We start from the raw sequence: 69,389 nt of genomic DNA on the forward strand, positions 1-69,389 counted from the left end.
ACCCCTCTCTCCTCCGGAGAACACACGTTGCTTAGCAATTGTTCGTTGGGTTAACGGACCTATCACTTTCTCCTTGCTTCCAGACGGGGTAAAACTAGTCTTCCTCATACGGATTGCTCTGGAGTTGGTGCGATGATTACTAAGGAAACAGACGCGGACATCTTTTGGATAAAATATGTTCTGTTCCTTTTCGAGTTTCTTTTAATTGGAGAAACTATTAAAGAGCTCCATTTTCATCATTACTCGTTAATGGTGGAATAAACAGGTTACTTATTTCTTATCGGCAGAAGTCTACGTCGTGTGGTTTTATTTACAATAACCGGCACAATGTGCACTACTTCCCGCGTTCTAGTTCCTTGAGAACTCGGTTATCCTTGTAGACAGTTTCTGACCCCTTGGCCTCTCCTGCCCCCTTTGAAGGACTTAGGACGATTACTAATTTTTATCAAAGTTGCTGTTAACAGTCTTCCCCGACCAATGATTGTTCAAGGGGCGCGCCTTTATGATCATCGTCCGATCGACAAAACAAGTAGTATCGCTAAAGGCACAGAAGATGCCCAGAAAGGATATAAACCGAACACGCCAGGCACTCAAAATTAAAGAAAATCATGGGAAAAGGACGGGTCCCAACTAACGAATAGCTTATCACCTTCACTTTAAGACGTCAAAACGTGAAAGTTATATCTAAGATATTTTTAGATGAAAAGTGTGCAAATTAAGGAACAGACTCAGAAAAAATATAAGCAAAAGCCTGCAAACTTCAAATTCAAAATTAAAGAAGCTCAAAACCATCAATCACCAATGGTTTTAAGCTACCACATTTTCATGTTTAAAAAATTAACGGCATGGGATGGCATTGTTTAGGACAGTAAACTTAACCCTAACCATAACCCTACTTAACCTAACGTAACCAATGCCTTACATTAACCTAAACTCACCAATGCACTTTCCCCTTTAATGCGAAATCGATGACGCACCCAAATAAATTGTGTTTACAGCCTAAAAACATACCGTAATTCATTTTTAGCAAAACCAACTAGAGTGAGTGTGTGAATGGTAAAATGGATGGCTGGTGCATGGAGAAGGTAATGAATGTGAAGTCTATGAATGTATGAGTGCGTCAGCGAATGAATGAGTGTATGCGTATGACAATTTGGTATGATAAATATATAGATAAATAAATAAATTGATAGATATAGGGAGAGAATTAATGAATGAAAGAGTGAGTAAATGAGAGAGATAATGTGTGTGTGTTGTATATATTAAAATATCGAGATGATGAACGAATGGTGGTGATAGAATGAGGTGAATAATGTGAGTGTGTGAATGAGAGTAGGTGAGGTAATGAATATTACTGAAATATGGATGATGGTGACTGACAGAGATAAAAATGTCGTTGTGAGTATGGGTGAGCGAGCTAATGAATGACTGACTATATGGGTGTTGTGAATGAGTAATGAATGTGAGTAACTTAATGAATGAATTATTGAATATATGGGTGATGGTGAATGAATACGAGTAAGTGAGCGAATGTAGTGGTCGTGAATTACAGATTTAATGAATGTGTGCATGTATGAAATAGTGTTCGGTGTCAAATCAAAAAAATATTTTAAAAAACTGTGTAAAAGGTACTTGATTAAGTTTGAGATTATAGCGGCGAGACGAGGCCAAAATATAGAAAACGGCCCAGTTATTGGTGGCCCCGAACATTGGTATTGGACTTTTTTTTAATCTCTAATACTACAGACAAGAAGTAAGTTGAACTTTTTATGAAGGAAACGCATATAATTGAGGTATTTCACGAAAACTGTTCATTTATATTTTCTTAACGTTATTGTTTCAATTAATTAATCTTTATGTAAAGCATTGGTCGAAATGCAAAAGTAAGTGTCACGAGCGGGATTCGAACTCACTTGTACGACATTTGAAAAATGGCTAAAAGGAGGGAAAATGGGAAACGTAGGTTGAGATGGGAAGTTGGTGTCCGAGTGGATCGAAGTCACGATAGCTCAAGTGGTTAGAGCAGCAGCGTATTGAGCCGAAGGTCGTGGGTTCGAATCCCGCTCGTGACGCTGACTTTTTCATTTCAACCAATACCTTACAAAAAGGTTAATTAATTGAAAGAAGTTATTTGGTCAATCGGAACACGAAATATAATGGATTATTGTTTTATTTCAGAATGCACTCCAGTGGCCCTGTGGTCGTTTATATCCAATGGAGCTACATATCCCGACACGTCTGACTATAATTCTATAGCACTCATGCAATTACAACAGGGCATTATTCTAAATAACAGTGAAAAAAGAAGTAAACACAATCTATAGTTTGTAGTAGTATTAAGGAAATAAAGCGGATTATTTTTTTTTTTAAGATAAACTCTGCCACGAGGATTTTGACGCCATACAAAATTGGACCGACGGTTTACGCAATTGGCCCCCTGAAACGTTGGAGCCAAAATACAAAAGCTTTATAAACAATCTTGGGCAGATTTACGTTAACCGCTACCCTGAAATTTTCAAAAGCGCGTATGAGGAAATATTTGTAATTTGCCTTATCGTAGATCAACCGTTGGACATAAATAATGAAAAAGGGTTTTCTGTCTTTTTTTCAAGGTACGGATCTCTCCGAGGAAAAACTCCAAGGAAACATACGAAGAATTTAAAAATGGGATGAACAAAGCTGGATTCAACGTGTCGACCATATATGAGTCTGTGACGCCGGTGGCGGTAAAACTAGTTTATATTTAAACAATTTTGTCGGATACCCTCGGTATTTTGAACATTTTGGTCCGCTTAGTCACGCTCATTCGGTATTTACATGATTGAAAACAAAGATAACGTTTGTCGCTATTATGGTGGTCTCAGCGTTTCCCCCTGCATTAACAGCACATATATGATTAAAATGGTCAGGGGTATAATCATAGTGAGGCACCGATACAGATCCACCATTGAAAAACGCCAGAAGCTGAAAAGCGTTCGACAAACGAAAATAGTGAGGATAGGCAGATCAAAATAACCGAAAAGTACCGTAATGCAAATTGAATTTCCGTTAGTACTTTTAGACCGAGACCTACTGCTATTTTTCTACCATTTTACTGTAAATAAAAAGAAATCGAGGATTAAACAGTGGAACGTTACATAGACCCTTAAACATAACCTAGCTCTTAAAACATTAAAAAGGACGATGGATTTGTTTGAAAAGTGTGAATGTTAAGTTACTATCTCTAGATATTTCTCGGAACTTAATGAATAATCAGACACTGTCATAATAATAGTACAATAAATCATCTTATCCTTTACGACTCTAATTAGGTACTTTCTAATTTGATAACTTTCCTTTGTGGTATCAATTTATTTTAGTATTTGTGAATAATCTTTTTTCTATAAATTTTGATACAGTTTTGTATTTAGCCCGTCACGACCAATTGCTCGCAATGGGACCAGAGTCAACTAGCAAAGGCAAATGAGAAGCGAGATGAATTTAGAAGGGGGCCAGAGGTGAGCCAGATGCTTAAAGAAATCAACGAAAGGCTTGGCTTCCCGAAGTTCGGAGGACTAGCGATGTGTAATTACACTTGTCCATAAATTTTAAAGATAATTATTTAATTATTCATGTACGTCATGCTTTCGTTTCAAGCCGATATCGAGGCAATGTACAAAATGTGCAGATTGGACCGAATGTTCTCCAATCTCACGGACTCCCCTTGGTGCGCTGCTTTCAAGCCTGAACATCTGAAAGTAATGTTTTTTTTTTGTGTTAGATTTATAATTTGATTGTCTTTACAAATAATCTGATTTGGTTTAGGTGTTGGAGTACGACGAGGATCTGTACTCTTTCTACTTATCCGGCTATGGAAACCCGTTGGTAGATGATATGGCTTGTCCTTTGCTAAAAAATCTCATGGAAACGCTTTAGTAAGTTCAAAGGAGACTACACTTCAAATTTCTTCCTTAACCTCTCCTTTTGACCACGAATAGTCAAGCCCTTCTTAAAATAAAAATCTTGGTTTCATAACTTTCATACATAAACCATTTAGTATGGTAGTGAAAACTGTGTTCTTTGAAAAACAAGTACTTGTCTACTTACTAAAAACTTACATTGTACTCAACAATGACAATATACATACAACGTAAAACCTAGTACAGACGGTAATACAGTGTTTTTGAACAATATTTAACATTGTTGAGTGAGCGGTAGCTTTGATACAAGCTGTATAATATTTTTCCGTGTCTAAACGTCAGGGTTTCAGTATAGCTCAGGTCATATTGACGTTCATATAAGAATATCGCACGGGTTTGTACTGCAAGTTTATTTATTTTACTGAACAACTTACTAAAAAAGGAAAGTAGATAAAGGAACAGGGAAGGTACGGATGGATGGTATCAAGAGTGATGAAGCTATGAGCTTTTGCCAGTCCTAAAATTTAAGGTGGAAACATGGTTTAGCGATTTTACATGGATATCGTCATGATTTCGAAGCTCTGTTGTTTAAAGCCGAAGAAATTGAAATACATCGCAAGTGGACAGCCGTTGTGATTTTGGAATATACACTTTTTTCGATCCCAGGAACTGTTGCACCAATGGATTTTGCCATGTTGTCCATAACATGATTTCTTTTGTATAACATCTTAGACATAAGTTGGAATATGTGTTATCCCAGTTTGTATTACTAATATCCGTCTATTACGAGGGACAAATATGTATGGCCGAAGACATCAATTAACTGCTACTACCAGAGAAGCTGGCTATTCTTATTAAAAACAGGTGTACAATCATGTAAACATAAAGAAAAGATATACATAAACCACACAATCATTACTTCACACTCTTAAGGCATAATTATTCGTTTCACGTATTTGTTTTAATTTATCCCTCTTCTTTCACTACTTTAAACCATCCTAATCCTAAATCTGTGCTGTTGTACCCTTCATCCTAAGCCGACTAATATTCGAAAATGACGATTTTAATAAGTAAGTAATGTAGTGAAACAGTGCATTTGCCTCGTCCTCATTCCCTTAACAGTTTATTTTTGGTCATTTTTATTTTATTTTTTAGCAACAACACTGTCAATGGGACTTCGCCTCAAAGCGTACTATATTTCGGCGATGTCACGACTCTCCGGTATATTTTGACCGGGCTGGGTATTGTTCAAGATGACGACGGGCGTGGGCTTTCACCTAAACCGGGACCCCTTTTGAATGAAAGGCAGTGGCGACTGTCTGTGATATCTCCTCCATTAGCCAATCTTGCTGTTGTGCTTTATAAGTAAGTAGGTTAAAACAAAATCTACTGCTTTAAGATACTTAATAACAGTATCCAAACCATCGAAATAAATTTATAGGTGTACCTTTGGAGTTAATTATCAATTAATGTTCTACCTAAATGACCACCCGGTTGACTACAAAGGGTGCAAAGTTGGCCTATGCAATTGGAACGACATTTACAACAGTTTTCAAACTGCAATCAAATCTGAGTCCTGTGATCGTGAAGTAGTGTGTAGTGAATCGTCATCCGCTCCAGTCGGTTACTCGACTAGTCTCGCATGGCTAGTTCTTGTAATCAGTGCCGTAATCTATTAATATTTAATATAAATCTAAAAATAACAAAACGAGCTTTCATTTAGTTGTAATTTAGCAACCAAACACCAAATTTAGCTGATTGCGAAGATTATAGTGAGGTACTGAAATGGCCGGCCATTTACAATTGATATTTATATTTTATACCCTTACATTGTATGTTTTAATTTGTTAAGCTTCATTTGAAAATGTATTAGCTACATTTGTTAGTCTTCCTGTTATTAATAAAGTTCATTTATTTAACTTTTCTTTCATAATGTAGATAAAATTGATTTACTGTGTAGTTATTTTGTGTTTATTTACCAATGGTAGGAAGTCTAATAGGAAAGCTGTTTGTACAAAAATAGATGATAATCATCGTGATTGTAATTTCGTTGTAAACAAATTTACAATAAAATTATTTATTAAATTTATTTTTGTAAATTACACAGTAACACTACTATCCGTGTAAATGACATATAACATATTTTACGAGAGTACAAGCGTAAAGAGATAATTAAAAAATAATTATTTTTATTTTGTCAGTAGGTAAACCATTATCATACCAATAATTCATGGTAGCCGACTGTAAATTGATTAAGGATATTGCAGGTTGTGGTAAACCAACTATAGCTTAATTTAAAAAAATGAAAATTTTGTGGATGATAACTGTAAAACTGTTAATATCAAAAATTACAACTATCGAAACTGACAACAACATTAGTGACGATAACTTTAACTGGCCTCAACTGAACGAAAACAACGGGGGCGGACGTCAATGATATTGATGATATATGTAACTGGAGAAAACTGTTGCTAACAACTGTCAGTGACGACAATTGGGGCTGGTGACAAACGTTTGGCTGTCAAGTGTCAGTGTCGACAGCCTTAACTGTCAGTAAAGATTACAGTGGCTGAAATCTGTCAGTGTCGACAAGTTTGCCTACCCTCGATCCTCAGAAACAACACAACTAATTGTGACGACAAATCGACAACCTTTAACTATCAGTGATGCCAAATGTGGTAGACATCTCTCAGGGTGACAAATTTATGTGGCCTCAACTGTGGCTTACGACACTCATTGAACGCAAGTTTGACTACCCTCGATTGTCAATGACGATAACTGTGACTGACAAACAACAGTGACGACAATTTTTACTGGTCTTAACTGTGAGTAACAACTTTGGTTGGCAACAGTAAGTGAAGGAATCTTATGGTGTCAATTGTGAATTACAACCACTGTAATTGATGACAACTATAATTGACAACTACTATGGCAGACAATTGCGTGTGACGACAACTTGGGCTGACGATTGACTGTAGACAACTGACGTATTAGAAGATATTTTAACAAAATATAAAATTCAACCTGATGTCAATATATATACGATGATTTTTTGCCTGTTTTTTGTTATGATCCCGCATGCGGAAGTATTTAAATTATTAACCGCCATAATTTTTTTTTGAAACATTTAATAACACATGTGCGAATTGTGTGCATGTGGGTGTTGTATATTTATACATAAATGACTTCAACACTTTAGCCGCAAAAGCGGCTTTACATTTTTCTAAATTTTAAGTTGTGTAGGTTTCAAGTTATTTCTGGCAATACAGACAACTGTATGGCTTTCGATTCCCATAGAGAGCCAAGAAAGGTCGCCCTTTAATTTCAGATATGAGCATCGTGAGAGAATCCGCAGCAGACGTTGATGACGAGCACGGAGGTATGAAGAGGCGGACCAAGAAACAACATCCACATACACGAATGGATAAACGAAAGTAGAAACGATCGAATTCAAATACACAACAATCATGGAACCAGGAGTCTACTACCTCTTGTTCATAATATGGGCCCTAGATCTTTCAAGACTGTACCTGTTTTGGAGGCAGGTTTGTACCATTTCCTTTTGAACATTACCAATAAAAACCCACTAAAATTCTCACTGAGTTTATCTCACGGGAATGAGATTATATAATACATTACGCCCACATTTCACTGTCATTACTTTCTAGCATAAGGAATAACATAACTGTGTGTTTTTCAGTACCGTATTATTTACTCGACGACAATTCCTCCTCCTCATTTGACAGGGTACATTGATTCAATCACGTTTGCCGAAGCAAGAGAGTCCATGATGCAGAAAGCCTCCATGGCCATGCTGTCCATTGTGTTTAGAGTTTGCGCGAGAACTGTTAAGTGTTTTGTTCTATTTTCACCTCATATTCTTCAACATTTTTACTTTCACTTCAGTATAAGATCTTAACTTTCGGCTGTGCCGTCGCTTGGGCAGCGACGTGGGACATCGCGGGTACAACGAGCAGTCGTGCAGTGGCTTACAACGTCCTCGCGTTGTTCAGCGCTAGAGCTCCCCTCATCCCTTTGTCGGCTGCAGTCGGCGTAATGTCCGGTCACAGAACTGTATGTGGGCGTATCTCATGCTCAGAATAAATGTATAAGACAAAATGAGTTTTCTTCCAGGTGAACCAAGCTTTCCATCAAATGATAACGGAGATATTCTTCTTGTTCGTGCACGGTCTCGTCACAGCAATGCTCACGATGTTGCTCATCAACATGACAGATAGCTATTCTGGCTTGCTCTTCTTGATCTTGTTCCCGATTTCCACAGCCATCGGCGCCATATTTACAGTTTTGTACGTCAACATCATCGTACCCCAAATACACGACAAACTCTCATCCGGGCCTCTATACGAACGCTTAAGATTGATAACTGACAGGTTACGGTTTCCCGACGAAAAAATATACGTAGAAAGGATTTCAACAACAGGTGACTTTAATTATTGTAATTACTGTCTTCCTTATTTTTGTTTAATATTATACCCTAACAATAACAAAATTCTTTAAATTCAGACATAATAGATACAAATTCAGATATTACAAACGCATATTACTGCGGGATATTGGGAGCAAACATGGTTCTGCTGTCCCAGAAGTTGGTGAACGAATTTAGCGAAGATGAAGTCGCTGCAGTCATATCGCATGAACTCGGACACTGGTACTGCAAGCATACCTCCATTTATTTCGGACTTACAGCGGTAAAGTTATGCACTATTGACGTCTCTTCACAATTACAACGATCATTCCTTTAGTTGGAGTTATTCTTGATATGCAATTTGTTGATGTGGAGTTACGGCAACGAGTGGCTGTTCAGAGTATTCGGATTCGACCTCATCAAAGACCCACCGCATCCCATCATTGGTGTTTTTATCTTTGTAACAATGCTGTTTCCTCTTTTTAAACAGGTTTTTCAATTCCCATCTCTGCTTCTTATTACCTCATGTTCAATAATGAAATTTTTCCAGATATCAACAATGGCGACAGGTCAGATATCGCGATATTGCGAATTCGAGGCGGATCGTTTTGCAGTAAGGCTAGGCGAGGCAGACCATCTGAAAAGGGCCCTTCTCAAGATAACAGCCAAAAACAACGCTTTTCCCGTGTATGACCCGCACTACTCCAATGTACTTCTCACCCACCCGCCTGTCCTGGAACGACTGGCTCATATAGATGACAGCCAAAATATGTGAAAATGGGAACCATGTTTTCTGAAAACGTCTGCTTTTAATAAAAAAATGTCTACAACGCTTTGGTGTTTCTTCTCGTCCGAAACCCTTTCACATTTTCGTCTGCACTGCCCGAGACGGGTTCACGCCGTCGACCAATTAACAGAAGTCAGAAACAATTTTTGAATTAAGACCGTCGACGGTGTCGAACAAAGAACCGACCCGCAGCCGGTTTAGAAGCCCAGTTTAATTTAAAAACAACAAAAATAAAAACAATAAAAACAGAACATCGATTAATGGTTTATTTATCACAAGACGAAGTTCTTAATGATGAACTGATACGTTTCAATCAAACGCGTTTCCGTTTTACGCCACATTTAGTGAGGAACTGTCAGTTTCGTCATAAAGATCAGTCATACATAAGTTGTAAGCATGAAGTACATTGTAATTGATAATTTGCTAGTCAGTGAACACATGAACGGAATTGATAGTGAAGCCTAAAGTCGGACCGACTTTAGCAACCAACAACCACCACTAACTTTCAAGTTTGCCAAACGAGGTTCAAGTGCACGAAAAAATTTAAAAGAGTAGCACAAAGTAAAACTTGAAAAAACCAACAGTGAAAGACATACCGAACGCGACCAACTCAACGAAAAGAAGCAGACCGGTTAAAACCAAATTTCATTTTAAACGAAGACCCAAGTTCCTGGAATTTCTACAGTTCAATATTAAAACTAAAAATTCAAAAGGTGGGGTTGTGATGGGAAGTTAGTGTCCGAGTGAATCGAGGTCACGATAGCTCAACTGGTAGAGCAGCGGCGTATCTAGCCGAAGGTCGTGGGTTCGAATTCCGCTCGTGACACTGCCTTTTTTATCTCAACTAAAAGCCGTAATTAAAATTATAATAGGGAATTAAAACTAAATATTAATTCATTTATGTTTAGTGATCTAATTGACCAAATTATTTATTTCAATTATTCTTTTTATGTAAGGCCTTGGTTGATATGAAAAAGTTAGTGTCATGAGCGGAATTCTAACCCACGACCTTCTAACCACTTGAGCTAAACATTTTTTTTAAATTTATTTATTTGTAGCCTATACATACTTGTACATAATACAAATGTGATGACAATGTATATTGTTCACCGCTCGGTCACAGCACTAACACTGATGCCAGCGCTGCACCTGGAGGACGCATGCCATGAGAAGCCAGCCAGTGCTGGCACTCATTTTAATAGATTAAGGGGCAAGGAGGTCTCGGGGCCATCGTCGTTTTAGGCGACGTGGTGGATTCTCGGGATGGGAATATGTGGAGAGGGCTCTAGCGGTAGGGTTAGGATGGATCGATAGGTTGGTATGAAATTTTTGGAATCGGAAATGGATCAGTTCGTGGACAAAAGGAACGTTGAGGTCTTTGTGAATAGTGAGGTTAGAGACGTAAAAAGGAGCTTTGACGATTTGTCTGAGGACTTTTGATTGGAAGGACTGGATACGCTGGATATTGGATGGTTTGGCGGAACCCCACAGTTCCACACCGTATGTCCAAAGTGGTCGCAATAAAGTCTTGTATAAGGTCAGTTTAGTGCTGATGGTCAACCCGGATTTTGGTCCTAGTAGTCTGCGTAATTGTCCAAGTCTTCTGTTGAGTTGTTGTCTTTTAAGTCTTGCGTGGAGATTCCACGTCAGTCTGCTGTCAAGGTATAGTCCTAGGTATTTGACTTGAGTGGAAGTCGGTATCTCTTCATTGTTGATGTATAGTGGAGGGCAAGACTTTTTTCAAAGTGAACATACATTGGATGCACTTTTCTCCATTTAATCTTGTCCTCCACTTTTTGCACCAACGTTCGATGAGCTCAAGGTGTTCTTGGATATTAGAGGTAGCTTGGGTAGGATTCAAGTTAGAGGACAAAATTGCGGTATCATCCGCGTAGGTGGTAATGATGGTATTGGGGTGAGTAGGTAGATCAGCAGTATAGATGGTATAAAGGATAGGACCAAGGATACTCCCTTGTGGGACACCGGCTTGTATTGGCCTGATTTCAGAGAACTCGTTACCGCACCTCACTCTGAAGCAGCGGTCTAAGGAGTGGGTAGGAAGCGTTTGAGTTTATAAAGCATGCCCGGGTGCCACACCCTGTCAAAAGCTTGTGCTACATCTAGGAACGCACCCAGGCAATACTCTTTGTTCTCAAGAGCAGAGGAAAGGGTGTCCAAAACTCTAAAACCTTGTTGGGTCGTAGAATGATGTGGGCGGAAGCCGAATTGGTGAAAGGGAATAATATTATAAGTATCTAGGATTATAGGATACTTCTAGGGATTAATCGTTTTAAGAGGAGTCTTTCAAGGATTTTGGACATTGTAGGAAGAAGGCTGATGGGTCTGTAGGAGGATATCTGGTCGGGAGGTTTATGAGCTTTAGGAATGAGGATAACGACGGAAAATTTCCATAAGAGGGGATAATAAGTAGTTCGTAGGATGGCATTATATATGGTGGTTAAGAAGACTATGGCCTTTTGTGGTAGGTATCAGAGTATGGCGGAGGTGATTGCACATGCCCAGGAGATTTTCTATTTGATGAGCTAAACATAAAATAAGTAATTTGGTTAATTGGACCACTAAACATAAATGGATTAATATTTACTAAGTAAAGAAGATTATTTGGAGTTCGTGAGGTGCGGTCTGGTGTGACATAGGTTTTAGAAAAACATTTTCTTTATCATGCCAACGTTTCGATCTTTATTGAGATCATCTTCAGGGCTCAAGTGTTTGTTTTCCGTGTAGATGAGTCATTCTTGTGTTTCGTGTTGAGAGTGTCGGAAGATGATCTCAATAAAGATCGATACGTTGGCATGATAAAGAAAATGTTTTTCTAAAACCTACGTCACACCAGACCGCACATCACGATCTTAAAAGAATCATTGGCTAACGGTCACTAAACACCATACATTTCTACATAAGTAAAGAAGTATCACTTCACTAGCAGCTCTCCGTTGCCACTTCATAAGTCGCTGAGAATCGAATCATGATAAAACATTGGAAAAATGGCACAAAGAGGGAAAATTCGAAAGGTTGTAGGTTGAGATGGGGAGTTGGTGTCCGAACTGATCGAAGTCACGATAGCTGAAGTGGTTAGAGCAGCGGCGTATTGAGCCGAAGGTCGTGGGTTCGAACTCCGCTCGTGACACTAACGTTTTCATCTCAACCAAGGCCTTACATATAAAGAATAATTAATTAATACTAAAAAGATATAGTAATAATATGCGTCCTGCATCGTCGTTTGAGGCGATGAGGGTGGTAGTGGAGTGGGCTTGATCAGTAGGGTTAAAATATTGGAGTGCAGCCTGAGGAAGCAGGAACAGACCAATTCACTATCGAATGTTAAGGTTATTGTGGATAGTGATGCTAAAGAGCTTAGAGGAGCTTTGACATAAGGATTTTGATTAGAATGCTTGGATTAGTTTTACAATACAGCTCCTAAAGCCATGTGTCCTCTATTAGGATCACTGAATCGGGATTGATTGGCACTGGATCCGTCTTCTTTCATGTGTGTTCGGACATCACTCAGCCATCTTCAGTGCGGGATTTCTGCTAAGTTGTCCTTATAGTCCTTACTTTGGAACTTTGTCCTGATAGTGTTTTAAATTTGTAGCATGGTTCTATAGAACATAGAATACAAGGAATTATTAGTTAATGTGGTGAATGCGGAAAGAGAGTCGGAACAGATATGAAGGTGATAGTTAAAGATGTTAATAGCATTGAGTAAAGCCAAGAGTGCTTAAAAGTGAGCTAAGGCTTTTGTCGACTTGTATAACACGTTTTTGTTAAAATACTAATTTTGAAATTTTATAAGCTGTAGAAACCAAAAAAATTCAAACAATATAAATTTTATATTTATACTATATTTACATACATATTTATATTTAGACTGATAGAAATATCAGTATATTTGCAATGAATAAAAGTATATTGTTTATTGCGATCTTGGGAACACCTGGAAAAAGTGAAAAAGAATTAGGAAATTATTTAATTTTTGAATGTCAAATAGTCATACCAAGAGGTACGCACAAATTGACGTTCTGTTTGTCGCTGCAGAAACTCCCTTTTGGGCAGTTCGTACACATTCCTCCCTTTATGTTGAAAACGGGTTGTGACGGGACGTTACCAGGGGGTGAATAATTGCAAACCAACGTGATAACCCTTCCTACCTCTATGATATGCGAACTGGCGCCACATCCGACCCACCGGGTTTCACCCCATATCAACTGGGACAGGGCCCTGTACCGTCTGAAAAGTTGTTGGAATGTTACATCGAAAGATCACCGGTGGTCTCTCCGATGCCCGTACCCGTCGGCGTATTCGTTAATCACTGATGACGGGATATCCTCGATGTACCATTTCAGAAAGACCGACTCCCACGTCGGAAGGACGAACTCCTCGTTGATCACAGAATCGACAATTTGGTTCACCTCACCTCTCGCTGCATCAGAACAGAATTTTAGTAAGGCCGGCAACTAATTTACTTAGCAAAGTCAAAACCTGTATTCCTGCAAGAGTCTGAGGCGTTCGGGCATTGATTCGCCCACCTCTGTGCCATCTCTTGCAACTCGATGTCCCAAGACTGTTTTGTAAATACCAAAATATTATTATAACATAATAAATTTAATTAAAATATATAAATACCATTTCCATCAAATCACTCGCTCCAGCAAAAACACCCTTCACACTTTTTATCCTGTTACACAAGTAGAGCACTTTTGCCGGATCCATATTCACAGACATGAATTGATTACACTTCGGCCCGATTTTATTCTTCTGGAACGTCAAAATCATAATTACAATTTTCGTTAAAACATTCCAGTTTAATTTACGATTATTCACATAGCTATCGTTTGTGAAGAACAACCCGACTTAAAAGGGATTATATGAACGATGGATGCAGATACTTGTGGGTCATGGTTCAACTCGTAACTGTGTGTCACTGAGTACAGATTGATCGGTACTTGATCTCTTTGCAAAGTCTGTTTACTTTCTTGCGAATTTTGAGGTCAGACAAACGCTTTTCGGCTTATGCCATCCAGTGAGGAACTGTTATTGTGTTCGTGTAAGCACTTATTGCAGGAACCCACCGGATCACGCTCCCTCAATCAAATCCCCAAGCGACAATCGCCGAACCCCACAAACAACATAACCTATGACCATGTCCATTTGTTGCGATTGCCGTCGCGTAACCAGTTGTGTATCGTAAGCAACGGCACAACACATATCTTTTTCAACCTATCATCTCGTATCATGCAACGAGTAAAGGAAGGAATCTGCAGTACGCCGGAATCTTCAAGCACCCTCGTTTAATCCTTGATATTTTCTGTACATTGTTTCAAAAATGGCTCTTTCCTTTGAAAGTTTCTCCTGTGTGATTTTTGAGTGTGAAACAGTGAACGACCGCGGCCATCCAGGGTGTCATTGTCCCGCATCAGTATCATTCGTTTAATTTTTGTTTGTTGTTTATCTGATGAAACAAGTTACTACAAGGTTTAAGGCGAACGGTATTTGAATGACATCTAACCTGTGAGATAGTGCTCACCCTGGATGCTCACCTTGACTACAGGCCAAGTAGAGTGGTAGCGTGTTTTCACTCCGCAAACCAATAACTACCACAAACTGTGAGGGCTATACAACGGATTGACATCGAACATGTCGGACGGACAATTACTTTTTATTTTTCGTGGATTAATTTTTAGCATCCATACTGATAAAAAGGTTAGAAGGTCAAAAAAAAGTTTAATAAATACAAACTACTTACATCTGGATATTGACACATGACGTGTTTTTCTTTGCAGGAGAGACAGCAATAATTCTTTGTGGTAAACTTTGCTCGGACCAAACATAATGCGAACATGAAAATCAGGAACTTCATAAGTCCGTTTCTATCCCGTAGAAAGACTTTTTTTAAAAGTATAAATTTTAAATTGACAAAATGGCCCGAATGCCTTTGTCAGCTGTTTTTCATTGAAACTGGAGTACATTTTGTTCGGGTTTATCGAAGGAAATAAGGATTGAATCGAACCCACACAAATTGACTATAAAGTGATTAAAAGTAAAAAGTTCACAATCACACGTATACAAATATGTGTATTGAAATAACGAACGAAGAACATGACTCGTAGAGGATGAAGGAGAAAAGTAAGTAGCTTAGTAGCTTCAGATCGTTCTGGTCAGGGATAATGTTTTGGTGCTGTATACGTTAACTCCATGTCCATTACCCACTTATAAAGTACTAATACTAGATATAAAAATCCGTCCTCTGCAATAACGTGATTGGAAAGAAATAATAAGGACCAGGGCGAAACCGCCGAAAACTTCCTCGAATGCAGACGTAAATGAAATAATGCTTTCTATGAGGTAGGATTTTAAAGGTGTTGTTCACTACTAGGTGCTACCGCCAAGCAGAACAACTCAGTTGTCTATTTCTCACAGTTAACCCGACTGACTCGTATAATTAACACAAAACGTCCAGAATTGATTAATCGGAAAGGAATGGTCTTGTATCACAATGCGATACTCTCCCATCGGTTGGGATGTTGCACGATGCTCCGGACCCAGCGCCTTCTCAATAACATTTATTCAGATTGTTCGCCAGCAGCCAAAATCAAAATGGCGCCGACGAACACCACCAGGAGAGAGGAGTTGAAGTTAATAAGAAGATTGTTTCGGCACTAACGGGAATGGAAGATTCCTGATTGAATAAGGGATGTTAGTTTAGGAATGGTTAGATGAAGGAATAAATAATGAACGAAAGGAGTAATTGAAGACTCACTGTTTAATGAAATTTCTATGGCTTACAAGATGGCCGATGATCGTATTGGAGATGTTTAGGCGATGACGGTCTAAAGGCGATGAATCCCTCTGAAGGCGATGAAGACCGGAAAGCGGTGAATGTCTCCTGAATGCGATATCGTGCGTTGTTCGGCGATGATTAGGCCGGTATACCGACCTGGTTCCTGCAGCGTCGTTGAGGATGATGATGATGGATGATCAATCCAGTGGCGATGAGAATGAGACGATGCAATCCAGGTAGTAGATGGAGTCTTCGGGGGAGAATGAAAGGGTGACTCGTTCGCGGGATTATAATGATGGTAGATGGAAGAAGGAGATGATATATTAAGGGAAAATAGCGATGAGAGGTTTGGGGACCATGCGGTCGTGAAATGGGACGCACGCGGAGGTGAAGATCGTATGGCGATTTGAAGGGGAATCCGTGGGGATTCGCGTAGCGAGGAAAACTTTAAGAAGCAGCGATCTTACACGGAAGTGAATTACTATGGCGCAACAGTTTGGCGTGATAGGGCGATAGGACGTGTACTCGCTCCGAGAGCTGGCGGAGAAGAGAGCCCGAGAGGGCTGGAAGGGATGGATTTTTAGGGAAAAAGGAGGGAAGTGTATTACTGTGGATTTCCAGAAGATAGGGGTTGTAGATAGAGGGGTACAAAGTACGTCGCAAATCGGGCGCTTCAGTGACGGAGACGCACCCGAACACAGATCTTTGCAGAACTCTCTGAAAGGGAAAACCTGTGTAGACCAGGTAGTTGTACCAAGTAACAGATGGCAAGATGTCCTTAATAAAAGGGCCAATACATAATTGACTAGTACTTACTATATATTCAATAAAAGGTGTTTAATTTCACTCATAAATACGGAACGAACCTATTTGCCAACCAATCATCATTGCATTCAGGTTCACCACCCCGTACACCGAAAAATAAACCAGTCAACACAGACACTCAATATGAGCGTTTAAGGTACGAAGAGCTCGCAACCAACGTCGTTTAAGAGGTTCGTTCTTGGGATCGGAAAGTGTAGATAAAGGAGATAGGGTTACGGTGATCTAGGCGTTAGTGTGGAACCTTTGGAAACGAGATCGGATCAGTTTGTCGAAAAGGAATGTTGAGGTCGCTGCGGAAAGTGAGATAAGTTAGTTAGTTTTTAGCTTAGTGGAATAGGAAGGTGGCACAGATGGCGCCATTTAATATCCAACGCATCCAACCTTTCCAATCAAAAGTCCTCAGAAAAATTGCACCTTACTATAAGGATGTATATATGTACTAAGTACGTATGTATGTACTATGAACGCACTATATACTATATACGCCATGCGGAGGTACCTCATAGATCCACTCTGTATGTCCAGAGTGGTCGCAGTAATGTCTTGTATAAATCTACTTGATTATTGAGAGTCAAACCAAATTTCTATCCTTGTATTTATCCAACTCTGTTAAGTAATTAAATTCACTAATTTCGTGGTCCGCTTGACCAATTAATATATTACAATTAATTAAAATTTTTAGTTGAGATAAAAAAGTCAATGGCACGAGCGGGATTCGAACCCACGATCTTCGGCTAGAAACGCCGCTGCTCTACCACTTGAGCTATCGTGACCTCGATCCACTCGGACACCAACTTCCCATCTCAACCCCACCTTTTCAATTTTCCCTCCTTTTTGCCATTTTTCAAAATCAAAAGGTGGGGTTGAGATGGAAAGTTGGTGTCCGAGTGGATTGAGGTCACGATAGCTCAAGTGGTAGAGCAGCGGCGTATCTAGCCGAAGATCGTGGGTTCGAATCCCGCCTCGTGCCATTGACTTTTTTTATCTTAACTAAAAACCTTAATTAATTGTAATCTGTTAAGTAGTATTAAGAGAAACATATTTTGTGTGGGAGGATTCTTCGTCAGACTGCAGTCCAGGTGTAGTCATACATAAGTATCTGATTAAGTAAAAGTCGGTAGACCCTTTTTGATGATGTATAGAGGTGGATAAGACTCTTTTTTTCAATGTAAATATACACTGGGAACATTCCTTTTTCCGTCTTGTACTATACTTTTAGCACAGTCTTGTAAACACAAGGTGTTCTTGGATGTTGATAGTTGCTCGGATAAGAATCGATTAAAATACAGGATTGTTGTGACATTCTGTATATAAACTATACTATATTATTATTTTCTAAGTTCAAAATCTAATGAAAAAACATCCTGAAGACAATATAGTCTGCAAGCCCTTATTAATGACACTGAAAATCGATAAATTATTTACTTCCTAGTACTCCTATTTGGGAAAGACAATGCATAACATACATAAGATTATCCTGACGCCTCTCAGGCGCTCTCCAAAAGTGGACGGACACTGTTTTCTACTTGGATGATACAAATCCGGTTTCTGCCGAGAAGACAGTTTTGATGGGTTGAGAAGGTTTGGAACTGATTTGCAAGGGAAAAGGTACTTAATTCTCATTTCAAAAGTGATAGTGTATTCTTTGGTTTTCACTTTCAAAACCTTACGAAACCTCTATTTCTCTTCGTATTTTTCTTATTCTTTCATATAAACAAGATAAGAGTTATATTTATCATTATTACATATATGTTATTATCATTATCATTATTATATACATATATATATTTAACATTATATATATATATATATATATATATATATTCAATTGATCATACATGAAATGAAAAATTTGTGTCACAAACAGGATTCGAACCCATGATCTTTGAATCAATACTCATAATTTCATTTCGAAAAATCGTATATAATTAATTGAAGCTGTGGCTGTGTGTAGCGTAAGTCGGTAGCGAGAGAAGGGCCTGTGCAGCTGTAAGCCAGGTCGGGTGTTGAGAGGGCGAAGGATGAGTGAGTTGAATAACCGTATCGTCAAGTGCTTATGACTTGCTCCATAAATGAGTGGTGACATTTCGTCGATGCAGTGGTGCTGCAATCTCATTGGCTGCTGCCTGGAAGGCGAAACCATTGCTGAAGCAGTGGCGACTCCTGGTAGAAACTTAGTCTGTCACTACCGTGCAAGGGTATCAACCTAATGGCTGGTCTTGGTTAGAATTATATAGACATATATATTAGACACATATATAGACATAGACACATATATATTTTTAAACAAGCAATTCTAGCAATTAGCTACTGTGTTTCTACCTTGAAGATTGCTTATCCAGCGAGTCTTCCAAGCATTTTCTTTTAAGCCTTAAGGCGTCTATTTGGAGCTGCATGCTACTTTAAGGTGTTTCTCAGTTGAAGTAATTCTCTTTGATTAGGATGGTAATAGTAGGCATTTTGAGATCCGAATGGCATGTATTGCATTATTGCATAAAACCATGGCGCGCAGATTAGCATTCTTAAAAATATGTTTCAGGCTGATTGTACCTTCTTCAGGACAAAATGTGTGCTGAGCCCATAGGAGGAGTATTGCGAAATGGGGCTGTAGTGGCAGTGGTATGGTAACTCACGGCAAACCTCAGACTGGTTGATAAAAAGAAAAGTTATAATGAAAAAGAACGAAGAGGCGAATGAGAACTGGATAGCTAGTCTTTCTTTTATTTGCGACTATTAGGGGTTGTAACACAAGATTGACTCCCCACCATAGTGACGTCGGGTAGGAGATGTAGGAAAAAGGAGAATAAGATTCAGGCGTATGCGACACGGCAAAAAGGTCGGATCTCTCTGTAAATTGGAAAAAGATACTTTTGAAAGGGAGCCGTAAGCTCAAAAGAAAACATTATTATTTCTGCTGACTTGGTGGTTGGGGATTTTAATGAACGAATGTGACGGTAGGGTATAGGGATATGTATAAATAGATATATAAATAGATTTTAATAAACTCTTATAACAAAAGAGTTTTTGTCTTCTCCTTTGGGAACCTTCCCTTTCTTTTTACCTTTTCTTTCCTTTTTTGTGAGGAGGAGCGCTTCTTACCCAGCACTCTGTCTTATAACCCCTATATGCGATAAGTGCCCCTTCACATGGTAGACCATCCAGGAATTGTTTGAAGCAATGTGTTGTGTGCCTTAATTTTATTATTATAGTTTTAACAGGCGAGTCCACGTGGATGGATTAAGGGTAGTGCTACTTTATGCATCAATCACCTATAATATCTGAAAATAGTTAGAGTGTCCGTTCAGCTTATTCACAAGTTCCATCCTAGCTTAGAGATATTACATCGTCTACAAATTGAGCTATTGTGACGTTTCAATGTATAAAGAACTGGCTTACGAAGAAAGATAAAGAAATGGGCCTAGCACGTTGCCTTGTAGGACTCTAGATTAAATAAGGGATGATTTATCAAGTGTGAGATAGGCGGTGATGAGACTCAATAGGTGTCCGGCAAATGGGCCTTGAGTTTGTGTAATAATCCTTCCACGCACCGACGAAAACCTTTTCTGTGCCGAGGAAAATTCCTAGGCATAGCTTCTTTTCCTCGGAGGTGGTTTGGACAGTATCGTCTGCTCTGTGCAGCTGCTGTTGTTTGTTGTTCGATTTTATCTGTATTAACAACACACTAACTCATTTAACCTGATACGACGGTTACTTTAATACCCTAAATATCGTTGTGAATAATCCTAAATTGATAGGAAAAGGATTATGCCATAATGATCTCTTCACAATTGGCAAATTCAGGACACTGTGTTTCAAATATTAATTAATTTGTTAATTTTTATAAACAATAATATAAATGACGGTTGATTAGTCTGCTAGTGACTGTCCTTGCCGGACAACTACCGGTTTTATTGTAACGCTTCCGGATCCTGAAAATAGTGGAAGGATTGATTCGTTCCCGGGACTGGCGGAAAATTGATTAACTATTCTTCATCCTGCAGTTTTTTAATTAAATATTTATTTTCAATTTTTATATTTTCGAAAAATTAAAAATAAGTTGAAAAAATATGTTTACCAACTCTAACCAATAACCAAAACTTTGAAGCATACACGCCAGACGTACAAGCAGACGTCAGGTTTGCACTGCATTGAAAACGGACAAGTAGAGCTCTGTACAGAAAAAAAACACTACGGAACCTAAACATAAACGAACTCCAATCTGACCTACACAGAAACCCAACAGCGACAGACCACCGCCATATAAGCTAACTCAAATCACCCACACCGATACAAAAAGTCTAAAATCAGAACCAAAACTATAAAAAACATATCAGAAACAAGACTTACAGGCAGAAAAGGACAAACGAAGCCAACAGGGAAACTAAAATCAGTACCAGTAAGTAATGAAAAGTACAAGCACGAACTATAAACAATAAAAACATATCCGACAACAAAAGCCATAGACAGAAAAGGAAAAACATATCCGCACACACTTTCGAAGCAAAGTGAAACATATCACACAACGTCTACAGAGACAAAATGACCAAAATCAATACCACAATGAAAAGTACAAACAGGAACTATAAACAATAAAAAAAACCCAGAAACAATACCTACAGACAGAAAAGGACAAAAATAAGAACCGCTAACGAAAAAAAAATAAACAAAACCTACAGAGGCATTAAAATCAGTACCACTTAGCAAGGAAAAGTACAAACACAAACTATAAAAAATAAAAAACGTATCAGACAACAAAAGCCATGGACAAACATATCAGCAAACACCTTCAAGCAAACTGAATTAAATCAATACTATTACTCAATAAAAAGTATAAAAACGAACTACACACATATTACACAACGTCTACAGAGACAAAATGACCAAAATCAAGACCACACTGGAAAGTACAAACAGGAACTATAAACAATAAAATAATAATAAACAACAATAGCTAACGATTAAAAAAAATTAGAACACTAACCCCCCATAATAATTAATTTTATTCGCAGAAGTATTTTTACAATACTGTTAAGAAAAATAGGTCCCCGAAATAACTGCAAAACATATCACACACATATACGTTGATGACAGAAGACGACGATAACAACAAAAACCTAAATACTGATACTGAATATATAGATACTGAAATCCTGAGAAAAAAAACATATAATACACTAGAAAACAATATCGGTATAAATGTTTTGGATCTAAACAATCACTAAAACTGATAGCTACAGTTCAACATATACAGAATATCATACAAGCCGACTCAAACAAATCCTACCGGCACAAAATCGCAGAACTCAGTACACAATTTTTGAAAAATGGCAAAAAGAGGGAAAATTCAAAAGGTGCGGTTGAGTTGGGAAGTTGGTGTCCGAAGTTGGGATCGAGGTCACGATAGTTCAAGTGTTAGAGCAGCGGCGTATCTAGCCAAAGATCGTGGGTTCGAATCCCGCTCCATTGACTTTTTTATCTCAACTAAAAACCTTAATTGTCAGTACACAATATCGACTACAACACAAATACAAAAATAGCCATTAACTGGACCAAATTAACTTACGGAATGAAACGTATAAATCAAGAACTTCATTTAACAAATTAGGCATAAAGAAGATTAACAATAAGACATTGACAAAACCATACAACTGTACAAATATTGCATATACACAATAAAATATAAATGCGGAAACAAGTTGTATAGTAGTATACAAATACATATAATATCGATTAGAGGCAATTTCAAACTGCTCACCTCATAGAAACTACGAACAAACCCCATGAACATACACACATGAATACAGACATACAATATACTCTGTGAGTTTTTATTCTCATTAATAACTCTGTATCGGATAGGATTTCTACATTTTCTGGCGTACCTCAGGGTTCTCACTCCGAGTCCATATTATTTCTTGTTTATTTCAATGATGTCTGTAATACTACAGGATTGTAAGTTTTCTTTATTGGCGGATGATTTAAAATTTTTTAATTCAGTGTCTTCTATTCACGACTGTGTTGGTTTACAGAGGGAACTGGACTGCTTCAATAATTGGTGCGAGCAGAATCGTCTTCCTTTGAATATTAACAAATGCAAGGTAATTAAATTTTCTAAAAATATCCGACCTCGTGACTTTGATTGTTTTGACTATTTCGTTGATGGGCAGAGATTGGAAGAGGTTGAAACTATCGACCTTGGTGTCGTTTTCAGAAGAAAGGGTGATTTCAGTGACCATATCAAACAGATTCGAGGTAAAGCTCTACGCAATCTTGGCTTTATTACTAGGTTTTCTAGAAATTTTAAAATCAACTTGGCAGTAAAAATATTATATCAATCCCTCGTTCGTAGCTATCTGGAATATGCAAGTGTCGTGTGGTCCCCTTACTACGTTGGTGAGATTAGCGACTTGGAAAAGGTACAAAAGAAAGCTCTGTGCCTCAGCGACCACTTAGGAACCATAATTTGTTCTTTGTTCCACACTATAAAACAGAATATGAACTAAATTCACCCCTACCGAGGATAATAAGATTGCTGAATCATTATTCTAATGAAATAGATGTATTTCGCGATTCCTTGAATTCAGTTAGAGTTAAATTAAAATTCACTAATTTCGTGATCCGCTTGACCAATTAAACATTACAATTAATTAAGGTTTTTAGTTGAGATGAAAAAAAGTTAATGGCACGAGAGGGATTCGAACCCACGACCTTCGGCTAGATACGCCGCTGCTCTACCACCTGAGCTATCGTGACCTCGATCCACTCGGACATCAACACCCCATCTCAACCTACGACCTTTCGAATTTTCATTCTTTTTGCCATTTTTCAAATGTCGTGTAATCGGTTTGGATTCTCGACGACAATTGAAATGGCGAATCCCCCTCGTGCCATTAACTTTTTTTGATCTCAACTAAAAACCTTAATTAATTGTTAAATTAAAATGTTTACTTGCCTTGAATCATTAAGCCTTGTGTTTTTGTTATTATTGCTTTGTTAATTTGTTCTTTTTGTTATTATGTGCCTTTTTTAACTACTCCTCTTGTAGATTCTTTCTGTTGGAGTTATAATAAATAAATACATACATGAACCCTCCCATAATACAGGACGAAAAGGACGAAACACCTGGAAATTTACAAACACAGCACATTTAACTTTCAAAACCTCATAAACACAAAAATTAACAAGTATTCACATACATCAGCACTATACTAATTAAAAACAAAAGAACGAAGAGCATAAAGACATAAAGACCAACCAACTGGCAACAATAAAAAACTCAGACTTAATCCACCAAAGCACCGACAAATATATATTACTTCGACTCAAACACCTTATAAAGGAGACTTGATTTTACAGAAAGCCCACATACGAAACACTGAAGATGGGGTCGTACAAACAGCTAGGATGACAGACAGAAATGATCGGAAACAATCAATCTACAAGAAGAAGCCAAAAAACAAAATTGTTTTCCTTTCACATGCATTTAAATAAAAGAAACTGAACTAAGAAAAATAAGGGAAAGCCCACTGCTGAAGACTGATGTTGAAACGAGTTTGACGGGCCAACAAAGCAAGGGTAGGCAGACCAAGATGGCCAGTAACGGCCAAATTAAAGGTTCATCGCGACCCAGAGAATTCTAAAACGACACGACGCACATATGCACTAAATTAAACAATAAACTGATACATTCAATAGAATGAAATGTCACTTAAGACATAAGAAAACACCTGGTATTGTACAAAACGTGTGGTGATTAGTGACCGTTAGCCGATGATTATTCAGAAATCGTAAACGGTCTGGTGTGACGTAGGTTTCATAAAAACATTTTCTTTATCGTGCTAACGTTCGGGCACTCTCAACACGATACGCAAGAATGGCACAATTACGCAGAAAACAAACACGCCCTGAAGATGATCTCAATAAAGATCGAAACGTTGGCACGATAAAGAAAATGTTTTTCTGAAACCTACATCACACCAGACCGCATCTCACCATTTCCGAATAAAACAGACAAGGCTTACCCACTTAAAAAAAAAATGAATCGCATCACCGAACAGATAGAGCATTAATGGAATAATGACGGACTAATATATTATGCAACCCACCTCCAAATAACCCAACAAAACCCTCGACAATACAGAGAAGCTTCATGACGAAATGGAGAAAATTGGACACACATGAAAAACAACGGATTCAACCCGACGAGACCCATATACCGCAAATCAACAACAACTCACGCACATCATTCACTCCATTCAAAACATTATACAAGTTGAACAGAAAATGGACCACTGTCATAATAACCAACCAGATATGTCAAAGACGGCGACAGTGAAAAACAATCGACACACCTTTCACTAACTTACAAAGGAACTCGATTGAATGTCCTCAACCAAGAATGTTGCAGAAACATGCTGGTGGTATGACGAAATGCTTAGCTTCTATTAATCGCTCAAGACCGAAATTTGCTAGGTAGACAATCAGAGCTTGACATCTTTGGCATTGTTTGATATTTGACCCTGATAAAGAATGCTGTGATCATTTCAGTACTTCTGGACTTACTTTGAACTCTGCTACCGAACGGGCATGTATACTCACCCTTCTTCTAACAATCTTCAATCAAGCCCTCTACTTTCTTTTTCATTTTGGTCGTTAACCGACCTTCCGTGTCCGCCATCTTCTTCCGAGAATTTTTAAAAATGTTCACGCAAAAATTGCGATGTGAATGTATCAAAGTTCGCCCAAACCTCGTTAAGAAGTTTAGTTTATCTCAAAATGTGTAATAAATGAATGAATTATCGATTGAAATAGGCAAAGTCGGTTGCGATAGTTTTGACCGACAGTTAGCATACCGTATAGGTCAGGCGTCGCATATTTTTGAAAACGAAAGTGGAGCTTGTTCCAGTACGATGAACCCAGACGTAATGGAGTAGTCGGTGACCTTCGGTGAAAGAGCCGCGTGTACTTGCGGGTGCTTTCTCTCTGTTCTTATCATTGTAATTTTAATGATTATCGGCTCGTAGTCATAATATGTCCAGGATGAGAACACGGCGATTCTGGGCGGCCAATATAAAAACAATCCGGAAGTACGGCAGCTTAACACGGGTTAAATTTACCAGAACTACAGTTCGACTGTCCGAACAATTATTTTAACAGATTTACAATACATCTAAACATACGCAAACACCAATTCCTATTTTATTACAGGAGGAAACAAGTTACTTGAAAGACTCGATCGTTGAAATTCGTTGTATTTTTTAATAATTTTATACTGTTGTGAATCAATTAGACACACACACACACACACACACACACACACACACACACACACACACACACACACACACACCTCCAGATGTTGTGGCGGGAAATTAGTTCATTGTTCTAGACAAATTATTACTATTTTATTCGTTTTTATGATTTTTCTAAAAGATATCAGTTCTCATGAATGTTAAGGTCTCGCGTATCCTTCTTTTTCCGTAGAAATCGTACATGCCTACTCACCCACATAATCCACACCCATTATAACACGAAGAAAAATTTGTTCATTGCTCTAGACTGATTCTTAGTGACTGTTTTATTTATTATTATGGTTTTTCTAAGAGATAACAACGCTAATGAACTATTGTTAAGGTCTCGAATATTCTCCTTTTTCTGCAGACATCATACATGTCCTGACATACATAAAACTATATATAACTCGGAAAAAAACGTGTTCATTGGTACACACCCTTTTTGACTATTTTCATTTTTGTATGGTTTTTTCTAAGAGCTGTCAGTGCTGACGAACTATTATGGTTACAGAAATGCTCGTTTTTCCTGTAAGCATCGTACATGTCTCGAAACCTACTAACACCTCCATATAGTACGAAGAAAAATTTGTTCATTGTTCTAGGAAAATTCTTACTGACTATTTTATTTATTATTATGGTTTTTCTAAGAGATAACAACGCTAATGAACTAGTGTTAACGTCTCGAATATCCTCCTTTTTCTGCAGACATCATACATGTCCTGACATACATAAAACGGTATATAACTCGGGGAAAAAAACTTGTTCATTGCTCTATACAAACCCTTTCTGACTATTTTCATTGTTTTTATGTTTTTTTCTAAGAACGGTCAATGCTGATGAATTAGTGTTAAGGTCTGGAATATCTCCATTTCTATAGACATCATACATAAAACAGTATATAACTCGGGGAAAAAACTTGTTCATTGCCTTTCTGACTATTTTCATTATTTTTATGGTTTCTTCTAAGAGCTGTCTCTGCTGGTAACAGTAACAACGAACTATTATGGTCACAGAAATGCTCGTTTTTTTCTGTAAGCATCGTACCTACTAACACCTCCATATAGTACGAAGAAAAATTTGTTCATTGTTCGAGACAAATTCTTACCGACTATTTTATTTATTATTATGATTATTCAGAGATCGTGAGATGCGGTCTGGTGTGATGTAGGTTTCAGAAAAACCTATTTTTTATCGTGCCAACGTTTTGATCTTTATTGAGATCATCTTCAGGACTCAAAGTGTTTGTTTTTGTGTAATTGTGCCATTCTTGCGTGTCGTGTTGAGAGTGCCCTGGTGGTTTATTATTATGGTTTTTCTAAGAGATAACAATGCTGATGAACTAGTTTTATGGTCTCGAGTATCCTTCTTTTTCTGTAGGCATCGTCCATGCTGCAAACGTTCTTAATACCCATATAACACGAGTAAATATTAGTTCATTGTTCTGTATTGTCATTCTTACTTTCTGTCTATTTTATTTGTTTTTTTAAATTTTTCTAAGAGATATCCGTGTTGATGAACCACCATTAAGATCTCAGGTATGCTTACTTACGTAGTTAATACACGAAGAAGAATTTGTTTATTGTTCTAGACAGTCCTCCTGACCATTGTATTTATTTTTATGGTTTTTCTGAAAGATATTGGTGCTAATGAACTATATATGTACTTGTTTTTGGATGCATCGTGCCTACCCCCACTTATGAATCCTACATAACAGGAGAACAATTGTTCTTGGTGTTTCTAAGAAGTGGTCCGACGGGCTAAATTTAAACACGGATGTAGCCTGGACTGGCATCTTCCAATATGGTCTTCCAGTAGGATATTGCCAAAGAAAGTGAGTTTTGATATCCGGCTCAAATGGTCGAAGGCTCAACCGGTTCACATGGGACGTCCTACGTCCCGGGGCATAACGGCCGAAAGTTTATCGGACTTTCCCTGAAATATGAATTAAAGAATTTATTTATAAAAGGTATTTTATCCGGTCAGGACGCAGAAAGTCAGGGGAGTCGTTCGAACACACTTCCAACTTAACTTGGGCAAACCTTTTACCTATTATTGGCAGCATCAAAGCATGGGTTCCGGTACAAGAATTCTGCTGCTAACCGACCCTAGAAGATGGTTCAGCATAACCATGATATAGTAGTTGTAAATTTTAAAATTATCTAATCCTGATAAAACGAAAAATCTTCAAATAAATACTGAGTTGTTCAAGCTTTCTTTTATCTGAAACTGCTTGGAATATGGGCTCTCTCCTGAACCCAAATTTCGTTCCACTAATTATTCCGGTGCCACGATTTTTCTTTAGTGTTCAGATTCAAATTTGGCCTAGTAAGCATTGTATTTAGTTCGAGCCAAGCTGACGAGGGGGAAACGTTAGATTTCGACTTTTTTAGGTCTGTCGAGTACGTTTTGAATGGGTAACGGTTAGCCAAATCAGGTTGGCGGCCAGAACGGCACGTACTGTTTCAAGATAAGCTGGATAGTTCCAAACTTACCGCCTGACGTTAAGCAAACAACTGGAGAGTAAATAACTTCAAAATTCCATCAAAGTCGCCGGGCCTCAGAGTGACTAACATAATTTAGGTTCGGCGGTAGACCTACAAGGGATCGTGGTTGTTGCTGCCCTTCTGTAATAATCAAAAAACTTTTTGGATTGATTGAAAGATCTGATGTGATTTTCTCTTGCAGTAAATAATTTGTTCAAATGTCCAATTTGTCTTCTGCCACTGAGATGTTGATCCGGGCTTCTCGCGTTAATGGAGAATAAAAGGGACAAAAGAGAGAAGCTATAGGTACCAAGTAAGTTACCCAGTGACGGTTCAACAGCTCCCAAACTGTTGAGCAATTTTCCACTTCCTCATATTGGAATCAAATGAGCTCTTTTGGGCAAAAGGTGGCCACCAACTTCGGGTTATCATAAGAATTGGTACATCCAGATGTTCGTTTCATTAATCGCTTTGATTGACTTCGATATGCTAATGTCATTACTATATTTTGCCTATTTTATCTTATTTAAATACACATAAAAATATTATAATGTATAAGTTGGTGTATATTAAATATTATAATGAATTGTGTAAATTTCTTTATGAATATTATTGTGAATTTCTTGTTCTTGTTACTAAGAATCAATGAATGGATGTGTAATCTGCAAATAAAACCGCTTTAACAAGGGTATTGTCGGAAGGAAAAAAAATATAACACAAAATTGACCCTAGTGTATTATCATTTAACCATTCCTTTGTCCTGACTGTGTGATCTTTGACCTGTGGAACAACTTGGATCCCGCAGTTTATCCGTTCGCTTTCAAGACACCCACGACTGGGATTAATTTCCCAATTCGATAAGATACACGTTCCCGAAACACGTCCACTCCTAAGTTTTTTCCTCCTTCCTCCTTAGGTGATTTTCAAACTGTCCTGTGGCTATCTGACCCGAACCTGTTAATCCTTTCGTAAAAGAAGGCGCTTCTTCCGGTTTTGTTCCTGACGAAAAGCTTTCTTGTGCGGAACAGAAGAATTTTTTTATATTTCATCTAGCCACAAGTATCCTTGTAGTATTAAAGACAATTAATTAATTTTTATGTAAGGGATTGATTGAAATAAAAAAGCTAGTGTCATGAGCGGGATTCGAACCCACGACCTTAGGCTAAATACGCCGCTGCTCTACCACTTGAGCTTCGATCCACACGGACACCAACTCCCCATCTCAGATCCACTCGGATCGAAGTCACGATAGCTCATGTAGAGCAGCGGCGTATTTAGCCGGAGGTCGTGGGTTCGAATCCCGGTCGCGACACTTTTTCATTTCGACCAATACCTTACATAAAGATTATTTAATTGAAAGAAGTTATTTGGTCAATCGGACCACGAAATGTAATGGATTACTGACATTGTCAAACTGTTCACGAGTCTTAAAAGTTGGATTTTCGATTGCTGTTTTCCTGTTTGGTAACTTAATGATTTATGTTATTGATTTTCAGTTGATCCAGTTCTTTTCGCTACAACCTAGCTTTGCAAGCACGGTCGTACGAGAAGTGCAAAAATAAATCTCAGACTTTTGTTCCAACTATAATTATATATTATTTTAGAGTGGAATCAATCAGCCAAGAACTATCGCAAAAATAGCGATCATAACGGATTCAAAATTGGTTGGTGAATGCACGGTGAGTTGCTTTTGAGAAAGTTAGCCCGTCACGATGGACAATTTCCATCAATTTCTAAAAAGCTTAATTTTAAATTTATCAAGGTTGATTATTTAAAATTATTTATTTATTATACAACACTTACGTAGTAAATAAAAGATTATTTTTTAAAGGGAAAAGATGCTTATTTGATATCGTGACATACACTGCAGTGTCATTAATTTAATAATTTATAGCTAATTTGATGATCATGATCATTTGAATCTAAATACCTAGTGTTGTAACAAAAATCAGAAATAAAATTATTTTGTGAGAATTCTTTGTTGCATGTGCGAGGTGATGAATCGGCAGTTTGGTCGTTTCTTTTTAGGTCTGTCAGGCGCTTTTCGACATTTCGCCAACTTCAGTATACGTATGGTTAAAATACGGTCAGGGATATAAGCGGGCCGTGGCACAGACACAGACCCAGCACTGAAAATGGAGAAATGCTAAAACGTGTCTGACCAACCAAAACAGCGATTATATGTAAACCAAAGTGACCTGTACCGACCAAATATTTTTTTTATTAATGTTTGCTTAACTGTTCGTTGATTTTGATACAAAAAAAATAATCGCACAAAAAGTAAGCAGAGACTGTCCTAGCACAATCTGGCATCATTTATGTAATTTGCTAGTGCTTATCAATTATATAGTGCCCTCCTGTTTGTCAATTCGTTCCATTTTCGTTTCTTACGAAGCTCGTCCTAAAGATTCTTGAAGGAGGATGCTTCCAACTTGGAAACGAAAGTGATCCGGTTCCGACCCCTCTTCCGACAGATTCTATATAAACGAAACTTTCCCTTCGGACTCTACAGTTCTGCACAGACTTGCTAACATGAAACGCTGGGTGAGTCGAAAGTAAAACCGATCAAATTTAAACATTCTTCGACTGCATGAAAAAATCTTTTTGGATAAAATTGAAGTTTCTTTACTTTTTCTAACATTTTTGTACTATGTGGTTTGGTCGTTTCTGGTCGTCTTTGTCTGCTTTTCCGGACAGTTCAAGAAGATCGGAAACAACCAAATTGGTCTGCTCGTCCAGTCAAGTACAAGGATAGTTGGAAACGCCCAAGATGTTCGGAAACGACAAAACGGTCTGCTATCATTCCGCATGTATTCGAATTCAGCCATTATACCATGAAAATGGTTTAGATAGTTTATTGCGAAACAGTTTTCTGACCACCTCTATCTGCTTTTCCAAGCATAGACAGACCATGATGATCGGAAATGATCTAACAGTCTGCTTTACCTTTAATAAGTATACCAAGAGAATTGAAAATGTTCAAATTGGTTTGCTTTTCCTGCCATGCACAGACCAAGATTATCGAAAATGTCCAGATTGGTTTGTTTTTCTAGGCATAGCAAGATGATTGGTCATTTCGGGCATAGGCAGACCAAGATTCTAGGAATGACGAAACTGGTTTGCTTTTCAGACGTAGGCAGACCAAGTTTCTAAGAAATGAAAATTTCCCAGGCATAGGCAGAACAAAAAGATCGGACACGATCAAACTGGGTTGCTTTTCCAGACATAGGCAGACCAAGAAGAACGGAAACTACTAAATTGGTCGGTTTTCCAGTCATCCCGCCATCACCAATATGTTCGGAAATGGTCAAATAATTGTTATCATCCCATATTTATTCACGAGTTAGCATTATTTCAAGAAGATGAATTTGGTGGTTTTTGTAAAAATATTTTTGCAATAGTTTTAATATTACCATTTTGAAATTTTGATGTTGTTTTCAGGTGGTTATATGGGGCTTAGTGGTCTGCACCGCGGGAGAGGCGCCGAATTCAAAGTTCCTAACTCTTAAGGAAAAAAGGGCCCCTATAGCCGTGGGGTCACCGCAGAAATCTCCAGGAGGCTACTTTTCCAACGGATACACCGAGAACAGAAGTCAGCTGGACCAAACAAAGTATACAGACAGAGTTACTTACAAAGCCCCATCAAACAGTTTTGTACCTGTAAATCCATACCAAGGGGCTAATGGATACAACACGCCAGTTCAAACATATCCATACAGCTTGACTTCAAATCTGTTCAGCGCACCCAATGTCGGCTTGCCTACACCTTCGTCAGGAGATTTTTCAAGCCTGTACCAACTGTCTTCTTCTCCATTCAATTTTTATACGCCGCAGTTTGATTTCAACGTGCCGGTTCCTTCACTAAACGGTGGCAGTTACCCTTCAGCATCCGTCATGCTTCCTAGCGTAACAAAACTCGGTCCAGTGACTTTCGGTGTTGGCCATGGTGGATTAGCTGACACTTCTAGATAGTTAAACACAACGTTCTTAATCATAAGGTAGTTGATTTGTCCTGTGCCATCGTGTAACACCTCATTCTAAAAGAGGAGATACAACCTTGTTATTTTTGGGTCAATTTCATCGAAGATCCATCAGGGGTTGAACACCTGTAACCTGATCCCATTTGTCCTAATTCTTATTATATTTATTGTACATATATTATGTAGTGTATATTTCTTCTGTGAATCCAAATCTGATATTAAGTATTTAATTAACAAATATAATGTAATCTTTCTAACAGTTTGATTTATTTATTCCTTTAACCAATTTTGGAATTGAACACAATATCAATGTCTATGACCAGAGAGTATAAGTCTAACTAAAACATTATAAACAGTGTATTGTATCTTTTTTTTTTATATTTTTTTTTTTAAACAAAGGTTATTAATTCAAAAGGCCGAGAACACTAGAAGTATGTATTACATGATACTTTCTATATCTATAGGTGCTTCCTAACAACTGACGATGTAAAACATAAGGTCTTGGTTACGTAAAATTGAACAGGATAACATAGAATTTAAAGCATCTAAATAAATGCATCGAGAAAACTTCAGAAAATTTAAAAAGACATGACATTGACAACTACCTATGCTAAACTGACAGACATCTAGTTATTGATGTACTTAGAAATGAAAACACTAAAATCAAGACCTTTCAAAATGAGAAAATGATAAGGTTAAGTTTACACAATAACCTGTTTAAGTCTCAGGAGAGGAAAGAATTGTCTTCTGCATCACCCTCCCCCCCCCTAAAAAAAAGTGAAAAAGATGTTAAGCTGGGTTTCCATTGCGCGAAAAAATCACACATGCAACTAAACGCAAGAATCACTTGCAAAACACGCTCGGGTTAACCATTTCCATGAGGCGAAACAAAGTGAGCCATCAGTTTGCGCGAGACAAGAATGCCATTTATAACTACACCTACAGTGTTTCTTATCATGGCAATACTTTTTGTCTTTTGTCTTTGGTGAATTTTCATGGTCATTTCCTTCCACACTCCTCTCTCATGTTCTTGATATGATGAGGTATATCTTTACATAAAAATCTCTCTCTGATACATTCGAATAAGTCAAATGTAGTCCTCCTGGTTCATTCTCACGAGACAAGTGCGTTTACACAGAGAGACAAACAACGCGAAACACATTGACGTCCACTAAAAAACTGACTGCCTGTCGGCTGACCCCGAAACATCCTCGTGCCAAAGTTTCGCAGTCCCACCTAGATATCAAATGCAAGAAAAGTTTTGTGAGTGATTTTCGCACAGTGGAAACTTGGCTTTACAGCAAGGGGCGGTTGGGATTCTTTGTACTGCTCATAGAGTAGATTGCCTGAGCATTACTAGAATGATGAGAACAGCCCCCACTGACGGCCGGAAGTCCTCCTGAATCTACCACCAGTATACATTTTCATCTTCATCCAAGGAAAGGCTGTAGACACAATGCAGAGATAGGATCCAATAAGCTATTTGCGTAACAAGTATCAATTAAAGCTTCAGACAGATGAGGTCCTGTGGATGCCTGTTGATGCCATAACCCCCAAATACAGATTTGGCACCCCAAAAAAAATTAAAATACCTGTTAGAACAATTTGGGGGAAAGGAATCCCAGTTAATGCTAACTACGGAATCAAGGAGCTTGTACCTATGGAAAACTAGGGCATAAAATTCCTATAAATCCCTGGCTTTCAAGTGAGATGTGACTTTGTCCATTGTGCCAACATTAAAGGCTAGGTATTATTAACAAAAGAATATGCATCTACTCAGACAGCCATGTGGCACTAAGGGCAACTACTAGAATTATCACATCAGTAGTAAGGCAGGCATTTGAGATTGTATCAGGAATAAAATTACTCTTGTTTGGGTACCCAGGCACACAAGGCAAAGGGGCAACGAAGTGGTCGATTGGCCAAGGAAAGTCGGGTGCCCCAAGGCTCTAGCATCTCTCCTATCCTTTTTTCCATTTATATCAATGATCTGCCCGACTCCATCCAGGTAACTATCACCTATATGTCGATGACTCCCAAATATACATATCCTTCCACCCTTCCGATCTTCACTCGGCCACTCTCAAGATCCAAAAAGACCTAAACTCCATCAACGAATGGGCCCATAAAAATTCCCCAGTCCTCAATCCGTCCAAATGCAAGAAAAGGGGCTGCCACACCGCTAATAGGACCTGAACCCTTCTGTGGAATAGGAACACACACTATCAACGAATACCTCAGACAGAAGGATAAAAAGAGAATGAGCGAACTTTGGAACTCACTTATTGGACACAGACAATCCAAGAATTTTCTAACCAACTTTGGTAAGAAAGAAATCACAGAATGTGTCAAAGGAAGCAGGAACAGACTGCGAATCCTAACAGGATTCCTGACAGGACACTGTAGATTAAATGGACATCTAAAGAAAATTGGAATAATCCAAGATGGCACATGTAGATTCTGCAAAGAAGCAGAAGAGACACCAACACACTTACTAACAAACTGCGGAGCTACACTAGCCCGCAGGAGGAAGTGTTTTGGGATGTACAATGTGACCATAGAAGAACTACAACCACTGAAACCGGGCCTATTAATCAAGTTTCTTGATGAAATAGGACTCACCAATGTGCTTTAGGCAGAGCACAGGGGATACAATAGCTCTTAAAGGGCGCAGTATACCATACCCTGAAATATTACATCTATCTATCTATCTATCTATCCGTCCAAATCCACCGCCATAATTATCGGGTCCAGGCAACTCCTCAATTCCCTCCCCAGCATCCCACCTCTCATGCTAAATAACCATCCCATCCCCTTCTGCTCTTCGGTTAAAAACCTAGGAGTAGTCTTTGACCAAAACCTTTCCTGGCATTCTCACATTTCCCAAATTTCCCGCCATTCCATTGCCTCCCTCAGCCTGTTTCGTCGGTCCTGGCTTCTCTTACCTTTCTCCAGCCGCAAACTCCTTGTATCTTCCCTTATACTTCCCTTCTTCGATTATAGCTGTTTGGCATACGGTGGTCTCTCGGAGGGGTGAACGTGCAATTGAAGCGTATTATGAATTGTTGCATAAGATTTGTGTACGGCACCCCACGGGGATCCCGGGTGTCGGGGTTGTATTCCCAAATTTCCTGGCTATTCCCCTCCTTCCGTGTACAGTATTTCCTAGGTTGCTTTCTTTTCCAGTTCATCCACACTCGTCGTCCTCCTTACATCATCCAATCCCTCCGATTCAACTCCTCACATCTCACTCGTAAGACCCGCTCATCAACATACAACCCAAACCTTCGAAAGATCCTTTCTGATCCGAGCCCCTAAACTCTGATACTCCCTTCCCCTTTCTATTCGTCACGCTGCCTCCTTTAAATCCCACTTGTATAATCATCTCCTCTCCCTCCAAGCAGAGACCTCACGTAAACATTTGTTATTTTTGTTTAATATTCTCGTAATTTTTTCTTCTGTCCTGCCTTATTGGTATACATTGTGCCAAGATTTCTATTTTTTTTTTTTTTATTCTTAACTTCTTAGAAGGAACTTCTTTTATTTATTTCATGTAAATTATTCTTAGGGGATACCAGTCCCAGAGTAAAGTTATTTTTCTTCTTCTTCTTCTTAAAAGTTCGATGAGGTCACTCTTGGCCCTGAACCCTTTGCAGCACAGCAAATTGCCAGAGAACGTCATCACACAATGAATTAAAAAATAAGTTCAATGGAATGTATAGCACAATGAAAAAACATTAAGCAAAAGACCATAGCAGAAACTAACAGTAGAACTACTGAACCTAGGGCCATTATAACTAGAATTATAGTACTGCTGACTCTGGAGACATACTAATAGGCTCAGAGTAGCAGAACAAATCCTGTACAGATAATTCCAGTAAGAAGAAGGAACAGTGAAACGTCTTCTGTTGGAAGGATCCTGGGGGAGGGAAATGCCAAGGACTGAAGGTTATAAACGGGAGAACAGTAAACCTTTAATACTCGCGGTTTTGACATTTGTGGTTTTCACTACACATATGAAAAAATGAGGAAAGCTATGGCATTTGCAGAAGTCCAATTTCTTTATTCGCGTAAAACAAATAGTTGGGTGAACAATTTTAATTTCACATCGAAAATAATCCTTTTTTTCTTATTTTGTTTTATTCTCTTACAGATTTTGGCCGCAAACTGCCTCCTCTTCCAAAAAAAAACCCGTCGACCCTTGGTAAAAGAATAAAATTTTTGGACATGTTACGTTTTTTATGCAGGCAAAAGCTTTTCTTCAAAACAGCTCAGAGAAATTTTAACCTTGAGGCAATAACTTATTAAAAAAGCAATGGATTTCGACCCATCTTTAAATCGAAGTTTTAAGTTTAAAAGGGTTGTCCGATTCAAACCTTATGTGGAAATTTTGAAAGAAATTAATTATTTGGCAAAACATCGAATAATTAATAGTTATTTCTTTCCTAGCACATCAAAAAATACAAACAACGAAAACAATTAACATTTTCAAACACTGTTATGTCTTCCATTACATTTATTTTGTATAAACTTTTTTTTAGTCCTGAATTTTTGGTGTCATGTAACATGCTTTTTATAGCATAGGAAAATAGATTCAACATTCGCGGGTGTAACGTTCACGGCAGTTTTCTAGAACCGAACACCCGTGAATGTTAAGGGATTACTGTATTTACCAAGTTTTGGGAAATGATAAAAACCCTTATGCTTAACAAAGAACTGTAGTCAATGGACATTGCATATTAGTCCAATACTGATCTGGTGCAAAAGGTCATGTTATGGACTGAATGAACATTTGATTTTTTAAAAATATGTTTGTTGTGGTCACATTTACTTTGATTTTAATCGATTTAAACTTTACTTTCAGTTCAACTAGACCCAAAAGACCAGGATGATCTGGCCAAACCACCAATTTTTTATTATCCTTCTTTTGTGCCATCATGGAATGGACTATCTCTATTGTAATATTTTTATTGACAAAATTGAGTAAGTATTGATTCAGTCAATAAAAATAGTAAATAAATATTATAAAAATTTCTATAGTATACAAAAAAATATAAGGAAAGTAAAAAATATAAAAGAACATTCCTGGGTATTTTAATAAAATTTTGATCAATAAATTTATCTGATATTAATTAATATATCCATAATTTTGATCATATGACCACATAGTTTTACCATCCCTACTAATAGCGTAGAATATACAATCGTATATTTTTCAAGTTAGATCGTCTTACGTACAAGGCAGAGCCAATAATCTAATTGCAAGAGAAAGAGAGGATGCTAAATTGATAAGTTAGATTTGAAATTAATTAACAATTTGTCATATGCACAATACAGTAAACAAATCCTTAATGGTTAATGATACTGAAGTAGAACAAATTGAACTATATCTTTATTTTGAACATGTCTGATCACCAAAGTTTGATACAATTTAACAAATACTACTTAAGCCCAATAAAAACATTTCCTTTAATTGTATAACGCATATGTGTACAATTTTCGTGAATTTTTCTATTTTAACAGCATGGGGGATCTTTTGAACTCAGGAAAATTATTTAAATAGACTGACTAAAAATTACTATTTAAAAATTTAAGCTTTTGCCGAAAGCATTTGAAGATCAGAAAGGCATTTCTTAATGTTCTCTTTTTCTTGGGCATCGGAAATCGATTTGAGGACATTCGAAACGACCCATTGAACCATATGTTTCTGAGCAATTACTTGATCGACCCTCTGTTTTTCCAATTGGTAGTCTAAACGCTTTTTCACCTGTGCACAAATAGAATTAAATCAAAAACCATCTTTTTTTTTTTCAAATAAAAAATTACAGAGCAAATTTAAATTACCTCTGAATAAACTTTCATAGCTCTTTCTCTGTAAGTTGCTTCAAGTTGCAATTTGACGTTTTCCCGTTTGGCGTCTAAAAGGAGATACTGGCCCTCTGCCCGCCATTGTGCTTCCTCCTCCTCTTTGATGGCGTCTTCCAACCATTTCAGATGGTTCAGACGGCTATCTCTCAGTTCGGCATCGGCTTCCTGTGTATTACAGAATCAATGAATCATACTCTACCAATTTTTATCATAACAATTACATACATCGACTTGCTTGTCGAGCCATCCGCTGATCTTTGAGCCAACTTTCATGTTGATGTAATATACAAGGCCAAAAAATGCAAAAACATAACCGAAGTCGTGTTCTATCACCCAAATTTCCTTGCTCAACAGATAAATAGGTAAACCAACGCCTAACACGTAAGGCCCTTCAGAAAAAAAAAAAAAAAAAATTCTTTAAGAACCAAAAAAACCACATTTTTCCAAATTTAAAAAAATACTACTACTATATGTCTTTATTCTTTAACGTATATACAAAGTTTACAATTCGGTAATATATCTTACAAAACAAGAAAGCTGTTCCTCATGGTTAAAACCGTCTGGGGGAAATTTAACAATACACCTTTAATCATTCAAATAGAACTACACATGTTTTAGTTTTACAAAACAAAATTTACCCATATAATAAATTAACATATCATTTTATTGAAGCAATATCAATTTCAGGAGCACCAACCTGGTTGTTGGCTTATTTTGAGGGTCTTTTTTAAGGTGTTTTTCGGGAACATTCAACCATTCAACTTATCATTTTATTGAAGCACCAGCCACCGCATTGTATTGCGTTTTGAAAAATGAAACGAGACTGAAGAGAGGGGGGCTGGTGCTCCCGAAATCAATTTTGCTTCAATAAAATAATATGCTGATTGGTTGAATGTTACTAAAAAACATCTTAAAAAAGATCTTCAAAAAAAGCCAACAACCAGGAAGGAAGAAGAGGAGAATAAATATATAATAAAGGAATATATATTATATGCACACATATAATAAATTATGATTATTATTTACATTCTGTTTAAACCGCTACCAGAGTTGTCCTCTTCTTGGTTTAATTATGTGTAACATAACAACAAAAAGTTTAACATCAAGTACATAAAATAAAATAAAAAATAAAAATCAAGTTTATATTTTGTAGTCAGATCAAAGAAATCACAACCATAAAATTATTGGCAGCCCATTGACAATAAAACTGAAATAAATAAATATTGTAAAAAAAGATAGCACCATCATTGGTCAGAGTCAGGAGAAAAGCATAAAAGATGAGAAGATAGAAAGCATAATTAATTTGGTCAGTTATGACCACTAAGCCATTAAAATATATGGATTAATTAATATAAATTTTTGTAAATCTATATATTCCCTATGCCACCAAAATTTTCACTGTGTAACATGCCGATTTCTATTAAAGCTTAATTTGGCTAGTTTTATTTTTTCCATCAAATGTATTGTGAAATTTAACTGTCATGTCAATGAGACCCCCAAATATTTATATTTTTCAACTATTTTTAAAATTTCGTTTTTAAATTTCTGTCTTTTGTTTGATTGTAAATTACATTTATTGCTTTAAAATATCATAATTTTTTATTTAGCGGTATCATCTTTAAGTTTCAAGTCGCAATACGTTTGTAAATATTGCATCATTATTTTCTAATACCAAAGGAGAATCTGCCAGTAATACCGCCTCATCAGCAAACATAACAGTTTAATGTAAAAACGTACTATGGAATGCATCGTATTGCTTTGATCCAGTGGGCAAGAGAGGGTTGCGCCTTTAAAAGTCGTATTTTTTATATTTCTTTCTTATTTGGCCTTTTCCCTTTAGAAATATTGCCATATGATTTTTTTTAAATTTGTTATTATTATTTTAGTACGTTTAATGAACTTATTTATTTTTTAATTATTGATTTTTAATTTTTATTATTGCATATTTGCTTAGTGGTCATAATCGACCATATTAATTATTATAATTAATTATTCTTTGGATCTAGCTTTTGGTTGAGATGAAAAATTCCCATTCGTGATACTAATTTTTCATCTCAACCAAAAACCTTCGATTAAAAAAAATAATTAATGGGAATTTTTTTTCTATACCCGAGCGGGAGGAGGAAGTAGAAAGGATCTCCTTATTGTACTGCCCGCTGTTTCTATATTACCTCAAAAAGAAAGGTGAACTGATTTAAGAAATATGTAAATTAATTTTAAAACCGTCATGTTACTTGCCATCAGCGTTTCAAGACTTATTGGGCCGAATATTCTGGGGTCACTATACAGCATGTGATAGGTATGCTAGGTCTAGATTTGAAATCTTTGAAGGAGAGTATATCACCAAATCATTCCCCGAGATTAAATGGTGCAAAATCTTGGGGTTTGTGATCAGGTCCAAGAGGTTTATGCAGGACACGTGAGCCGACCAAGTCCTGGGCCTTTGAGGGATGGGGTACGAGTCTACCCAGGCACTTAACCCCTCAGATCTTGATCGCCCACCCTGCATAATATATACACAGATCATCCAATAGTTTTCTCTAGTTTTCATAATCTGGACATTCTAGTATTATACGACTGGGATTTGATGGACTGTCGCATGTTGGGCAGTTAGGGGATGCCCTTATTACAATTCTATGCTTCCCACACAGGTCATGGTCAGTAAGTCGTGTGAGGCAATGAAAGATGTTGGATCACTGCCGCATCGGTTCAGTGCGCGCACCCGCTTTAGAGGCTGAATTGAACTAGTGCCTATAGCTTCAAAATCCTCTCTGGGCAGGATGCACAAAAAACCTGAGTAAAGAGCTATCCTTTACAAAAAGTAAAATCTGACCTTGGATTGGAAAAGCCTAATACCATATTAGAGAAAGTAATAAGTAGAAAATATGCTGAACCGGCATAGTCACATATTGGGTCTGTTTTCACTCGAGGGATTATTGGATTACTGGTGCAGCATGAGTTCACCGACTCGCAGACCAACACCCATCATTGTTGAGCAGAAAATACTTATGAACTTTAAGCTTTGTCATACCAGTGACGCCTGTTTTCTTGTAGAAAAGCTCGAACCATTCTTCCGGAATAAATCCATGTCTGACTTTGGATGGAAACTCCTGCCTGGTCAGTCTTGGAAAATTGACTACGTCCCGTTCCGATCCTTCTTTGCAAAGCACGTCCTCCGATCCTTGGCTCGAGCTGAACCTGGTGCAACCGCCCACCAACGACGGAGCTGCGCTTTTCAACTGGAAAGCTGGGGAAAAAAGTTCAATTTTAGAAAATTGGCCGATGACCAAGTGGGTGAAAAAAGTGGAAATGATCCGGGCGATGAAAAACACCAGCTAATCCTTTAAAAAAACTTTCCTCACCTTTTCTGAGGGCCAGCCTTGAGAGCATTTTACAAGTTTGATTCAAAATTGCCCCAATTAATTAAAAAGAAGGACCAGAAAATCAGAACCCGATCGACTGAACGAGCAGCTGATTAGGCCAAGGTAAGGTTATCTGCAGAGTGCCGTTCAACTTGGTAGACCTGACAAAAATAATTAATTAATTATCAACCCACAAAGTTACATTCTAATAAATCGAGACGATAACACACAAAAAACACGTCGTGCTTTAATTATTCAGTGAATAACGCAAAAACAACCCGACTCAGACAAAAAAACAAACGGATAAAAAAATTCTAAGGAAATTGTTTATTTTTAAAAAGCCCTCAACTTCAATAAAACACGCAGAAAAATTATTATAATCTAATTATTTAATTAGAATAAACATTTCTTTCGACTATTTAGCCTACGCCTCAAGTAAATAAAGGTAATTTATAATCAAGATAATGCCATATTTCTTTCTTTGGCACGTTTGACAAAAAATGCTAGTAATTAATTACATAATTAAATATTAAATTTGTTTTTATATTGTAGTTTATTTATTTGTACAAAATAATTAATTTATTTTGCATTGTAGACATTGTTAATAGTTGGAAAGTATGTCACGGAAGTGTAGCACTGCTGTATAACAAACCCTTAGTTCCTTGAAACCTGAAACTGTTAAAGTTTGATAAAGTTGAGTTTTAAGGTTTTTTTTTTAGTTTATAGTAGATGTTGAAATTTATAATTGTAATAGTAAGCCCAGTCAAGAAAAATACACTGGAATGCATCTATTGTTAAGGTTTTTGACAGTCAAAATATCAAATTTGACAACTTTAAATTAGAAAGTGACAGCAATAATTGTTTCCATATGTCCAAATATAATAGAAGGATAGGGAAATGGACAAATTAAATAAAAAAGAACTTTTCGAGCTGGTGACAGCCCAGCAGTCTGAACTGGAAAGATATAAAAGCAGATTCAAAGGTATTTTATTTTACTTGTATTTATTTTGTTAAGCGTTAACTCAATTGATTTGGATGTATTTAATTGCCAATTCAGATTTAGTTGCGGCGCATAAGGGACTCTTGAAGGAGAAGGACTTGCTCGAAAACAGCTTGAAGAGTGTTACGAAACGTAGCACGGGCAAGACGGTCGAGCAGTCGGAGGTTGAAGACGGCGTAGAGAGCGGGGCGAGCTTTATCGAAGAGTCCGAAGGTGAAGAGTCGCCAGAACATTTGAAGAATCAGCTGTCAATGCTTATGAATTCATTGGCCACGCTGTCCGAAGAGAAATCGCGAATGGAAGCCGCATTTCAGGCGGATAAAAAACTATTGCGAATGGAAAAGATTCAGGTAACATTTAATAAAGTTGAATGGTGTCGTGATTTATTTATTAGTTGAGTGTTGGTCTGCAAGTTATTTGTGGGCGTATTATATCTATAATTTTTATATCTATAATTTATGCTGACAACCTGCCCTCATCCATACCAACAAAAATGTGCTTTATTCTAAATCTACTAAGTCTATAGGTGGTACGACACGGTTGTCTGTTAAGTCCATTATCGATGATATCCCGTCTATTCTGGACTACGGCTGTCAAATTGGCAGCCAGTTAATTAAAATATTAATGTATGCAGAATTTGAGGAAATCAAAAATTATGGTATTTAGAAGAGGGGGTAAGTTGAGGTTGTCAGAGCATTGTTGATTCAAAGGAGAGAAGATACAGGTTGTGAATCACTACAAATATCTAGGTATCTCTAACTCCTACTCTTGCTTGGGCCAGGCATTTGGCCACAAAAATGTCCTCTGCATGCCTGGTGTTAAATCATGGCATCACCTGTTGTGAAAATGAAAGCATACCACTGAAAGTTAAATTTAGTGTGTTTAACGCAATGTGTCACGCCATATTATGTTACGGTTGCCAGGTTTGGGGCTACCAACAGTATGACGTAATTGAAAAGGGGCAACGGTTTTTTTATTTGCAAGATTTTTCGCTTTCCAGCAGCCACTGCAGATTGTTTAATTTCTTTAGAAATGTCTTGTGATCTCCTTTCTATTTATACTTTGAAGATACATTTTTCATTTGTTTTCAAATCTCTTACGCCTTTTGGTGTGAAGCTCTCCGGATTAACGGCCATTATTAATATGAAATTGTCTTGGTTGGGTTATTTTATCTTGACACAACTTGTTTAAAAAATATGGGATACTTTTTGCCCTACACTTGAAAATTTCTCTTTGCTTTTAAATCAAATATCCTATATATAATAACGATAAATAAAATTATACATATAATAGTGTATATAATATTATTTATATTATATATTTTTTTAAATTATTTATTTATTAATTTTTGTTATTATTATTATTATTTTATTTTGTTTTGTTGCAACATCCTCTGACAGACGGTATTAAACTTTTGTTTTTCCTTCTTTTGTACAGAGTACTAATGTTGTAAATGAAGGTATCTCTATCTATTTATCTAAAGGTGGTTCAAGTAACCTAGCTACTTAATTTTCCCATCTTTCTGGCAGCATAGGAATTCTACGTTGAAAGAATGACTGGTTGTTAGAAGCGGTTTTCAATGTTGGAAGTATCGACCACTTTCACCCCCAAACACTGTGGATCAAGGTATGGACTTGAAGAAAGAAGCAAATTCAGTTGTTACTGCCAAGCTTTCGACCTATTTTAAAGTCATCAACGGTGCAAAACAATCTTAAATATGTCTACAGATCACATATTTAAGTTTTTTTTGCAGTTACAGTGTTACAACCAATTAGTGCGTATATTGTCAAGGGCTCTTGTAAAAGAGTTAATCTGTAGACGTATTTAAGATTGTTTTGCTCTGATGATGACCTTAAAATAGGTCGAAAGCTTGGCAGTAAAAACTGAATTGGCTTCTTTCTTCAAGTCCATACCTTGATCCAGAGTGTTCATAAGAAGCTGTAACCAAGTGGCTTGTATTGATTTAAAACACGGCTAATCACGATCCCAGATTATCATAAGGCTGTACTAATTTGTAAATTATACCTTTCCTTATGACCTTATTCTATGTTAATTTCTATTTTCTTTGTTTAACTATTTTTCTTGTTGATGCACAAATCTTACCTCCCCTACCCTGACTAGTCGTGAGCATTAATTTTTATTTTTTATGACAAACTAAGTTATCTTTTTCTATTTTCTCATTTCTCATTTCTTTGGCTTATGCCTGATGCCCAAGCTTGGTAAAAATTAATTTAGTTTTCTTTTTGAATTTATTCCTTATCCGGTTAAAGCAATGAAAGAATCAACCCAATTCTCATTAAGAACGGAAGTGCTGCTCAGACAGCCATGAGTCATTGATTGAAATAATTGGTAATCGTAAAATAATATGGTGGATGGGGTAGGATATAACATTTTGAGTGTTTCCAAGTAGTTTTTGACTGGTACTGCAACATGGATTGAGCATTATCGAATCTCTGTTTAAATTTTGACCATTTTTCCTTCAATGCTCGGCTTAAACATTTCAATTGTTGGTTCAGCTCATAATGTCCTACAACAAGCTGATCCCCCAAATAAACAGCTTTGATACATGAATATTCAGCTGATGCACTGCCTGGCTTACCCCAAGATTTTTTTACGCTTTAGATTGTTATAATGAATCCACTTTTCATCATCAGTTACAATTAGTTGAAAAAAAAACCTTCTGATTTGGCCTTTGGAACAGCAAGTGAAAAAATCTCCTTTCTATGTCTCAGCTTTAATTCATATGGCACCCAATTTCCTAGCTTCAGTCCATTCCCATTGAATTCTTTGAAGTATAATGAAATTACTTGTTGTCACTCCCAAAGATTCTATAAGTCCTTACTTTTGACACGAGTCTTAGTCCGATTAATGAATAGGCCTCCAATCCTTCACCTTCAAATGTTTCTGGCTTTCATGTTATTTTCATCACCACTTTTGAACCATCTAAACCATTATTCACAACTTAACTTTTTCCCACAGTATCCTTCGCTGGTTACACTCTTTTCTTTTGGTCTGTTCCCAATTAATCATTCTCAAATAACTACCCCATCCTCTGCTAAATCTATCATTTCTGGAGTCCTTGAAAGCTCAAGCTACTACAGGCCACTGATAATAGGCTTAACTCTATGCAGATTACTTCCAAATTTACTTTTCCTTCCATACTTCTGGCTTACAAGCTGCAATTGTTAGAATTCAGTAGGACTCTACTTCAGTAGATAGCTCCTGAGCCGCTGAAAATGGGCTTAACTTGAACCCAGAAAAGTCCCAAGACTGTTGTATATGTCCAAGACTGTGTTTGTATATGGTTCTCTCCTTCATTTCTTACCTACAGTCCCTCCATTTACAATTAACAATCACCCTTCTGTCCCACACTCAAGAACCTTGGGATTGTCCCCTATCAGACCTTGAAGAGAACTGAAAGCTCCATCTCTTACAGATTCCCTGGGATTCAACTTTTTTATTTTTGTTTTTAACATTAGTCTCGTTTGGAAAATGTTTAAAGTTGATGGGTGTATCTTTTCAGATTATATATATGGGGGGGGGGCAATAAATAAATGTTTCACTTGTTTTTCAATACTGTTTTAATTTTTTTAGTCGGAAAATAAAATAAAGGAATTGGAAGGCAGGCTGGAGCACGAGACGAGGGCACACCTTGGGGAAATGGAAAACTTCAAAGCTAAACTTATTCTTGAAAGGCATCAAAGAGAGAAAGAACACAATGACCATGGTGTGATGATAAGGTAATATTTGTTTGCAGGCAATAGGCCAATTTTGGAACAGTCTATTTATTGTGATCGTTCTTCAGGGTGATAAACTTTTGGTCATTTCCGATCATTGTGTTATGTCAGATGTGTTTGAGCATTTCATAACCTTCAGTGATAGACACATACAGACCAAAATAACAATTGTAGGAAGACCAAAATGATAGAAAATGATCAAATTATACAAATTCTGGTTATTTCATTAAATAAAAAGGCACTTTAAAAATTTTAATATGAAAGAAAGATTCATTTAATAAAATTTTGTAATCATTTTAACTATTTTTCAAATTTCAATTGTTAAAACAATTTTCCAATAATAGGGAATAAATGTTTGTAGTTTTTCCTTTTTGATCATTTTTGTCTTCTTATCTTCTCTGTTTTTGGCCTATCAGTGTTTTGGCTTTTTACCATCTTCAACGGTGGGTTTGTTCTTACACACTAATAGAAATTTTGAGATCTGCGAGTTGAAGAATGTTGGTTGTTTTTGCTTCTCAATATCTTCAGGGTTTGTGTGAATTTTGTAGAAGGGCTGAAAGAACAAGTCCACTGTTGAAGATGATGAGAAGTTGAAGTGCAAAATAAAATATCAAAACAGAAAAGATGGCCAGATTGAAATAATTGAAAACAGCCGAATAACATCTTCTAGAAGTGTTGTAAAACATTATTATTGTGACGTACCTGATAGATGGTGAAGAACCAAAAACCACAAGAATAGGTGGGTCAGGTAAATTGTAAAATACCATAGATTCCCACACACCATAAAAAAATAACAATTCTCACAATAAAAACCTATTACCTTTTAACAATAATTTTTTGTTTTTACTAAATCACAAGATTCACACACACACACCATAAAAAAATAACAATTCTCACAATAAAAACCTATTACCTTTTAACAATAATTTTTTTGTTTTTACTAAATCACAAGAATGGTTTATTATTTTTCTCCTTTCAATGTATAGGGAGCTACAAAAAGTTGTTTACGAAGAAAGGGCTAAGAAAGAGACGATAGAAGGCACAATAGAGAATTTAAATTCTGAGCTTGCCAGTGCCCAAAAGACTATTCAACAGAGCAAAAAGGAAGCAGCGGAAGCAAAAGCCCAACTAGAAGCTCTTAAAGACAAACTGAAAAACCACCAAGTCAACAACGGTAGTGTCGCGGAGAAACTTCAGCAAGAATTGGAAATGCTGAAAAGGCAACACATTGAAAATTCAATCGCGGTAACTTCTCATATTTTTAAACTGTGTTCGTTATTGTGGATAATTAATTTTTTTAATTTTAAATTTTTTTTTTTAAATTCAGGAACAAGAAAAACTCAAAGAGGCTGAAAATAAATCGAGGCAGCAGGCAGCGATTCAGGAAGAGAGGGTGGCCAATCTTGAAGCCAGGCTTGCCGAGTTGTCCCAGACAGTCGGGCTTTATGACAGGCTGAGACAGAGTGATCAGAAAGCAATTGACAAGCTGAAAGAGAGAATTTCACAACTCGAAGTTGAAAAAAGCGAGGAAAAATCAGATGAAACGATCGATGAAGATTTGTCAAACAGTATCCAAAAATTTAAACAACTCATTTGCGATATAAAAAACACCAGTGGGAAACAAGTCGATGTCAGTTCTATTGTGAAAGAAATTGTCGGCGATAACGCATTTCTCGAAGAAATGCACAAAGCATGCCGAGAGGAGTACGACCAATTGAAATATGATTTTGATTTATATAAAAAACAGTTTTCTTTTAATCAAAAGCTTAATTATCCAAGGTAGTATTTTTTTAAAAGATGTGATGAACATTGTTTTTCAATTTTTTTTCCTTTTAGTTTTAGAGTTGACACAACTAACAAAGATCAAGAATTGAAGATGCAAGTTAAAAAACTCAAAGAGAGAATATCCAATCTCCACCAACAGCTTGACGAAATGGAGAAAATGCACAGAAAGGAAAAGGAAGACCTCAATCAGGTAAGGCACCGTAAAAAGGCCAAGTTGCACAAAATAATCAAATCTTGGCTGCTTCAGTTCGGCTTACAATTGTTTGATAAAAAATAAAATCGATGCACTTAGAAAGTCTTATTTTCATTGTAATATAATTAAATAAAAATACGATTATAATAGGGGGATGGGAAAGTAATGTCGTTTCTACCCATGCCAATATTCATTTGTCATTAATCAGCTCATTGTGTATTTCAAAGACATTAAGAATGACTTCTGTACTCGTAAGTAATTAAATCTTAATTTTTTTTGCAATTTATGGTGAAATGGTTAGCAGGAAGAGGTACATATTCGGCCTTGTGAGTTTTGAGTTTTGCAAATGCAACATTTCCTACAAAAAAACATTTGTGATGTTTATGCAAGTGCAGTTGATATGCGTAAATGCCAAAGATGGTAATTTCAAATCCGGTAATTTTTTCGACTCGTATCGATCAGGACCAACAACTTTATACAATGATATTTTAAGGGCAAATGTGGAAGCAAATCCATGTCAGACATTTGAGGAACTGTCAAACACTCTTAAGCTGGGCGCACACTAGGTCGGTGGGGTGAAACAGCGCAGGTCGGAATTGTGAAGGTCTGCACACTATGTAGGAACCTCTCTAGGCTGCATTGGTCGAATTTTCCCGTCCATCTGACTAGCGCTGCGGTTTAGTGTTGGTTTTGCATTTTCAGGAGTCCCCACATGACAATAATTTTTTCATAATGAATAGTAGTGATGAGGATATTATTTTTCTGGTCGCAGTCGCAGTGTTGATTAGAAGAGGAGGAAGAAAGGCAGAAAGGAAAACGAAAGCCAAACCAATTCGCCACGAAATACAGCTAAGCCAGGTTTAAACCCTAAAAAGGTGATTTTGTTCAGTTGGTGGAGTATTAGCTGGGTCGTTCATTTTGAAGCGCTCAAACCTGGACAAACTGTGAATGCAGACCTTTACTGTGAACAATTAGATCGAGTAAATCAATTGTCAATTAAAAAGTGCCCGGTGATTGTCAACAGAAAAGTTTTTACTCTGCAACAATATAATGCAAGAAAAAATTAATGAATTGGGTAGGAGGTATTGCCTCACCCAGCATACTTGCCCGATACTACGCCATCTGATTTCAATTTATTCCAATCTGTACAACATTATCTAAGCGGCAAAAAAATTGAAAATTTGGATGATGTCCAAAATGCCATCTCTAGATAATTAGCTAAAAAAACCAATTGATTTTTATCGATCTGGCATAAAAAATTAGCACACCAGATAGCAAAAGATCATTGATAATGAGGCTGATTACATTAATTAAAAACTTGTTAAAAATTTATCTGTTTGAGTGTAATGTAAAAAAAAAGACATTACTTTCTTGTCCCCCTATTGAAATAAAATATTTTAAAGTTAAGCTATACAATAAAAAGAGAATAGCATGCGTGTACAACTAAAAAAAGAAAATCTGTGTATGAACTTTAAAACATTTGCTAGATTAATGCAAAAATAATATTAATAGTTTAAAACAAAATCACATTCTACCAAAAATTTGTCAATTTATTCTACATTTACAAATTCTGACAAGGTTTCAAAATGCAATACTTATTGCTTTTGTTTATATTACAACTTTCATCTTACCACTTAATACAAAATTTAATTTAGTTATATAATGACTTAACTTGATTAACATTTATCCTCCCTTTTTTAAGTAATCATAACTTAGACCTTCAAATTCCAATCTCCCTCTCCCTCCCTCCCTCTCTCTCTCTCTCTCTCTCTCTCTCTCTCTCTCCCTCTCCCCCTCCCCCTCCCCCCCACACACACATAAAGAATGAGAAAACATTATCCATTTTTAAACATCTTCCGCCTTTAATTATTAAGCGTGTTTTACAATTATTATGTTTAATTTATGTAATTTTAACGACTGTAATTGGCAATTCTTTTAAAAACAAACGTTGTATCATCGCAGTACTTGCAAAATAATAAAATAGCTTAAACCTTCATTTTAGATTCTATTGAAAGAGAAAGCAAATAATCAAACCAAACTGCAAAACATCGAAACTGAATGGAGAGGGAAAGTACAATCTTTAGAAACCCAGTTAGCTAAGCAGAGGGAAAGAGCGCTCGGCATTATCAGTGAAAAAGAACAGGATCTTATTGATTTGAAGGAAGCTTTAAACAATTTGATTCCAAAGAGGGCGTCAAACGAAAAGGTAAAGGGATTTAACTGAAAAATTATAAGTCGTTAATGCATTTATGTTTTTTGTTAATGGAACAGTCTTCGACAGAAGGGGAAGGCATTGTTTTACACTACAGCGAAGAATTGGCAAGGCGAGACGTCGAACTTTCAAGGCTAAGGAAGGACAAACATATCCTTGAATCAGAGTTGAGAGAATTGAGAAGGGAAGTCGCTCAGATTGATTCTCATAAAAATCATTTATCGTCGCTCCTGCATGAGCAACTTGAAAGGTGAATATTTACATTTAATTTCTTTATTTTTTTAATTAAATGAAGGTATTGTATTGAAGGTTTGAACAGTGCCAATCGAGAGAAGGTGCAAATCTTGAATATTTGAAAAATGTCGTTTTCAACTTTCTACTTTCGTCCGATTCCAACAGCAAAAGTCACATGTTGAACGCGATAACAGCCGTCCTGAAGTTCTCAGACGCTGAGAAATTAAAAATCACTCAACACAGTTGGTGGTACAAGCCAATGACACCGCACACGTAGTACGTGGCAAATTGAAAAGAAAAAATGTACACAAACTGCCTTATTGTAATTTATGTCCATAATTAAATTGAATAAAAGACTGACATAGAGAAAACATTTAATTTTTAAAAAATTAAGAAATTCCATTTGTAAATAATATATAAAAATGTAAATAAAAATATTTTATCTATTCAGTTCAAATCATTTTTTTACATTGTTTTGGGTTTTTGATCATTGAATATAAAAATAACTTAAATAGTAGCGGCTGAGTGGTCAAGGTGAATGACTGGTATTCACCACACGAGAGGTACAGGTTTCAAAAACCCAGCACAGCATTATTTATTTAGAGAAGGTATTGTAAAGTGGTTTGGCCCCTCGTCCATAAAACTACAAGTAGTTGGATATTAAGCCCAAGTAATTACATTTTAATTTTACTTACTATATAATAGTGCATTTATTTATAATAAATAATAAATAAATAAAATCTCAGTTCAACATAGGCCACATGGTTATTTTTGTTCAATTTCCAAATGTTGCTGCAAATCGACCTGTTGGTAGTTGTTAAGCCATTTTTTATGGAGGAGAATTACTTAAAAAAAAATAAATGTATATAGTCAAAATAAAGAAACAAAAATAAAAATAGAATGAAATAAAGGGTTTATTGGAAAATTTGATGTATCTTTTAGATAAATTTATTTATTAACATGTACATAAAACTTATAGCTTTGGCGTTTCGAATTTTACTCTATCAGATGTTGCACAAAGCAGGAATGCCTCTAATTGACCAAGACAGCGAGGATAAGCTGACCAAAATAATCACAAATGACCAAATAACAGAATGAAATAAAAAGTTTATTAGAAAAAAAAAGGTCATGTGTATTTTACATAAATTTATTATTAACATAAATGTAAAATCTGTAGTGCGGATGTTTCATATAACACCAGAATGAACTACAAAGCTTATTAAAAAAAACCTACTAATGTTTATTTTACATAAATTTATTGTTTAACATACATAAGTGTAAAATTTGTAGTTCGGTTGTTTTGGATTTTGTTCTGTCATATGTTGCACAAATTTTGGAATACCTCTAATAGTAGTCTAGTAGTTAGTCTAACAGTTGACCAAAATGATCACAAATGACCAAATAACAGAATGGAATAAAAGGTTTATTTAAAAAAAAAAAGTGATGTATATTTTACATAAATTTATTACTTAACACAAACATAAAACCTGTAGCTCGATTGTTTTGAATTTTGTTCTGACACGTGCTGCAATAACCTATACCTCTAATAGTGCAAAACAGCAAGGCTAGCTGACCAAAATGATCACAAATTACTAAATAACGACAAAATGAAATAAAAAGTTTATTAAAAAAAATTGGTGATGTGTATTTTACATAAATTTATTATTTAATATATACATAAAAACTGTTTTGGATCAGGTGTTGCGCAAATGCAAATGATAGGCCAAAACACTGAGGACATAAATCAAGATTATTGTAAAATTTCTTTAGCTCTGGCTATCATTGAAACTTTGGCCTGTCTGACAATATTTTGTCTTTACTATCGTTGGTAGTGAGTTTTAGTTTAATTTAGAGGTGATGAAGGCAAAATGCATACATATAGTGAAACAAGCTAGAACAAAATGACAAAAACTGCAGGTTGAAAGATAATAGAAATGATATCATTATGTGACCATTACATAATGATTATTTGGAGGTCGTGAGATGTGGTCTGGTATGACGTAGGTTTTAGAAAAACAGTTTCTTTATCGCGCCAACGTTTTGATCTTTATTGAGATCATCTTCAGACACTCTCAACACGACACTCAACAATGACACATCTACATGGAAAACAAACACGTTTTGAGCCCTGAAGATGATCCCAATAAAGATAAAAACGTTGGCGTGATAAAGAAAATGTTTTTCTAAAACCTACGTCAAATACGACCGCATCTCACGATCTCCAAATAATCAAGATAGTAGAAATCTCACAACATGACTAAAAGTTTATAAATGATTTATTACATATAAATGAAGCATAAATCAAGGTTCTTTGACGATTCTTTCTTCTAAAGAAATGTTGATTCCTTCTGCAGATCTTAAAACGACACTAGTAAATTCTTTAATTTCTTGGTTCGAAGGAAGGATTTTGAAATTTGATATTATCCCAGCCAGTACTATTTTTACCTCAAGCATTGCAAATTTTTGTCCTGTGGAAATGGAAATTATTAATTGTGCAATAGAAAATTTTCAATCGTATTTTCCTTACCGATACAATTACGAAAACCTGCACTAAATGGTAGATAACTGTACGGATGCATTTTTACACAATTCTCTGGCAGAAATCTGTCCGGGTCAAACTTTTCCGGTTCTGGAAAAACTTCTTCATTTCTGTGCAAGTGGTATAAGAAGATGACGATTGTCGTGCCAGCTGGTAGTACATGACCACCTAGTTTGATAAAAAAAAATATATTACAAAATAAAATTAATAAAAAATTAAAATGAAATAATTTGTTACTTTTGAGCTTGAAATCTTTTTGAAGGGACCTTCCAATTAAAGGTGCGCTTGGGTACAGTCTTAAAATTTCTTTGATAACTCTTTCCAGATATTTCAAATGTTTGAGGTCGTTGTGGTCCAAAACGGTTTTCTCACCAAGAACTTCTTTGATCTCAGCATAAATTTTTTCCTTCGATTGGGCAAATTTCACTGATTAATAACTATAATAATAACTCTGAGATCACCTACTTGTACTTCTGGATGTTTCGACAGGAGGTACAGGCCAAAATTCATAGCTGAAGAAGTCGTGTCATGTCCCTGCCATAACATTTAATTTCTTTTTTTAAATGTTATTGTATGTTTCTCTCCATTTTTATACTCACCTCAAACACAAATGTATTAACTTCATCCTTAACCCCTTTAAGATCAATATCTCCTTTACTTTTTGCAAGTAAAAGCATGTCAATAAAGCCAATTCTTTGCTTTTCCCCTAAAATAAAGATAAATATATTTTATTCTTTTTTATATATAATAATCTTTAAATAAATAATACATACCAAATTCATTGGTACTAAAATCATTTACAACTGTAACTGATTTTTCTTTAGTTGCTATTAGCTGCAAAAGAAGAAGAATAAATGTTTGGTTTGCAAAAGTAAAATAATAAAACAATTTCAATCTAATCTAAGATTGGTGGTGCTCACAGTACTCAATATTACACTGCTACCATTATTCGCACTAATAAATACATTCATACAAAACATAACCCTTTAAACAGTATATCCATTTCAAAAGGATTGGTAAGAAACTGCATTTTTATATTACCTTGGTGCCTCATCACCATTCACTTGATAAACATATAACCACTTGCTTACTTTGGTGCATCTATTCTACCATAAACTCACTCACACCAACCCAAACACTTACACTAATAAATACATTCATAAAAAGAGAAAACCTTCTAAACAGTGTGGTGCAGTTAATAAAAATGGCAAGTCATCGGTGTATTTGATATTAAACCAATATCTGGTTACCATTCACTCTATAAACATAACAACTAACCTATCTTACTTTGGTGGGTCTGTGGGTATTCTACATTAAAACATAAAACTCACTCACACCAACTCAAACACTTACTCCAATAAATACATTAAAAAAAAAAGAGAAAACCTTCCAAACAGAGTGATGCAGTTAATAAAAATGGCAAGTCATCGGTGTATTTGATATTAAACCAATATCTTGTTACCATTCTTTCTGTAAACATAACAACTAACCTATCTTACTTTGGTGGGTCTGTGGGTATTCTATATAGATACATTCATAAAAAAGTACCTTTTCAAACAGTGTGTGCAGTTAATAGAAACAGCGAGTCATCATTGTATTTGATATTATTTGTTGTTACTTGTTAACATTCACTCAATAAACAAAACAATTAACATATTTTACTTTAGTGGGTCTGTGGATACTGTATGTATATTCGGCCACAAACCCATCAACACATAAGCAAACTACTCACACTAATAAATACATTCATACAAAAAGGAAATCTTTCAAACAGTATGGGCAGTTAAAAGAAATGATGAGACACTGCAATATTTGATATTATAGTACATTGGTGCCTTGCCACCATTTCAAAGGATCCAAAGCAATAATCGTGGTTTTGATCAAAAATTTGTTCCACCTCATTAATTCTTGACAGCTTAGCCTGAATTTTGTAAACTTTCATACTTACATCTACTTACACAATACTAATAATAATTCTATTATCAGATCAAAAATTGTTATATGAACCAGTTGAGATGTTATGTGATAACTTATAATTTTAGTTTTGTTTCAAATAAAAATAGCGACAAATATTGTAAAAATTAAAATAGTGTATTTACTCCTTCTACAAAAAGCCACCTAAAAATATTTATATATTTAGATTCCTTGGGTACTCAAGTTAACTAAAATTGACTAACTTTTCTTTTTGTGATGAAAAACAATTAAACTTATTAAATTCACGAGTTTTTGTGGTCCGCTTGACCAATTAGTATCTTTCAATTAATTAAGGTTTTTAGTTGAGATAAAAGAGAGGTCACAATAGCTCAAGCGGTAGAGCAGCGGCGTATCTAGCCAAAGATTGTGGGTTCGAATCCCGCTCGTGACACTGACTTTTTTATCTCAACTAAAAACCGTAATTAATTGAATTAAATTTATTGTTTTAATTCTAGAATTACTTTTCAACTAAATTGCATTTAAACAGATTTTATTATTGTAATTAATGTTTTATAACTTACTGAATTGATTGTGTTAAAAATGACGTTTATTGAATTCTTTTCACTTTTAGCGGTTGGTGACCATTTGTAAATGCTATCCAAATAATAGAAAATCGTCAAACCTCTAATGAACAAAGAATTGGTGATGCTGGAAAAAGTTTACTACCAATATATAAAGGCAATCGTGTCGATTATAATATCAAGTTGTTTAAACCCACCTTTTAATGGCTAATGTAAACGGCGTTGATTCTTTTTGGGCATTTATTTTGATCGACATGGCTGTTTCTGGAAAAAAGTATACATATAATATTTAAAAAAAAATTAATTTTACAATAGTAAAATATTTCTTACCCGCTATGACATCAAGTGAATAAGTTGTGATAAATTCTTCAATGTCGAAAAACCCCTGTTTCACTTTTGATTTAAGCTTTCCAATTAATATTTCCAGGTTCTCGTTGAAAATGCTGATGTACTGTTCCAATATTTTAAAATGAAATGTTGGCATGAGCAATTTCCTTCTGCTGTGCCACAAAGCTCCTAAATAAATTGTGAAAATGAATTGCTACATGCCAAAAATTAAAGCGAAACGCTTACCGGTCGACGTAAGCAATCCTGTACCGAGCCAGTTATGCAGAAATTCATATTGTATTGATTTTGTCAAACATTCTTGGCTTGTTAATATTTGCTGAAAACAGAACAAATCTCTTGCCTAAAAACGTCAGACAATATATTTTTTACAAACCTCGAGATCGTCGTGGTTTTTTATTTCGACGAGCAACACAGGACCCAACCAAAATGCCACCAAATCTTTATTTAGGTTTTTTGTTTTTATAAGGACATCTTTCACAACTGAGAACATATCTGAAAAAGATCTCATTTTTTATTCTTCAGTTTTTTTGTTTGTTCCCCCCTCCCCAATAATAGGAATCTTTTCGTACCTTCTTTTGAAATCCACAGTTTCAAGACCAAATCAAATGACATAAAACTGTTTATGCCTGGAAGTTTTGAACCTTTCTTACAGTAAGAGGACATTCGGATTGCCAAGTAAGCTGTCAAAAGCCCGACAACAGAAAGAGTCAATAGTACAGGTAACACCTCCATTTTATTCAGATATCCTTTAACAACAAAAATTGAACAGTAGTTAGCAAAAATGTTTAAAGAAAAATCCTAACCCATTGTTTGTTTAAATTTACTGAAAACATAATCAGCAAAATCTTTTATTCAGCAAAGACAAACATTTGTAAACAACCAAACCCCATCATCTACAAACATTTGTACTATTAAAAATTTCAAATGATTCTCTTCAAGAACTACTAGAATATTAGGCAAAAATATTAAAAATGAGGTTATTACAATCCTGATTTGACATTAAAGAAGGGTGCCATTCCTTGGCTCCATATAAAAACCTTGTAGGAATGCTTGAACATGGCAGCGAGTGTTTGGGTCCCCTGTTATTATTTTTGGTGGAAACTGGTTTGTTGTACTGTATATTATATTTGATGGATATTTCGTTTTGAGTTTGTTTTTGTTTATGTTGATTAAATGTATTTATTAGCATGAAAGAAGCCCAATAAAATTATCAATTTGCTAAGAAAAGGGCACCGAAGTCACTTGTGCTAAAGGGAGCTATAATTCCCTGGTATTCCATGTATCTTAGCATGAATGTATAGCTGGTGCCTAACTTTGCTGGCAGGACAGATAAGACCAACGTCTGATCCTGGTCTGTTGTGTAGTTTGGTCATTATTGACGATGATCCGAGAAGATCGAAGTCACGATAGCATAAGTGGCTAGAGCAGCGGCTTATTAAGCCGAAGGTCGTGGGTTCGAATACTGCTCGTGACACTTTTTTATTTCAATCAAGACCTTACATAAAAAGAATAATTAATTGAAATAATCAATACAGTCAATTAGACTACTAAACATAAATAGATTGAAGTACTATATACAATAAAACAAAACTGTTTCCTCCAAGAATCGGAACAAGGGACCCAGGTCCTCGCAGCCATGCTCAAGCACAATTCTCATATCGGGTGGTTTTCCCACATGCTCTCTGTATGGAGTCATTTTGGATCCCTCTAATTAGGTGGGACACATACATGGGTTTTGACTTTTTTTTTAAACAAATTATTTCCTGTATTATAATGTTGAACAAATTAACACACATTAGGAAGGGTTCTTCAGTGCTTCAGAGAAACAGGGCTTTAGATTAGAAGGCCAGGACAGGGTGAACCTAAAAGCCTACAGACAATAGATTCATCAGACTCTACAAAACCGCAGCATTACAGAGAGATAAGAAATCTGATAATGGAAGTCCGAAATGTTTCAATTCCTCCAGGACTGTAAGAAGAAAGCTCAATGAAAATAACCTCAGGACCCTACAGCAGCTTGTGGACCTCTTCTTACAACATATCAGAAAATAGCTATGCTTCAATTCACATGTGAACTGGACATTGGAAGTTTCGGGATGAGTTCTCTTTACAGATGAGGTGAGAATTGGCCTCAAATATTCAGATGGGCGTAATTTCTGGGGAGAACTCAGATAAAGGTACACCCCATGCTGTTTGGTTCCTCATAAGCCATTGGGTGTGTCTTGGGTGGCATTTCCTTGATGCCCGCACCAAATTGGTTGTTGTTCTAAGATTTCCAACTTCACAGAGGTGAAGACAATCAAAGAACATGTAATGCCATTTGCCTCTACATCAGTGAAAGATTCTTGCTAATGCAGGTTAATGCCAGGCCACATAGAACATGTATTGTGGATCACTACCTGGACGAGGTTGGAATTGAATGCTTTGTATGGTCAGCTCGAAGTCCAGATTTGAACCCAATCAAATACATTTGGGACCAACTTAAGCAACGAGTATGATGGCGAAACCAGGTCCTAACCCCTTACAAGAGTTGGAAACAAAAATCTCTTCCAAGAAATGCAAATGTTTAACGGACTTATTCGAGCCAGAGGAGGAAATAATCAGTATTAAAGGGTACAAAAAAGTTTTTTTTAAGCATTTTTAATTGTTTTTGAATTTGCTGTTTTTTTCTTTCTCTTTACAAACCGGTTTTTGTATGCAAAATATGAATAAACCTAAAAGACATTAAAATTTAAGAGTGGTGCGTTTATTTTGTCCATCAGTGTATTTTATTTTATATTAGCTTTTAAAAAGTGCCAAAAATGAACTATGGCTGTATTCCAGCTGGAGAAATTTGCTCACATTGTTCACCGGTGAGATGAGGGTTAATATTCCGCCATCAAAGCTCTTCTACTAAAGACACATTTATGCTTATAAATACATTCTAACAAAACTGTTAACATAGAATTTATCTATAATGGTTTTAAATATACAATAAGAAAATTAGCCAAAATTACAAGAAATTTATTTATTACTAGAATGGATTGTAATAATATTTTTACCATATGTTAGAAAGTGTTACAGTAGTACAATTTGTGCGTAGACTTGTTAAAGCATTAACGCTCTAATGCAGTAAGGTTGAGTGTAATCGTTGAAAGATAAGATCAAACCTAACATACAAAACATAAAGTCGTGTTTTTTTTTTTTTTTAGTATAAAGAATATTTATAATTAAAAGGTTATGGCCATTTTGACACTAATTTGATATACAAATTGTGTATCGAGGGCATTTTTATAAGGATGCCACATTTTATGCCCCTGGGTCAATTATACTTCCAAATTTATTTAACATACTGGAAAGGCAGTTGACAATTGGTAATGAATATTTAATAAGAAAAACATGTCTATCTTTGGCCTTGGGATAAACCCATGTTTTGAAAAACATTTAATTGTTGAAGATAAAACCGAACTAAAATGAAAGTTTGAAAATGGTAAATAATAATAGAACATTCGATTTAAAAGTATTTTACTAAAGTGTAAGAAAATGTGTTAAGTTAAGAGATGATAAAATAACATAATAAATATATTTCTATTAATATGGTCAGTTATGTCTATTAAATGCATATGTTAATCTAATAATAAATATATTTATAGTGTATTTAACACTTTATTGCAATTGATGAAAATAAAGATCAAATCTGACCTGAAAACAGAAGAATGTTTTTGGTCCTGCGATGTAGAATATTTATTTAGGCGAAATTTTACAGACCTTCTCTTGGTTATTATCAGGGATGTGGTCAAAGAAAGATATTTTTAATTTGAAATCTTCGCCTAGCTTTCGGTGTAATAAAAGAATTTAAGTTTATACACTTCTGACCAAAAATCAGTAAGTACAAAAATGTGTGTCCTGTTCTTATATATATAATTTGATGTTAAACTGGCCAAAATTAAAATATATGTATAATATCTCCTTTTATAGAGCCCTGAAGAAGGTACAGTAAAGTTCCAAAAGCTAGGCGAAAATTTAAAATTAAACGAATCTTTCTTTCACCACATCCCTGATATCATCCAAGAGAACAAAGAATATCTGCATAAGTTGGTCGATGAATCTACAGAATATACAGACCTTGTCCAGCTTGTTCCAAATGAATTGAGGTACGTAATTTGATACCAAATGAACCAAATTTAATACATTCTAGTTTTATTCAGAGTTATAACTAATTAGTAAGAACGGGTGACTGAAACTGGTGAGCTATTAGACTCTAAATCGACAAAAAAAGATTATCTCTGACTTGAATGTGCTCTGACCCTCTGTCAAGAGAGATAATCCTCACGCTTTAATTGAATTTCTAACATAAATTAGTAAAAAAGTAACAATTAAATGATTTGAAAAACTACGAGCAAAAGTGCCATTCAATACATACTTCTATTAGAATGCCATATTTACCAGGTATTTCCCTTTTGATTTGGAATGTGAAAAGCTAATTTTGTTTATTTTTTAAACAATATTTTGGTCAAATTCTATATAAATTAGAACATTATCATTTTTTCATATTTATGCAAATAATTGGCAGAACAATTGTTTACAAATTTCGTTTTAAAAAACTTGTTTTTTCGCAACACCTAAATAATTTGAAAATTTGGTCATTGCCAAACTTTTTGGTCTGTCTATACTCCATGGATTGGTCTGTGAGACGTGTTTTGGCATTTTGCCATCTTCAATGTGTCAACCCAGCAAGGATAATAATAAACTTCTGGGGCATTGTCATGGTGCTCATCATTGTAAAGGTCCTGGTTGGAAACCAGGGGCCCCTGCATTAAAAATGGGCTTTTTCAAAAACACAGACTCCCCGAGGGTTGATATGACTTCTGCTGTTAAGAATACTCGAAAAAAAAAAAAATTAATAAATAAATAAATTTTTTGTAGAAGAAAATTTCTTTTTTTACACATTATTTGCAGGATTTTGAAAAATAAAATTCACAATTTTGTGATCATTTTGAAATCATATATTTCGTTTATGTAAAAAGTTGTCATTTTACATTATTCTTTCAAAATATTTAATATATTTTATAATTAATTTATTCACAATATTTAGCTTTTTGCAATATTAAAAATAAGGAAAATAAATAAATTAATTAAAAAATTATATATTAAATATTTTTAAAGAAATAATAGTTAAAACTTTTTACAGAAATGAAATAAGATCATGAATTTCATTTCAAAAATATATAAAAAATTAACAAAATAATTTTAAAAAAATTAAAAACTTCCAAAATAAGGCTTACAAAAAATTTTTCTATAAATAATAAGCATATTGTTATACTGATTTACTTATAGATTGAATAAATTAACTTTTATCCTCTTCTTGTAGATTTGTTATTTTCATGATAAATTAACAAAGGAAATAAATTTGAAACCAACCCATGTTAAATGAAGAAAGCCGTATCATTTACATAAATCGAAAAACTGTAGGACCAANGCTAAATACGAGGAAAACAAGAAGAGGAAACAACACCGACCTATTCTGACCATAAAAAATGTGCTTTAAATACAATGGACTGGAAAGTGGTTCCCCACTCTTAAAATTCCTAATTAACGAGTACGGAACTGAACAAACTTCACACCATGAAAATAAGACATTTTCCAGAAAGAAAAAAAATGGCGGACGACTGCACAAAATGAACACGAGTTGAAAAATGATGTAGTCTTCGCTACTAGAGTGCGGAATGAGAGTGTGTGTGAAAGAGAAAGAGTGAGTGAGAGGGTGTGAGTGAGGAGGAGTGAAGAAGAAGAAATTATCAAAAACTTATTCTTTCTCTTCCTTATTCTCCTCTAGAGTGTTTGAACGAGTGAGAGAGTGAGTGTGAAAGCAGTGAGTGAGTGAATGAGAGAAGGAAAGTGAGAGTAAGTGTTTAATATTTGAAAACATGAGTGTTTGAGTGAGAGAAAGGTAGAGAGAGTATTTAGATGACTCAGTTAGTGATTGAGTGAGAGAACAGAGAGTGAGTGTATGAATGATTGAGTGAGAGGAAGAGAGAGAGTAAACATTTGAATAATGAGTGAGAAAAAGAGAGAGTAAGTGTTTGAAAGAAAGAGAGTGAGTGTAGGAAAGAGAGGATNAGAAAGGAGGGAGGGGGGAAAGCGTGAGAGAGAGTGTGTGTGTGTGTGTGTGTGTGTGTGTGTGTGTGTGTGTGAGTGAGTGAGTGTGTGTGAGTGAGTGAGTGAGTGAGTGAGAGAGAGTCAGTGAAGAGAGGAGCAGAAGAAGAAATCATCAAAAACTTATTCTATCTTTCCCTTATTCTCTTAGTCATTTACTCTTTAATTCCTCATTAAAGAATTCATTCAGTCAGTCATTCAAATCCTCACTCTCATTCATTCAATCACCTACTCTCTCTTTCCTTCACTCGAACACTCAGACATACAAATACTTACCCTCTCTGTCCCTCTGTCACTGCCATTCAAACCCTTCCACTCTCTTTACCTCATAAAAGATACACATAGTTATTCAACGCTCATTCTCACTTTATCTCACACAAATACTCACTCAGTTATCAAACACTTTCTCTCACACATTCTTTCACACTCACATTCTTACTCAAACTCTCCAGGTGTTGCCAGAATGTACAAAAGAAAGAATAAATATTTGAAAAGCAGTGAGTGAGTGTTTAAATGAGTGTACATATGAGTGTGTAAGGAGAATGAGGGTATATGAGAGTGACTCTTGAATAATTGAATAAGTGAAAGAGAAAGTTTATATGTTTGGGTGACAGTGATAAATGATGAAAAAAGACAGAGCAAGTGTTTACAGAGTGATTTAAAGAATGAGTGTGCATGTGAGCTTGTAAGAGAGTGAATTTATGTGAAAATGAGATAGTGAGCTTGAATAACTGCATTTAAGAAAGAAAGAATTCATGTTTGAAGGATCGATGAGAAAGAGTTTGAATATCTGAGTGAAGGAAAGAAAGAGTAAATGTTTGAAAGACAGCGAGTGAGTAAGGGAATGAGAGCATAAATATTTGAATGACTGAAGGAATGAGTGTTGGAGTGATAGAAAGAGGGTGAGTGAATGAATGAGTGTGTAAGGAAAGTGAAAGCACTATTGAGGAAGTGTGTGAGAGGGTAGTGCATTTGAAACAAGTGAGTCAGTGTTTGATGCTCAGTGAGTGTGAATATGTGTGGGATTAATTAAATAAGGAGGCTTTATTATTATTACTATAAATCTGGTTTTTTCACATTTCTCTTCTTGATAGTTTCAATGAAATTATGACATAATATACCAAATATAGCATTATCAGAACAATACAAGTACAAAAATGAAAAAATATCTTAACATCTTTAAAGAATAACTCATTTCAATATTAGAAATTGTATACACAGCAAGAAAACCTGTTCAAATATCTTGGTACAATAGGAATATAACATAGCTGATTAAATAAATAATAAAAGAAATTAAACGCTAAATTTTTTATTCTATAGAAAACTGCTTACCTGGTTTTTATGTTTGTATACAAGATTTATATAACTTTCAAATTCACAGCTGCAATTATGCAAAAAAATTATATTTATTTATTTATTTATAATGGCATTTCAGAAGAGATATTAACTATTTTAATAGTCAAATAGGTCAATATAATATTTTTCATGGTTTAAGATAAATAAAACCAGCAATTACGGATATATACGTTTATTTCATTTTTTGTTTCTAATAAGTATTATAACATTTTTGTTTATTAACGATATACAAACAATAAACTTTTTAGTAAAACATTTTTTTGCTTTTTACAAAAATAATAAATAAAAAAACTTAAATTTTATATTTTTGTATTCAAGAAATATAGAAAGCTAAAATTATCACACCCAATCTAATCACATAACTTTGATGATAAAAAAAGATTCTCGAATACGCTTAGGACATGATCGGTTTATATGATTAACACTACAATATCTTCTGTAATCTTTTGTCATCATTCAAAGCCGTTTGCCAATGAATAAATCACTTTGATAATTTTTCTAAGGCAACTATGTTATATTCATTAACCTTAATATATTTATATCAATTTATGGTAACTTGGAAACACCTCAATTTGTGTTGGTTTTAACAAAATAAATTTTCAAACAGAGAAACATTTGTTTACAAAAATTAGTTTAATATACGATGCATGTTAATGTTATTAAAAAAATACTTATTACAATAAAATTTGGTATTGGAACAAATAAAATAAATTGTGTACATTGCAATCGACAGTTTAATTGAGCTTTGTTCACTTGGCTTTGTTAAAAGTTGTAATATTAATAATTTGAGAATACCAGTACTAACTTTTGTCAGGTATAAATTGGCATATAATATATTTAGCTAATTTGGGTGAATAACATATTCGATGTCATACTTATTCAAAGGCTTTAATAATTGATATTTTAATTTTTAACAGTCATGGAACAAAAATTAAAATCCATTCTGCATAATTAGAAACCAATTTACATTTTAGCAATCTCCATTAATATTCGATCAGAATAAAGGTATTCACATATATTTGTCAAAACATAAATTATCTGATTTGTCTATAAAACTCAATTATTCTAGAAAAATAAATATAATTTTTTTTTAGTCGTACATATTTTGGGTTGGTGCAACTTCAAACAGCAGCTGGCAAAAGACTGTAAACCGCTCTGAAGAACAAAAAGAAAAAGATATTCTTTTAGTAATTCAATTTTGTCTACTATATATACTACACATATATATAATAGTAAAGTCTGTTTCTTGTACTTGCCCATAATTGTCGAAGTAACACCATAATATACAAATGGTATATAAAATACTAAACCTCCAAGTATAAAAAAAGTAGCGTAAAGATACTCAATCTGTGGTGTGTCAATAATAGGAGCTACGATCAGGTACATAGATATTCCCAAAACTATTATTGGAATGATGATCGGGACCTGAAAGGTGTCGATGGAAATTTTACTATGATTCTTTTATGGATAATAGTATTTTTTAAATTATTTTATTTACCTTATAGGGCCGAGGGAAATTTGGGCGTGTAAATCTCATCACAATCAGCGCAAGCATCGCTCCACCGTAAAATATCCATGCGGTAAAACTGAAGAAATCAATCAACGAATCGATCGTTCCAGACATGACCATGGCTACAGCAATAAAAGACTGGAAAAAAATAATTAATGACAAGTCAACAATTGCCAAAATGGGCTTATCGATCCTACATGGAAAATAAGACCGGGTGCTGGCGTGAGGCGTCTGATGTGAACATAAGAGAGAATATTCAATAAATGCCCTTCTCGACTTGCAGCAAAACAAAGTCTGAAAATATTGCTGTATAAGAAGTCTGTACGATTTTAAAACTTTGTCAATTTACCTTCCAGCAGCAAAAAGTGTTCCATTAGCTGAACCAAAAGTGGAAATTGTAACTGATAAAGGCATTAACCAAGCCATTACTCCAAGGATTCTGTTTCCAAAGGTCTGAAATCATTGCATCATTTATTTCTGCACATTCTTCACCATATCAATGTTTTTATAAAATATAATATAGAAAATTACCACTGCTACAGCTTCAGATTCTGTCATTTCAGATGTCGACATTACTGCGAGGTAGGATATGTTTATTAAAACATAGCAAATAGTAACTAATGGAATGGCAATCATAATTGATCTTGGCAAATTTCTAAACGTAAAAAAAAAATTAATCAACAGTATAAATACACAAGAAAATAAACTGAGAATTATATTTCCAAAAATCTAACTTTGAAGGGTTTTTTATTTCTTCTGTAACGTAATTCAGATTATTCCATCCATCATAAGCCCAAAGTCCAGTATAAAATGCAGTTGCAATGTTACCAAGAGAGTAAGATGTTCCATCAAATGCATTTTCAAGATTTTGAGTACTCCCTGGAAAAAAAAATTATCATTGGTGATATGATTTGCCTAAAAAGGGCAATCGAGCTAATAAAACATCAATTTTTAAATAGTAATATTGTCTCAACAATGTATTAATTACACTAATTACAGTTGAAACAAAATTAATTCAGTTTAAGCTATGGACGTAATTAGCCCAGGCTCTAGCCAGTTCGAATAATTTCAAGTTTTAGTATAAAATTAGCTGGTTATAAATATAATTTTTTTTATAATTGCAATACCTTGGCAGAGTTTATATATTCCTCCGATGATCACTATTGCTATCGCTACAAGTTTGGCAGCTGTAAATGCATTCATTACAATAGTCGCTAAGTTGACACTGTAGCAGTTGATAAACAAGATGATCACTAAAACAAAAAGCATACACTCATAAAATAATTTTAAAAGCATAAATCTCTTAAAATCAATTTAATTATTTATAATACACACAATTTTATTTCTTCTAATTAGAAATTTCCTAAGTACCTTAGGTAACCCCCAGTGTGTTTGAACGAGTGAGAGAGTGAAGGAAAGTGAGAGTAAGTGCTTAATAATTGAGTCCATGAGTGTTTGAGTGATTGAAAGATAGAGAGAGTAGTTGAATGATTGAGTGAGAGGAAGTGAAAGTAAATATTTGAATAACTGAATGAGAGAAAAGGAAGGTGAATGTTTGAATGACAGAGAGTGAGTGTGGGAAAGAGAGAATAAGTGTTTAAATAACTGAGTAAGGCAGTGTTTGAGTGAAAAAGAAAGAATTTATGTTAGAAAGACTCTGAGGAAGTGAGAGTAAGTGTTCAATGAGGGAACAAAAGTGAATGTTGAGAGGGGGAGAGAGGGGGAGAGAGAGAGAGAGAGAGAGAGAGAGAGAGAGAGAGAGAGAGAGAGAGAGAGAGTGAGAAAGAGAGAAAAAGAGAGAGAACTGGTAAGTTTATATGAGCAAAAAAGTGAGTAAATGTTTGAATGAAGTGACTAAGAGGGAGTGTGTGGGTAATTAAAAAAGGAAGCAAACAAAAGGCTTAAAATTATCATAGCAATATTAAAATCTATTTTAAACGTTTTAATTTTTTATGCACCCATGCTTTTATTTCTTGTAATTGGGTTTATGACTTCTCCCAGAAAGTCTTAGAACATTGGATTGAACAGGGTGAAAAATACAATTTTGTCGCTCTTAGATTTTCATTGGAGCCGACCCAACAGAACCTCAATCAGAGAATGAAATAAACAAATATGTCGGTTGAGGGATTTGATTCTAAAGGGTTTTCTGTGTCAAGAGGTCCCTCTAAAAATATTTGTTTATAAAAAGAGGATAATTTATTAAAATCCCTAGTATCAAATGTTGGGCACATTCGCAACTTGAAATTGTATAAAAATATGAACAGAGTTATAATTTCTTTGAAGAGTGGAAATCTACAAGAATGATTTTTTTAAACTTGATAATGTTAAGAAGTTTTTTCCAGAATTTTCTCATCATTAAATCAAGATTGGTATTTATTGTTTGAACTAAATCTGATTTTTTGTTTAATTTATTTTTAAAAAATCACCATTTTAAAAGCAAATAGTTATATTTTTCATAACTTGTAAAAAGTTATACATATAACAAATGTGTGTATGGTAATTTTTATCCGGTTGCAATTTTGCCCCTATGGTCAGTACTGCACATGGAAGACATGTCTATTTGGAGCAGTTTTGGGATTGGGTACTGTACAAAATTCTTGTGCAATAGGATTGATCAAAAATGTATATGTGAATATAAGTTGGGTATTATATGTTTCAAAATTAGACTTTCGATAATTTTATAGATTACAGGAAAAAACTGATAGGTCTGAAATAGTACGCTGAAAATACTTACTAATCGCAAGAATGGCCACAAGTTTTACAACCAAGTCCGGTGGATCGCATTCGGAAACGAACGCCTCGACTGCGTATTTTGCAAAACTCAGGCAAATAATCGCCATCTGGGATGGTTTGAGCATGAGTGTCGACACCCAGGAGAACAGGAAGGCCGGGAGAGCCCCGAACGCGTCCATGAAGTAAGCGTACTCCGCTCCTGAACTGGTGTTCATCGTGCCCAATTCCGCATATGCTAATGCTCCTGTAGATAAAACAAAAACTTGATATGCTGATGGTTTGCATTTAATAATAGTAGTTTACCCAAGAGGGAGAGTACACCACAAGCTATCCATATGACAAAACTCATTCCCACTGAGCCTGTGCGCACTAGCAAGCCAGATGGCGAGACGAAAATCCCAGATCCTGTTAAACAGATAATGTTTAGTATTTCACCTTTAGAAATCTGGACAAATCATTAACAAAAATTTAATTAAAATAAATATTCTTAATTTATGAAATTTATCATAATTCTGATAATATTAAATAAAGTAAATTTTCACATGTTATGGTATAATAAATTAAATTATAGCATTGTTTGACATGACATGAAATATCAGGCATTCTACTACCATGCAATTAGCAAAAGTTTAAATAATATCCTCTATAATTTTCATCTCAATAAGCAGGAATGGTGCTTATTGACGTAGAAGAAGCTTTTTGACTGTGTGTGACAGAGTGGAATTTTTTAAAGCTTATGTCTTATACCTTTCTTAACTACTTAACACATTTTATTAGTAATTGTCTGACAAATAGAAATTTTTGTTTGCCAAGATAAATGGCTGCAAATAATTCCAAAAAATAGTAGGAGTTCTCCAAGGATCAGATCTTGGTCCAACCCTTATTTCCTTATTTAGATCTTGTTAACTTTGCACACTAAAGGCAACAATACAAGTTTGTGAGTAGAAAAATAATTTACAAAAAGGCAACATTGGATGTGGCTCTCTTTGCTGATGCATCTCGCTCATAAAAACCTGATTGCAGCTAAGCAATTTTTACCTGATATTTAAAAGTGATCCTAACTCAACATTAAAAATAATATTTAAAAAAAAATTTTCCTGATTCGTCTATTGAGTCTCAACCAAATTATACTAAGGAGAATGCTAAAAATGCCATAAAATCATTTTATCAAAAGGTGTACAAAAAATGTTGGAAAAGCTTTAAAAAATTACCCAAACCGCAAAAAATTAATTTATGAATTATTTATCCATCTGCTAATCCCTTATAGAAGCTCTATTTGTGGAAATACATGTAAGACAAATTTTGAAAAGCTTCAAATAGTCCAAAATATTGCTATTAGGATTATCATTTGTTTCCCCATAAATCAGGAACATTGTCGATATCTTTATTT

At 35.5% G+C, this 69,389-nt stretch overlaps 8 protein-coding genes across 15 annotated transcripts in view; 4 read left to right on the top strand and 4 right to left on the bottom strand.

Moving 5' to 3' along the window:
* Positions 1-5,988, top strand: part of LOC106672500 (multiple inositol polyphosphate phosphatase 1-like) — a 15,890-nt gene extending 9,902 nt beyond the window's left edge. For all 3 annotated transcript variants that reach the window (XM_024226195.1, XM_014404006.2, XM_024226196.1), the window contains exons 3-10: positions 2,179-2,307; positions 2,372-2,541; positions 2,613-2,726; positions 3,411-3,564; positions 3,637-3,737; positions 3,805-3,914; positions 5,055-5,264; positions 5,341-5,988. In XM_024226195.1, coding sequence (XP_024081963.1) covers positions 2,179-2,307; positions 2,372-2,541; positions 2,613-2,726; positions 3,411-3,564; positions 3,637-3,737; positions 3,805-3,914; positions 5,055-5,264; positions 5,341-5,578 — 1,226 coding nt within the window. In that variant the 3' untranslated portion in view covers positions 5,579-5,988. The remainder of the gene's footprint in view (positions 1-2,178; positions 2,308-2,371; positions 2,542-2,612; positions 2,727-3,410; positions 3,565-3,636; positions 3,738-3,804; positions 3,915-5,054; positions 5,265-5,340) is intronic.
* A 1,004-nt stretch (positions 5,989-6,992) lies between these two features.
* On the top strand, positions 6,993-9,363 carry LOC106672501 (CAAX prenyl protease 1 homolog). The gene is made up of 7 exons (XM_014404008.2): positions 6,993-7,444; positions 7,600-7,746; positions 7,806-7,973; positions 8,034-8,340; positions 8,424-8,608; positions 8,663-8,815; positions 8,876-9,363. Exons 1-7 carry the CDS (start codon positions 7,367-7,369, stop codon positions 9,098-9,100), a joined length of 1,263 nt encoding a protein of 420 aa, XP_014259494.1. The 5' UTR covers positions 6,993-7,366; the 3' UTR covers positions 9,101-9,363.
* Positions 9,364-12,990: 3,627 nt separating this feature from the next.
* On the bottom strand, positions 12,991-16,709 carry LOC106672512 (venom allergen 3-like). Of its 2 annotated transcripts, none has more exons than XM_014404026.1 (6): positions 14,877-16,709; positions 13,757-13,888; positions 13,613-13,694; positions 13,421-13,553; positions 13,128-13,360; positions 12,991-13,067 (listed from the first exon to the last, which is right to left on the bottom strand). In XM_014404026.1, the coding sequence occupies exons 1-6, from the start codon at positions 14,988-14,990 to the stop codon at positions 12,997-12,999; spliced, it is 765 nt and encodes a 254-aa protein (XP_014259512.1). In that variant the 5' UTR covers positions 14,991-16,709; the 3' UTR covers positions 12,991-12,996. The 2 variants fall into 2 exon arrangements, with proteins under 2 accessions (XP_014259512.1, XP_014259514.1); XM_014404028.1 differs by lacking the exon at positions 14,877-16,709 and adding an exon at positions 13,955-14,870.
* Positions 16,710-29,843: 13,134 nt separating this feature from the next.
* LOC106672513 lies at positions 29,844-32,739 on the top strand. Of its 2 annotated transcripts, XR_001341270.2 has the most exons (3): positions 29,844-29,976; positions 30,117-30,191; positions 31,954-32,739. XR_001341270.2 is itself a non-coding variant. In XM_014404029.2 (2 exons), exons 1-2 carry the CDS (start codon positions 31,045-31,047, stop codon positions 32,482-32,484), a joined length of 543 nt encoding a protein of 180 aa, XP_014259515.1. In that variant the 5' UTR covers positions 30,995-31,044; the 3' UTR covers positions 32,485-32,739. The 2 variants fall into 2 exon arrangements, 1 of the variants encoding a protein (XP_014259515.1); XM_014404029.2 differs by lacking the exons at positions 29,844-29,976; positions 30,117-30,191 and adding an exon at positions 30,995-31,056.
* A 5,123-nt stretch (positions 32,740-37,862) lies between these two features.
* On the bottom strand, positions 37,863-41,871 carry LOC106672499 (ATP synthase subunit b, mitochondrial). The gene is made up of 5 exons (XM_014404005.2): positions 41,723-41,871; positions 41,392-41,607; positions 38,586-38,749; positions 38,337-38,525; positions 37,863-38,259 (listed from the first exon to the last, which is right to left on the bottom strand). The coding sequence occupies exons 1-5, from the start codon at positions 41,748-41,750 to the stop codon at positions 38,083-38,085; spliced, it is 774 nt and encodes a 257-aa protein (XP_014259491.1). The 5' UTR covers positions 41,751-41,871; the 3' UTR covers positions 37,863-38,082.
* Positions 41,872-42,371: 500 nt separating this feature from the next.
* On the top strand, positions 42,372-51,245 carry LOC106672497 (GRIP and coiled-coil domain-containing protein 1). 3 transcript variants are annotated; one of them, XM_024226180.1, is made up of 9 exons: positions 42,372-42,704; positions 42,780-43,072; positions 46,317-46,462; positions 47,446-47,704; positions 47,787-48,238; positions 48,296-48,434; positions 50,440-50,643; positions 50,709-50,899; positions 50,945-51,097. In XM_024226180.1, the coding sequence occupies exons 1-9, from the start codon at positions 42,620-42,622 to the stop codon at positions 51,003-51,005; spliced, it is 1,830 nt and encodes a 609-aa protein (XP_024081948.1). In that variant the 5' UTR covers positions 42,372-42,619; the 3' UTR covers positions 51,006-51,097. The 3 variants fall into 3 exon arrangements, with proteins under 3 accessions (XP_024081948.1, XP_024081949.1, XP_014259489.1); XM_014404003.2 differs by having other exon boundaries at positions 42,373-42,704; positions 50,959-51,245; XM_024226181.1 differs by lacking the exon at positions 50,945-51,097 and having other exon boundaries at positions 50,719-50,871.
* A 1,084-nt stretch (positions 51,246-52,329) lies between these two features.
* On the bottom strand, positions 52,330-60,626 carry LOC106673663 (cytochrome P450 4C1-like). Of its 2 annotated transcripts, none has more exons than XM_024226174.1 (13): positions 60,370-60,626; positions 56,835-57,011; positions 56,639-56,757; positions 56,491-56,581; positions 56,248-56,433; positions 56,115-56,181; positions 55,918-56,044; positions 54,196-54,256; positions 54,022-54,128; positions 53,888-53,956; positions 53,660-53,828; positions 53,411-53,590; positions 52,330-53,351 (listed from the first exon to the last, which is right to left on the bottom strand). In XM_024226174.1, exons 2-13 carry the CDS (start codon positions 56,995-56,997, stop codon positions 53,185-53,187), a joined length of 1,506 nt encoding a protein of 501 aa, XP_024081942.1. In that variant the 5' UTR covers positions 56,998-57,011; positions 60,370-60,626; the 3' UTR covers positions 52,330-53,184. The 2 variants fall into 2 exon arrangements, with proteins under 2 accessions (XP_024081942.1, XP_024081943.1); XM_024226175.1 differs by lacking the exon at positions 60,370-60,626 and adding an exon at positions 59,307-59,399.
* A 3,375-nt stretch (positions 60,627-64,001) lies between these two features.
* The window catches only part of LOC106672511 (b(0,+)-type amino acid transporter 1), a 19,409-nt gene continuing 14,021 nt past the window's right edge, over positions 64,002-69,389 (bottom strand). Inside the window, exons 3-12 of the mRNA XM_014404025.2 lie at positions 68,303-68,404; positions 68,001-68,243; positions 66,394-66,519; positions 66,001-66,145; positions 65,798-65,921; positions 65,616-65,719; positions 65,464-65,560; positions 65,255-65,404; positions 65,013-65,181; positions 64,002-64,911 (exon numbers count right to left, since the gene is read on the bottom strand). Of these exons, the coding sequence (XP_014259511.1) occupies positions 64,847-64,911; positions 65,013-65,181; positions 65,255-65,404; positions 65,464-65,560; positions 65,616-65,719; positions 65,798-65,921; positions 66,001-66,145; positions 66,394-66,519; positions 68,001-68,243; positions 68,303-68,404 (1,325 nt within the window). The 3' untranslated portion in view covers positions 64,002-64,846. The remainder of the gene's footprint in view (positions 64,912-65,012; positions 65,182-65,254; positions 65,405-65,463; positions 65,561-65,615; positions 65,720-65,797; positions 65,922-66,000; positions 66,146-66,393; positions 66,520-68,000; positions 68,244-68,302; positions 68,405-69,389) is intronic.

The sequence above is a fragment of the Cimex lectularius genome, unplaced genomic scaffold (assembly GCF_000648675.2).
Source record: "Cimex lectularius strain Harlan isolate CLEC.00 unplaced genomic scaffold, Clec_2.1 scaffold64, whole genome shotgun sequence".
In the NCBI taxonomy this organism is placed as follows: Eukaryota; Metazoa; Arthropoda; class Insecta; order Hemiptera; family Cimicidae; genus Cimex; species Cimex lectularius.

What these genes read in the sequence shown, in the direction of transcription:
- LOC106672501 (XM_014404008.2), top strand. Translation starts at nt 7,367, where the DNA reads ATGGAACCAGGAGTCTACTACCTCTTGTTCATAATATGGGCCCTAGAT. An exon ending in TTAGAGTTTGCGCGAGAACT is followed by an intron (nt 7,747 to 7,805) that starts GTTAAGTGTTTT and finishes CTTTCACTTCAG; the next exon opens with TATAAGATCTTAACTTTCGG. An exon ending in TGTTTCCTCTTTTTAAACAG is followed by an intron (nt 8,816 to 8,875) that starts GTTTTTCAATTC and finishes AAATTTTTCCAG; the next exon opens with ATATCAACAATGGCGACAGG.
- LOC106672512 (XM_014404026.1), bottom strand. Translation starts at nt 14,990, where the DNA reads ATGAAGTTCCTGATTTTCATGTTCGCATTATGTTTGGTCCGAGCAAAG. An exon ending in CGAGTGATTTGATGGAAATG is followed by an intron (nt 13,695 to 13,756) that starts GTATTTATATAT and finishes TTTACAAAACAG; the next exon opens with TCTTGGGACATCGAGTTGCA. An exon ending in ATTAACGAATACGCCGACGG is followed by an intron (nt 13,361 to 13,420) that starts GTACGGGCATCG and finishes ACAACTTTTCAG; the next exon opens with ACGGTACAGGGCCCTGTCCC.
- LOC106672499 (XM_014404005.2), bottom strand. Translation starts at nt 41,750, where the DNA reads ATGCTCTCAAGGCTGGCCCTCAGAAAAG. An exon ending in AAGGCTGGCCCTCAGAAAAG is followed by an intron (nt 41,608 to 41,722) that starts GTGAGGAAAGTT and finishes TTTTTTCCCCAG; the next exon opens with CTTTCCAGTTGAAAAGCGCA. An exon ending in GGCTCGACAAGCAAGTCGAT is followed by an intron (nt 38,526 to 38,585) that starts GTATGTAATTGT and finishes TGTAATACACAG; the next exon opens with GAAGCCGATGCCGAACTGAG.
- LOC106672497 (XM_014404003.2), top strand. Translation starts at nt 42,620, where the DNA reads ATGGACAAATTAAATAAAAAAGAACTTTTCGAGCTGGTGACAGCCCAG. An exon ending in CAAAAGCTTAATTATCCAAG is followed by an intron (nt 48,239 to 48,295) that starts GTAGTATTTTTT and finishes TTTTCCTTTTAG; the next exon opens with TTTTAGAGTTGACACAACTA. An exon ending in AGAGGGCGTCAAACGAAAAG is followed by an intron (nt 50,644 to 50,708) that starts GTAAAGGGATTT and finishes TTAATGGAACAG; the next exon opens with TCTTCGACAGAAGGGGAAGG.
- LOC106673663 (XM_024226174.1), bottom strand. Translation starts at nt 56,997, where the DNA reads ATGGAGGTGTTACCTGTACTATTGACTCTTTCTGTTGTCGGGCTTTTG. An exon ending in ACTGTGGATTTCAAAAGAAG is followed by an intron (nt 56,758 to 56,834) that starts GTACGAAAAGAT and finishes GATCTTTTTCAG; the next exon opens with ATATGTTCTCAGTTGTGAAA. An exon ending in AAAAGATTTCAAGCTCAAAA is followed by an intron (nt 53,591 to 53,659) that starts GTAACAAATTAT and finishes TTATCAAACTAG; the next exon opens with GTGGTCATGTACTACCAGCT.